At 40.2% G+C, this 72,089-nt stretch overlaps 1 long non-coding RNA gene across 1 annotated transcript; it reads right to left on the bottom strand.

The window, feature by feature from the left end:
- Positions 1–14,221: 14,221 nt before the first annotated feature.
- On the bottom strand, positions 14,222–44,171 carry LOC137483369 (uncharacterized). The gene is made up of 3 exons (XR_011004440.1): positions 44,062–44,171; positions 15,734–15,864; positions 14,222–15,243 (listed from the first exon to the last, which is right to left on the bottom strand). It is a non-coding gene; the product is annotated as an uncharacterized lncRNA (long non-coding RNA).
- Between the last annotated feature and the right edge of the window lie 27,918 nt (positions 44,172–72,089).

The raw sequence follows: 72,089 nt of genomic DNA, 5'->3' as shown, positions 1-72,089 counted from the left end.
GCCTTTCACTTACACAGCACTGGACCCCAGCACTGAACAGGATTAAGTCTGAAATAGGAAGGGATATTACCAAATAATATGTCTTGAAAGTTTCGAATCCCTAATATCTGTCATCTTTCTGACTGCTACAGCTGCACCGTGCTCTTCTTATTTTCTGTCCTTTTTATGATTATACCCTCAAACACCTCCACTCTTTCCCCACTCAGTGCTAGCTAGCTGCAATGTATGTCTGCCACTGCTTTCAAAGAGTTTCAGAAATGGGGGCAATCAGGGGACAAACAAGCATTTAGCTCACTCCTTGCACTGAAGGTGGATAAATATCCTGGATATTGTGGTGGTTTTGCCTTAATTTGATGGTATTTTGAGAGCACCGTCTTCATACAAATTAAATCCCAATGTTAACAGACTTTTGGCCAAGAAAAGATATTGAAGTTAAAAAAAAATTGCAATACCACTGAAGAGATCAAAGGGATGTGAAGGTGAGCAAAATTAGAGGGTAAGAGCTACAGATCACCTGGGAAAGGAGCAGCCCAGGAGTGCATTCCCTGTAGCACCTGGAGAGGTCCCAGAACAGTTAGAATGACACCAAGCTTTCCTACTGGGCTCTCAAGAACTATGATTAGCTTGATAGTCTTTAATTACTTCACAGAAAAGGTTTTAAGCAAAGTTTTTCCCCCTTACCACTTTCAGTCCACAGCTCAGGCCACCTAATCCCAGCGAGGAGTGTCACCAGGTGGAGTCACAGTAGGAGATGCTTCTTTCCCCAACTATTTGTGCTTCTAAAAGGCCTGACCTGCTGAAAACACACAGCATGACCTGTGCATCCAGAGCAGGGTGAGGCACCCAGTTGTCACACTGCTACCCTATATTAACCACCCCAACTCCTACAGAGTGGCAGGGACAAGTTCACCCTTTTAGCTGCAGCACTAAGAAATAAAGCATGTTAATTCTCCTAAATTTTTGTTACCTCACTCTTCACAAACTAATTATTTCATATTGTGTTATCTGTATAAACATATTAAAACTCCAACTTCCATTACAAATCCTATTCTTGCAGGATATTTATAATTTAAATAATATAAATCCCTGAAACCAGGTTCCTTGTAATCCCCCTGACAAGCCTAATTTGGAGCAGGGGAGAGCAGAGTGCTGCAATGGTGATATGAAGGCATTAGGCAGCAGAGGGACCTTTGCAGCACAAGGTAATTGCAGTGTTTAGTGGAGCAGTCCTGCTGCAGGGGTGGATGGCTCAGGGCAGCTGCCAGGAACATGCAATTAAACACACATTGTTAATCTTACTTCTGTGTGCTGGGGACAGAAGGACCCTGGTGTTGCTGACACAAGCACACACACCTCCAGCACAGCTGGACACTGCGCAGAGCTGGAGGTAACAACTGGTGCTGTGTCTGGGGGAGGCTGCTGCATGCTTTTAATTAGAAGCAGATAAAAAGACCCTCTGTAACAGATAGAGTCCACCTCAGTATGTTCAGGACACTGGGCTGGGAGTCACAAAACATGAATTCTAAGTCTGCCTTCACCATACATCTTCTGTCTCCCTGATCTTTAAAGCAGGGATAACTTTGCTCAGGTAGGGATCATGTAGTTCACAGCAGACAGCTTTAGGCATCAGTCCAGTCTCTATACTTCCCAGAGACTCAGAGAAAAGCCAGGCCCTGCAGAGGATAACTCAAAGGAAGAGTCTGAGCTGTAATTGCACCTTCAAGCTCCTCTTCTTGCAGCTGAGAGAACCAGCATCCCAGGGCAGGTTGCACCACCTCTGTCACAGCTGAGGCACTGCAAATATCTGGCAGTTGTAACTTCCTTTCCCACCTGTAGATGACAGATGCTACTTCAAAACAACCAACAAACAGGAACAAACAAACCTGAAAAGTTATTAAGGGCATTTCTGCTCTGCCTGGGGTTACTGATACACTCAAACACCTGCCAAACCTGCCAGCAGCACTGTCTTTTGAGCAGTGAGTTTGGAAAAGCAATGGATCGGTTCAGTACCATGCTGCCAGGTCAGCAATTTGCTACCACGGAAAGGAGCAAGTGCTTTTCCATCCTCAGTGCTGCTGAACCACGAGTTACCTTTGTCAGTCAGGCAAACATGAAGTGACCCCTGAGAGTTCAGCCAATCTGGAACACTCCCTGCCCCTGTTACACTTTGATACCATTTTTTAGTTGCAACTGCCACATGCACACATGGTGCATCTGTTGCAGAAAAGTGTATTTTTGGTCATTCTAACACATTCTTAACCAGGTCTGTGTACAACTATCAGCACACAAGGGATGGAGCAGTTATTCCAAATTCTTTGCTGTTCTCCCAGCCCCTGATCCTCTGTCACACAAAGTGAATGTGACACTTGCATTTCTAAATGCCTACACTTGAACAGTGTCTAGGATGAAAGAGTTTCATATGTTTTTGTCCAAGCTCGTGCAATTGTCCCTAGCCTACGATTGTTGCATCAACATATTGCAAAATACTGGGGTAACACAGGGCAACACATGACTAAAAACACAGAAAAAGCCTTTATGTGTCTGTGCAAATATATTTACCAGAGGAAATCCTATTTCAAACCAGTTAGAATGTGAAGCGAGATTTGCAAATTCACGACAGAATTTTACTTCTAGACGGGGAATAAAAACAAGCATCAAACAGATAAAAAAATTTCCTATCAGTGTGAGATGTTTTGTTGCTGGTGCAGTTTATTCTGGGAAAGAGCTACAAACCTGTTAGACAGCAAAGAACAAAAAGTTCATCAAGGCTGGTCTCTGGAGGACAGGATGCTGTAGGGACAGCCAAGCATACAGCAAGGTTTGGAAAAATGCTGCTATGCAGACACAGTGTTTTGTTCTCAAAGAAAAATGCTAAAGAAAACTAAACTATTAAAAGTGTCCTGATTAAGTGAATAGATGGCCCCAAACAGGTTTGCATTATAAACATTAATTGCACATTAGCTCAACTAATTAAAAAATAAATACTGTACACGGCAGGAAGCTCCTTCTTAAAAGCAACTTCTGCCTTGGGAAATGAGCCAGTTCTTTTTAAAAAAAAAAGAAAACACAAGCCCTGGAGTGTCAGCGAAATGCCTGTTCCAGCCAGGGAGGCTGAGAACACCATGGAGCAGAAATTACTGCTGTGCCAACTGTGCAGAGCCAAAGTGGCAGCAAACACCAGGAAACACTTAATGACAGGATCTCTTCATTGCCTCTCACTGCCCAGCCCAAAGGAAAGCCTCAGATGCCATGAATGAAACAACCCAAACACAAAAACAGTTCACTTTCTGGACTTTGGCAGAGGGTTGGAGCAGAGGCTTTGGGGAGCCAGGGCTGGGGGGAAGGTTGTTCTTTTCTGGGCACTGGAAACTCTGGGGCAAAACCCAGCCTTGTGCAAGTGCCTCAGCTCCTCTTTCCCAAGCAGGATAGTGCCAAAGCTGCCAGGGGCTGCCTCGGGGTCACGCTGAACCCAAACCCTCCCTCAGTTTCCTCCCACATCCTCACTGCTGCCTGCCTCAAGATATGCCCCCAGCAAGACCCTGCACTATCACCACAGCTTTTAGCAGCAAGCTCAGAGCCTGCTTGGGCACACTTCACCAAAGGAGGGTGTTGCCGTGCCCTTCTAGCTCCCTGTTAAGTGGTTTCCAAGGAACCAAGCAAGACAGGAGATATTCAGGCTCTTGCAGCTCAGCTGAGGTCAAGACTGAAGGATTTTGATGACCTAGTTTGACTGTGGGAGATGGTCGTGGTGCTGATAAGCACTGTGAGGCTGAAAGATGCAATGAAAAAGGAAAGAAAATTAAACCAAAAAACACCCAGCAGCACATCCCCAGAGCAAAGCCTAGCTGGCAGGAGCCAGGCTAGCCATGGCTGGCCTGAATTCCAGGCCAGTGCTCAGGACACAGGGTAGTTTTACATCTAACAAGCATTACTAACCAGATTCACACTTGCATTTTCTTAGCAATCATGCAAATGCAAGAATAAGAGATTAAAGATGTTTTCAGACATGAATGTTAGCTTTCTACATCTGTGTACACAAACACAAAACCTTTACTTTTTTAGGCAGAGAAGCACAGACACTTTCACCAGGGTGACACTAAGTAGTTAATGCAATACTAGATAAAAATCAAGATGCCACATCAATTTGTGTGAAAGGAGTGGTGCTGATATATCTGGGTTCACATCCAAGCTCTGCCATAGACTAGCTACATAACCCCAGGCAAGGCAGCTCCTTTCTCTACTCCTTAGATCCAGGAAAAGCCATTTTTCTTCCGTCTTTTATCTGTTCTCCATTTAGCTCTTTGAGGAAGCCACTTGTGCAATCAGCCTTTGTGTAACACTGAACACATAAAAGACCCAGTCTCAATTTAAACACTAGTCTAATGCAGACAATAAACAATCATCATTAAGCCATTAATTCACTTAACAGCTTTTTTCTCTCTTTCTGCCAACACACTTTCTGAGTTGGAAGGGGTTTTTTCAGCAGGGAGGTAAATTTGTAGTGTCTTGCAAAGGGAAAGATTATGTGCCTGCGTATTCACAATATTGAGTCATAATAATAAATGACTATTTGATCAATTTCTTTACAAGCAGCACAGATCTTCCCTTCAAGTCATGCCACATCTTAACAGCCAGTTCTGTTGAGGGGACTCAGAGGAATTACAGAGCTAGCTTGGATGCCATTTAGGTTGCACGGATAATCAAAAACTTGCTATCTAAACACACGAACTGCAGTATCACTTCCATTATCCATTCCATATCAGAAATGCATGAATCTCCTCTCTGGGGGGATTGCTGCTGTGGAAAGGCACCTTGTAGCACTGCATCCACTGGCAGCCAGCAAAGGAATTGTTTCTTGCAATGGAGTCTGACTATTCTGACTGAGAAAGGCTTCCTGAGTTAGGAGTAACTGCTAATATTTTATTTTATTGCAATTTGAGAGGATTAGGGAAATCACATCTCCCAGCACTTTATTTCTGGCAGGTGAGAATGTCATATTTGTGCTAAGCCTGAGGGAGTGTTTAAGCTCACTGGGAGGGAACAAATGCATGCCCAGAAAGCCCAGGGTTGGTTTACACTACGTGAAAAAGCCGCACAAAGCAACTCCACCATGCACAGTCTGGGGAACTGGCAGAGCAATATATCCTAAAAGAAACAGGTCAGTGGGAGACAGAGACAGCCATGCTTAGCCCTGCAGCCTCCACGGATACACAAATCCCCACGTGGCATGCTCCTGAGGTAGCTGAGCATGCACAGGGGCACTGAGGCATGCAGCCAGTGCCAGCCTAACAGCACAGCCCAGGAACACAGAAGTAGAAACTTTTCTCAAACTGTCTCACTAGTTTATACATCACTTATGGACATAAAACCTTCCATTCTACTCTTCCTTCAGCTGGTCTAATTATCACCTCAGTCTCCCTGCTACATCTCCAATACAGCTACAGGTGAGCAGCTCAAACATCATCATGAAGCTCAGCTTCCCTCCCTGTCACAGCAGCTCTTAAACATGCTTAGCGTTGTTTTCCTGGCATAATTTCTCCCTTATTGGTTTGTCTCCATGTTACTGCATTTAAATACCTTTCCATATCTTGCTCTTTCCTTCTTGTTCAAAGCCAAGCTCTAAAAATCCCTGCTGTTCTCCACAGTCACATGGACACAAAAACACAAAAAGCGTGGTTTACATCATATAATGAGAACAGAAAATAGCCACAATCTGCTTGCCCAGCCCAGCTCCCATAAATGTGAAAGTGAGAGGAATTCATTGCTTCCCACTACCTGCCCAAATCCCTGCTGCAGCAGCTGCCCTGGCACAGGGGGGCATGGGCCCCTCAGGCTCCCAGAGCGTGCTCTCAGAGGCATGACACAGAGTTAAAGCTCTGAGGAGAAGCTCTGGATGTTCCACACACAATAGAGAGCTTCCCAGAAAATCTTTCGTGATTAATGGGAACTCTGACACCGTGGGAGTAAAGACCTTCTACTCTCAGCAGACTCTTGAAGCAGTCTTTGTGCAGAGCAGGGAACCAAGCCAGAGCAACGCAGGATTTCCAGCACCCTTTTTGATCTTCCAGAGAGTTCAGTAAAATATCTGGGATCCCAATGACATATTGGCTTTGTGCTAGGCTAGGGAGACATGGCAGAGAGACAAGCAGTCAGACTTTCTTCTCAGCAGAAACCATTCTTTGTTAGTGATTATTTCTTTTATTACAGTTCCAACTTTAAATTCAAAGAAACTTGTACATCAAGTGAATTCCTGTAGTTAGATTCCAACAACTGGCTGGTACTTAAGCTTCATTTACAAGTATTACAAAACACAGAGATAATTATCAGTGTGTTACCATTTTAGGGGGTCCCTTTTAATAAGCTTTGGAGAGAATGAAACCCCAAGAAAGGGTAAGAACAGCAGAAATGGCAACAAAACTCTTGCCTTATCTCACTGCATGCAGGTGCACAGAGGAAGGCAGAAGCCACTGCCATGGTGGCTCCTGCACCTAGAGGTGAGTATCTGGATATGTGGAAGGTTGACATGCTGCAGCCTGAAGGTGCTGTAGCTCATCAGCATAAGGAAAGGACAAGCTAGCTGTGTGTTAGCTGTGGAGAACAGCATGGGAACTGCTCACCAGACCACATCAGCTATTTGCATCCACATCCTGCACCTTCCCCAGGTCCCTCCCAGCCTCCTGCTGCCAGCTCTTCCCTCTGCCAGCAGCAGATTATGTTCCTGAGCCATTGTGGGGTTCAAAGAAATCCCCCCGTATGCACCACAGCCATCCTGCCTTTCTCCAGCTCCCCCCACCTGATTTCTTCACATCCTGAGGAAAGCTGGCAAAGCAAACAACTGTGGGAATAAACCGATTTGTCCCTTGTATATCTGCCTGTGGAATTTGGAGGAGGAAAAAGGCAAGAACTGTTTCTTCATTCCTGCCCATGTTTCCAGACAGCCAACTCACTGTTTGCTCTGCTGCAATCCACCACACACTTTATTTACTCCCCTTGCTCCCAGCAGCTCATTCCCCTCCACATTCACACCCAGTTCTGTTCAGGTCCCACCCAATGCTCTCAGGACATTTCAGATTCCAAGCTCAGACTGTTACAGGTTAAAAACCACTCTTGTGAGACACTGAGGGTTCACCTCTCCTGCTGTTCTGGAGGAAGAAGCAGAACAAGTACCTGCCTGAATCAAAATCAAAGAACAGGGACCTGGACCTCTGTCTCTCTCGCACCCAACTGAGGCAGCCTGTGCTAAGAAACACCCTTCATTCATGTCATTCCCTGCCAAGGGAAAAGAGTTCATGTCAGCTATTTGAAATGTATTACCATCCATAACAGTGCACTTCCCAAAGACAAATAATGCTAACGCTGCTGAAAGAGTATTGATTCCATAAAATGATCAGAAGGGAGTGCTTAATTATTTCCTGAGGAAAGAAAAAAAAAAAAAAAAAACATGCTAATACCACAGATCTCCATTACATAAGACCATTTCTAAGAATAAAAGCCTTCATGTCAATTCTAGGTCTTCCTTCTTTCACAGCCAAATCCATATTCTTTAGACAGTTTGTTACAGCTTCCATAAATCCCTTTAGAAATTTAATGCAAACTACCCTTTTTTTTTAACAAGCATTTTAATTCTGATGTGGGTTCTGTATTCTCCAAGGCAGACATCTGCATGAAGTGCATTGTGTGTCTCCTGGGTGATTGCAATGACTTTAACACACACTAAATGATAACCACAGCAATAATTCTAGTCTAGGATTTGACCCCAAGTTACTCTTTTTAGATGCAAATCTTCATGTTACTGTGTATGTTGACATTAATAACTGCCAAGAAATATGTTTCAAAGAGCAGAGAAAACGAATTATTGAGGGGATGGGGAATGTGTTTGAGAATAAACACAGATTAGTGAGGCATCCTGATCCAGGCAGAAACCCTGAGGATCCAGTCTGCATCTAATCACCAAGGGCTGGCCAGAGGTGCTCACAGGTGTGGCTACAGCTTCTTCCAGGTAGGCAGGAGTACTGCTCCAGCAAGGAAAATACACAGCCTGGGCAGAGTTAGAGTTCTCCATTCTCAGAGCAACTTAATTAAAAATCTCCAAGTATCTGAAGAACAAGAGGCTCATTGTTTCAGGATCAGCACAGGAATTCATCAGGGATGGCCAAATCCCCCCACAAAGGTGGAGAGTTGTTTGCAGGGTGGTTTTATCTGATTTCTGGGAGGTATCAGCAGTCAGAAGGTCAACAATACCTGGTTTGGGGGGTGGTGGAGGGAGGGGGTGTGTTTTGTGAAAGGTCCGAGGACTACAGAAGCCAGGGGTTAGGTTTAGCACAGTCTCATGCAAATATAATAAAGCCTATTTTTTGAATTCAGGGCTAAAAGTAAAAATGGTCTTATTCTAAAAACATGTCAGGTCAACCCCTTTACAAGTAATTACTAAAAAGATGCTCTCCCCAAAAAGGAGAGCAAATCACAGGACAAATCAATATGAGAATATATATAAAGAAAAAAGAAATAAATAAGGCTCCAATTTGTGATTTATGCTGAGAGAACTCATGCTGCCAGAGTTAAATTGCCCTTGCTATTGCTAAAAATCTATGGATGACAAAATCTTAACTCAGAAAAGATGCATCCAACACAGATAATTCTGTATTAGAGCTCATCTGTGTGATAAGGAATAAATTGATCACAAAAAAAGGTATCATCCAAAGAAGTGATCATTACTTGATTTGCATTTTTAAAGTGCAAACAAAAAGACTTTTTACTTTGCCAAGACTACTAATATACAGGCTTGCTGCTTTAAAAGGATCAATTTCATGAAGCTAGGAGAGGAGAAAAGGGAACAAAAGAGACAAACCAGTTGGAGAAAGAATTTTATAAGAAAAATGTTACAATAATTGGGAACAGCTTAAGAACATCTTTCTGGATGTCCAGAAAAAACACAGTCTGAGTCAAAGAAAGCTGTAACTACTGAAAACCAAGCTGGCTTATGGGGAAGCAGAAGCAGGTATAAACCATACATATAACTTATGCATAAAAGGCAAAGTTCTTAGTTTTAGTGCAAGTCAACGTACAGAAAATGCCAAAAAAAATACAGAAAGGCCATAGATTTCTCCTTTTATCTATCTAAGTTAAAAAGAAAAAAAAAAAAAAGACATGGAAGGAAATATTTAGATATAATAGGAATAAAATGTAACTGTAAAGTGATCCTCTTCCTCCAAAACTGAAGTATCAAATGGTCAAAAGTAACACAGAAAAGGAAAATGTTTCCAGTAAACACATTTGCTGTATGTGAAGAAAATCAGCACAACACAGTGATATCAATAAGTGAGTGTTAACAATTACCAGCAACAAAAAACATCCTTAGAGGCTTTGGTAATTGTTGGAAAAAGGTTTCTTTGAATGCCTACATTACACAGGAAAGACTTTCGAGACATTCTTAAAGAAGTGTAAATCAGCATCTCCCTGCTCTTGGCCTTCTGTTGATTCTCCATCAGAGATATGTTATGAAACCAAAAGTGTTTTCACATCATCTAAATAGCGTTTATTTCCTCTCTAACTCAGCAAGTACTTATATATTTCTGGTACACCCAGCTGCCTAATTTGGCAAGGGTTGTCTCTTGCTGCTTTCAAAAATAAACAGACACATGAGGAAGCACCAGACTAGCACAGAAGAGAACATCCTTCTGTTCTCAGTTTCATGGAATACCTGGAACTGCATCCTTCTTCTCTTTCTACTCCTCCCTCTAAAAAAAGTCTTCATGAGCTAGTGCTGTGAGAACTTCAGTAGGAGTGAGTAGTCAATAGCTGGGACCAGGTCAGGAAGTTATTAGCCTTTCTCAGCTTCCTTCTTGAGTTACCAGTGAGATTTTTGGGAATCCTTTCATACTGAAGATGGATAAATGCATGAGAAGAGGATTTGAGCTTTTCCTGTCTGCTCATCAAAGACTAGTTTTTGAAATAAGCACATTTCCTGCTGAAGGGTTCTGGAGAACCTGGTGGTCTGAGCAGCTGCTGCTGTGATGATTATAGAGCAGGAAGCCTACTGAGGATTTGATCAATACCTGGGATTGCATCAGCTCAGAACTTATCCTCTGCAATAAACTCAAGCAGCTACCCAGGTGCAGTTAACTCAGTTTCACAACTAAATCCATATCCAGAAAATCTGATTCTAATGGAATTAATCCATCATTCACTGGAGACCCCCACTTCCCCTCCTCTCAAAGCTACCATTTTTCCATCATTGCTAAATACTACCTGTCAGGAACTGCATTTGATTGAGATGCGGAGGCATCAATAAAATAATTGCTGATGTCAGGTAGCATTCTTTGCTTAGTGTTCATCACCATGTATGACTTAATTAACAATGCCTATATATCAGAATAAATCAGCTCTTTTTTTTTTTATTTATCTGATGTCTTCAGACAATTTCATGACTGTGACATGGAGGGTCCTTTATTATTTCTCCCAGAGCATCAGGTAGGTGCAAGGGTGGACTCAGTTTGAGAGTGAGACCCCCAAGTCCCTGCTGTAAGCAGAGGAATGGAGATGCAGATGATGTTTGAACCAGTCTGAGCTTAGGGAAGCTTTAAAGATATGGCTTATGTAACAAAGGGATTAGAAAGCAACTTATTAGAAGTGCCACAGCACCGAGAAAGAAACTAAAACCTGGTAAATTAGATAATGTAATAACATTGGGGGCATACAAAGAGTCAAGACAATGTATGAACCATCTCCTTGTGACAAACTGTTGCACTTTTTTGAACTGAATGGACAATAAATGTGTTCTTTTAAAATGACACTTAGAAGAACTGGATAAAGCTTCCCTCCAGCAGAACTTGCACTTACAACAACTGAGGATGCCTGAGGTAAAAAGAAACCACATTTCTGTGCTCCTCTCTGTTCCCACCAGAAGGAGAACAGCAGATTTCCCTCTGCAAAGCACTTTAGTCAAACAATGATCTCACCTAAGCCCCTGCAAACTCAAATTACTCATGTGATGTTAATCATTCCAGATTTGTACTCCTGGGTGCAAGGCCCACTCCTGGGCTGTGTTATCTTCCCCCAGCAGAAAGGGCAATACCCCATGGCAGAGCCTTTTCCCTCTCTCCACACAGCGTTGACACCAGCTGGGACAGCCACTGTGAAATTAGCTACTCACATTCTCACTTCAAAATGCAGCTTAACCATTCTAGACAACAGAATAGATAATCAAAAGGCAAGTAATTGCAGAGCATCTCAAGGTCTGGCAGAGCACAATCTGGGTACCAGTAAAACACCCAGCTAGGAGTGTTACAGAAGAATAGCATTATTCCTCAGGCACAATCCAGACAGTATTAACAAGTAGTGACAGTGGGATTTCTTTTTATTCACAAGAAAATGGAAGTGGTTTCATCATTTCTCAATAATAGATAAAGTACACAGAAGCAAAAAGACAAGTTTAAGACTAGATCCAGCATTAAGCAGTGTTAGAACTGCACGGACATTGGCTGAACAGCCCACTGGGAAAAGCTACTGCTGAAAAACAAATACTGCATTTTTGAAGCCCTTGTCTCATCTCATCCATACTTTCATCTCACATTGAAAAGGCTCAAGATTCAAACCAGAGAATGGACAGATGTCTGCTCAATTTCACAGATCTCTGTGAAGCTTCAAAAAGAGACTGCTCAGAACACCTTGCTCCTCCTAAAGAGCTGTTTACTAGATAGTTAAAAAAAATATCACCCATGTTGTGCCATGCCTGTCAATGAGTCAGTGATCTGAACCAACCTTCTCATGACCCATTCATTTCTTCCATTTGCTATAGAAATCTCTCAGAATCAAGAGTAAACCCAGAGGAGGTGAGATTTTTCTCATTCACCAGATTTCTGAACAATGTTACTCTCTAAATAAACTAGAGAAGAGCCTCCCTCTTTGAGGGTCCAGCTCAAATCCAGCCATGAAATCCTGTGGTCCCATAGAAGTTGCTAGGGGGAATTTTTATTTGAAGACATGCTTACATCCCAGCAATCCAGTCCTCCTAAAAATAACCCTTGGGAGTGTTGTTAGTCTAATTTGGGTGTGTGACTAACACACACACCACGTTACAGTCACTTCACAGGCTTCCAAGTCTGCATATCATATAGGGCAACAGTAAAGTTCAAATAACTTTCTACAGGTTCATTTACCTTCTTTAGAAAACCTGGACACCTGGCTGTACCATGCCAGTGTTCATTTTATTTTAAAAAAGTGCTGGGGTTTATTGCTTTTGGTAATGTTTAAAGGCGGCAAAATAAACTTAAATGTTTATAAAAGCTCTATTGTGACAGATACACTGCAAGCCTCCTACTTTTGTCTTGAGGGCGGCATTCCACTCCCATTTGTCAGGAAAATCTCTGATACAATGAATGACACCCTCATCCTTTTATAACAGGTAATTTTGGCCACTGAAGCATTCATGTTGTGAAACTCCTACAGCCTGTTTCTTATTCAACTGCAGCTGAAGGAATTCAGGAGAAACTTCCCAAGCATCCATAAAACCGTATCAATCCAAGAGAAATCAAATCAGAGCTGTGGCCTTCTCAGTTTTTTTTTTTTTTTTGCTCTCCAACAGGCTCACTAAACATCAGTGAGTTTACAGCCTGTTAAAGTCAATGAAAAATGCTTCCATTTTCCAGCAGATTTTTGGTCTCAATTCACTGCTTCTCTGCAGAACAATTCCACTGCTGTGGTCAGAGGATCCATGGCCTTTGACTTGGAAGTCCCATCCTGGTCTGTATGAGTTAACTCACCAAAGGCAATAAGGTTGTGGCACCAGAGTACATTTGAAGCATAAATATTTAAGTGAATTATAGGTCTGTTTCTTGCTACAACCCAAGGTTTTACTTTTGGAAGGAGCATTAATTCAAGCCCCGTATGCTCCCCTCTTTTTCAGTTTTAAAGGAAGCCTGAGGGTAGTGCTTTTACTTATTATGACAGGCAGAGTTCTCAGCATCTGTTTAAACAAAACAGAACAAAGGGATTATATGTTGCCATGCAACCAATAAAAATGATGCATTTTTAATAGCTGAGACCAGAAAAAGCAACCGCCATACGGGTTTAGAAATTTTCAAAGAAAAAAAAAATTAAAAAGAGGGTAAAGCCTTGAGTCGAGTTAAAGCACTTTTCACCAGAGGGGAGGGGCACAAGCCTTTTATTACTATTATGATATAAACTCAGTCTGGCTGGCAAGAGATCTGCTTTCAGCAAGATCTCCCAGGAGGCACAAGAGTTGCTGTTCTTCCACAAATACATAGGATTTTTACTTCGCTGACCTTGCTGAGTTTGTTTGCCCCATTTCTTTATGTATCAAAACACTTGACCTTTCATTCTGTGGGATGGAAGCTAAAGCACATTGGGACAGTACACGCCAGCTCCTGATGCCAACACCTGGGGGTCTCCAGGGAACATCTGGATTTCCACGTGTGCCAGAGCACTCAGGCTGACCTGGGTAATACTGGGAAAATCACAAAAACCTCTGGAGCAGCATCACAGAGTCACTTGTTTCCTTCTCAGTTATCAATCGGATTGTATAGCTTGGGCACAGTGTCCAGAAAACTCCTAAAGGAACAATTTTAAACAAGACACGCCTGGTAAGGATTGTGAAGCTTTCCTGATGCCTGCAGGGCAACGCCCATGCAGAAAACAGGAATTTGGGTTGTTTGCATATAGGCAGCATTATTTAGGACAGTGAATGGCCGAGATTTGCAAGACCACAAGGCACAATTAATGGAAATATTTAAAGCTAACATGTTTTAAGTCTCAGCCACAAGTAACTGTCTTAAGAGTTCTACTGTGATATAAAAAATATATATATTTTTTAAATATTAACCTGTTTGGAAAACCAGAAAAAAACCTTGAAGCAACCCATTTTTACAAGATGAAATTGTTCCCAGGAGAAAAGAAAAGCTGAAGCCCTGCCTGCAAAACTTAGTCTCCAGAGGGTTTCAGCAGAGGTTTGAAGGGTTTGGAAAATTAAGCTCTTTAGAAAGTGCAAGACTCCCTACTAATATTTTGTTACTATATGTTTTTTCTAAGAGTTAAACTGCTGTCCCATCCAAGGCTGTGGCCAGTGACAAGGATCTGATCCCACCCCACACGATGTACTTGTCCCATATATACTTAAGCCTTCTAAGGGCTTTTTCCTGCAAGGGAAAAATATTTCATCACCCTTTTGACTTCTGAAAGCAACTATCTTCAAGAACTTCAGTGTACAGGGTTACAGAATTAACCAGTAAGTGAAGAGTACCTGTATTCTCCTAATCCAATCCAACTTTTGACCAGCAGATCTGGTTTTGCATTCAGAAGAAAATGGAAATGGAGATTCCATAATCTCCTCCTGGGTCTCAGTCAAAGCTGAATGGAGCTAGCAGGAGCTTTGTTTTAAGGTTAGCTTTGTTTGGATCAAATCCACACTGGCTAGGTTTGAACATCCATTGTCCAGATATCCAGCTCAGGAAAAGCCTGGACAAACTGCAAATCCTCCTCCAGGTTTTTTATGACACCAGCAAAGGCTTGTCTCGAGTTGAAGCCAGACAGCTTTAGGGCTAAGTCATCTTGGCATGTTTTTGTCTTCAGTGCCATAAAAGTTTTGTTTAGAAGTGTTAACAACACAACAGAGGCTCAAGTCTCTGCTGTTGTTTTCCTGCTATGCCCCTCAGTGTGAGGGTGATAGATCAAGACAACATGAAATAGACTCTCTCATGTGAAATAAAGACTGACATGGCATGAGACATTTAGATCTCAATGTGCAATGATTCTAATTACAACCAAGCAAATGAGCAAGATCTGTTTCTTCTTTTATCCTTTGTGTCATATTCAATAAGTGATCTGTTCTTACAAAAAGGATTATTTGTTTTTTCAAATTGGCAATCACCACCATCACTTACATTTTGGCACCTATGGAAGTCATGATACAATTACAAAATATTGAGGGAACAAATTATTCCTCATTAATACATAATGATCATCATTAATACAAGTGCAATTTTCAAGTTAATTTAGAAGAATGGCGACATTAAGATAAATATGTTTCTCCAATTAAAGGACACAAAAATTCTCCATTGAACCCACATTGAGTTGTTAAGTTGTGCTCCTTGGTGAAGTTTTTGCAGAGTTCTGATTTAAAATTTTTCTCTCTTCACTCTGCCAATGACTGAATTTTAGTGAAACTACAAAAATGGCAGGGACGAGAGTGAAGCATCCTTGTGTTGATTTGTTCTGTCACATTCATATCTAGAAATGAAGTGAAAGAAAGGAAATGTAGCAATCTGAATATCCTGGAGGTTGTTATAAGCCCAGGAAAAAAAAAAAAGTCTTTGTCAGGAGAGTCATTCTTCCACATAAAATGTGAATCAACAATAATTTTTACTGGTTCCAGTAGTTAGGTTCTTTTTGATGTGACAGGCTTCACTGTCTGCAGGGTAGAAAACAATATTGACCCTCAACAGAGCAGGAAAAATAGAGTACTAGCTGTAGGATCTAGGCAACACTCAGTGTACTAAAAAGAAAAAAACCTGAAAAGTGCTTAAAGCCAATAGACAACAAGATTGCTATAAATGTTAATAAATAATTCACTATGCACAAGGAATATAATAATAGCTTAGATAAAATCCATAAAATCCTGCTACTGGCAAAAAACAGAGACAGAAGACACTACCCATGGCTTTGGCCAAGTGAACAGAGAGGCTGTTTACTATAACAGCCAAATGATAGAACCACTGACCTTAAAAGTCACAATCTAAAGGCCACTGGGCTTAGGGAAATCTTCCTGTTAACTTCTGCATACTTCAGCTCAGGCCTCAAAGTGAGCTTGCATTTACCCTCTCCTGTTCTGCAAAGACAGCTGAAAAGGACCTAAAAATATAATTTCTCTTAATCATAGTGGCTTTGTAGCACTATTCCTTCAAAAACTGTAAAATAAATATGTTTTACACATACATGGTATGTATGTGGCTTGATTTGGTTTTTGTTTGGTTGGGTTGGTTTTTAGGGTTTTTTTTTTGGGTTTTTTTTTTTTTTTGTGTGTGTGTGACTGTTTTGGGTTTGGGTTTTTTTTCATTTTTGCCCCCCTTCTCAAAAAAAGCCTGTTTAATAAATTCAATAGATTGTGCAATTTTACATTTTCATGCAACTTTGTGGAATTAGTTAAATATTCATTAATTCATTTTAAGTGCACTTTTCTAATAAACAGATGTGCAATTTTTGTCTCTTAGAGGGGAAAAAAATATAAAGTCATTGTCTCTATTTGATCTTGGTGTTACTCAGACATGGGGATCACTGCAGTGGAGGACCATTATTGTACTAGCACAGAGCCCAGCCCTGTATTCCTCTGCAGATAAGATTTCAGGGTGAGCAGCCACTCAGGTGCAAACAGTGCAAATGTTTTAGTTTGAACACCTGCCTCTTTGGAGACTTTCCAAAGCCTCCCTTCAATTTATTAGTGGGTAATTCCTGCCAGAGCTAGAAACGCTCCCTCCTGGCAGGCTCTGAGCTTGCTGGCCTGCACGCCACTGAGGTGCAGAGCTGACTGGAGCCCGAGCAAGTTCTGCACTGTGGTTTTAGAGGTTTGTGAATACAAATGAGCAAACCCTGCTCCGGAGCCCGGCGAACGTTTCTGCTCCGCAAGCTCGCGGTTCCAGGGGCGCGGGGAGCCGGCAGGAAATACACCAGAGAATCCGGTGCTAAAATTACTCTGCACTGTACCAGAGCAATGTCGTCTTCTCTTGTGGAAAATTACTGTGCACTTAGCATGCTTAGAGAATGGATTTTCAATCTTTTGAATTATGGACCCTTAAAAACGTTCCAGAGAAGGCATAGGAGATTCACATCCTGTGGAATGTGAAAACTTGCTTTTCCTGAACCCCTTCAAAGCAACAGAGAAACCTCAGAAGGTCCACAGACCACAGATCAAAAATTACATGTATAAAGGAAAACATAAAAATTCTCCTCCCAGATAATCTGCTACATTTTCTCCCTTTTAACACACCCAAGTGTTCACACTCAACCAGAGTTAATGATACAGGAAACAGGACTCCACCAATTACTCAAATTTCAGTTGACATCCAGACCAAAAATTAAAAAATTCTCAGGTTTATATGGCTCAAATAAATTTTCTCACTCAAATGAAAACTTAATGTAAACAAAGGTCTAGCAAAGCATAAGTAGCAGTGCCCTCCCTGTGTTATCCAGTTCTGAGGAGCCAAAACATTAACCCAGAAATGGATATCCATATTTTGCCAAGACCACCTGGACCCTGGCACCAGAGAGGTGAGGATTCATCACAACTGCAGCCCAAATGCCTAATTAGAAATTCACTGTCCTCTGCTTTTTGGCCAGACAATATCCTATTGTTTTATACAGGAGAGAATATTATCACTTGCAAAAAGAACTGTGTCCAAATCCACTCCTTCCCCTCACTTCACCCACTGCTCTATGGGATAGCCAAGGTCTCCAGAAGGAAATTACACAGGTTTGGCCTTCCTTGAGCTGACAAAATGTACTTATCAGACTACTGTGTTTAGTGTCTAAAATGTTTATTGTTTTCCCATTTTTCTCCTCTTAATATTGGCAACTTCAAGTCAAAAAGTCCAATGATGTTGCTCAAACCTTAAGTGTTCAGCTTTATTTCCAGTTCTCTCTCATGCAGCTCTCTCAATGCCATTACCAACTTGTTATTCCCCACTACGTTTGTGTTTTAAGTATCACATTTACCAAAGTGGTCTCAGACTCCTCAGTATATAGTGGTAAATGTATGTAAAACAAGCTCATTTGTTATGTAAAACCATAGTATTTATAAAAATAATTTTAAAGCCTCCTTTTTCATTTCTAGACCACTTGACTTTTGCTTTAACAGATGCTATTCTCCTGCTACAGATTAATCACTACAAAGTGCCAGAAATTTTCTGTGTCAATTACTATAATTTGAGTTTAGCAGGAATTGCTATGACCAACAACCCTGCCTAACCCCTTTTATGACAACTGTTAAAATCCCATGCTGGAATACTGCAGGGACAACCTGTTTGACCTACAAACATAACTCGATTCAGGGAAATAATGCTGATCATGACAGTGCTTTGAAGCCAGAATCAGAAGTAATTAAGGACATACTTAATGCACATGCTTAATTTATTTTTTTTTAACTGGAATGTCCACTGAACAATTTTCAGGGTAAAAAAGCACTGACTAAATCATATTTGTCCTCACTCACCACCCAGCCAAAAAAATATCTGGTCTCTATTTGAAGATTTTTAAGGATTAAGACTCATTCACCATGAGTTTTTGATCTAGTGCTTTGTGCACCCTTTCTGCATCGTCTTCATTATTTGAATGCCTTTAATTTCACTCAGTCTTTATTACTTTGAGGTCCTAGTCCTGCCATGTCCTCCTCATATATTGACCTATTCTTGGCCTTTCTAAATTACTTGCTGTTTCATGTTACTCTCTAATAATAATCATATACATTTCTGAAATACAATATCCTAATGCAGAAATTGATAATTTTTTAGCGACAAGAAGAGGGAGAGTGTGGTCTGCAGCTTTAGTTTATCTGAAGCTCAAGTGACTGACGCCAAGACCTTACAACACCCACAGCCCTGATGAGCAGAAAGACACTGTAGAGACACGCAGAATCCATCAGCCAAACCAGAAATGTTTTAGCCCTTGGTCCCATGAGCTCCCAGACAATGTAATTGTTATAACCATGCAGTTATCTCCATAACAGTAGCTTGAAAACAATTTAGTCCTCAGGTTCCAAAAGTACAATATCACTGTGGCCAACTGCCGCATCGTATGGCCCTGCTCGAGCCAGAGCTGGACCCAATGACCTCCACAGGTCTCTTCCAACCTCCATCATTCTGTAGTTCATTATTTACATGTTCTTAATTAGCAATGGGTACATTGCTAATAATCCTTTGCACTGCAAATGGTCAACTGAACACTTAGACCTGGGAAACTGGATCTGTGAGGCAATAATCCAGTAATATTTCTAAACTTTTTCCACCTGAGTTGATAATGAAAGTAGACATGAATAGTTTGCAGGTGCATATATCCTTGCAGGCTTAAGCATTCTTAAAAGCTCCTTCATGCAACAATATAATTCTTACAAATTTTTATTTTGTTACTGTTTAACATGAAAGAATCTGTTTGAAGCTGGTATTTTAAAAAGCATTGTTTTGGATTTTGTTTTGGTCTGATTGATCAATTTTCTTCTCTCCAAAATTCCTCCTATAAGCAGGCTGTCCTAAATTTACCCTTTAATTTAGCACAAACCAGGTCAGATACGCTGAACTGCAGAATTACAGAGGAAGTACAGAAGGAAAAATTTCTCACAGATTGAAGAGAAGCGTGTGGGAGAAGATGTTGTAAAATTTGGTTTTATTTCCCATTATCTTACTCTGATTTGGTTGGTAATAAATTCAATTAATTTCTCCCAAGCTGAGTCTGTTTTGCCTGTGATGGCAATGGGTGAGTGATCAGTGATCTCTCCCTGTTCTTATCCTGACACACAAGCCTTGAGTTATATTTTCTCTGCCTGTCCAGCTGAGGAGGGAAGCGTGAGAGCAGCTTTAGTGGGCACCTCATGTCCAGCCAGGGTCAACCCATGATACATAGTGACTTAAGCAATAAGCTTGAAGGGTTAATCATCAATCACAAACATTGATCATTGTTGTAGTTGCTGTACACTATAAGTCCATACTTCTACACCGAGCACACTTGCTGAAACACAGTATTGAAACCCAGGAAAAACAAAGAATTTAGGAAGGCAAAAGATCACACTTAATTGTCCATGAAAATTTTAGCCAACTGCAGGTGTACTCAATTAACATCTCATTAAAAAAACCTCTTGAACTTCAAATAAGCCGTCATCCCTGTATAGTGTAAATGAAGGGCATAATTGATAGCCACAGCAGTGCTAGGTTAAGTGCTTTAATAACATTCTGGCTCTCCAGAGAAAGTCAGCACTGTTTCATCAATATAAAGAATCCATGCCAAAGAAGTTTCATAGTTTAAATGAGTTTTCTGTAGCTGCAGCAGAATAAAGGCAATAAAGTCAGAGGAAAACTCAGCATAATACAGCATGAGCTTTTCCTATTTGCTCCTGGAATATTTTCTTCTATTTAGACTGTTTTCAAAGCAAAAATGAAGCACACATCTTATTTACTTTGATAGACTAATGGCTAAATACTATCCATAAAGCATAAAATACCAGTGAATTTCCAAATACATGGCCCCAATTCTGATCTCCTTCATTAATGTGTCTTTGCCAGGGCTGATTTTTGAGGCTGGTTTTGGATACACTTGCCCCACTCACCAGCAACTGGCCAGCACAGGGTGATTATTTCCAGAGCACCTGAGGCAGCAGCAGTCTGGTCCTGCAGGCAGATAAATTCCCTTGACAGAATTGCTTCACAAGTGCCAGAGATCAGTACCTTGTCCTCTCTGCTCCATCCAGCCAACCCTGAACTTTGGGAAGCTTTGCACATAGAGCAAAGTCATAAATCTGCACCCCTGGTACATTGATTGATGAGAGATGGAGGAGAAAAATATAACAAGCTATTTGATCCCTGGCCTTTTGCTCACTGTATTGCTCTGGCCTTTGTACAGCAGAGACTAGCCAGGTGCAGCAGCTGTAAAACAGCATCCATTTTCCAAAGGATCATATTTTCTGTCCTTGAGGGGAAAGGAGGACTTCACAGTTCTGCTGTACTTTGAAGAGTTCAGGTACCTCCAGCTTACACTTCAGTCCACATTATTTTCTCCAGTTCTGATAATTGTGGTTCTGACGTACCACAGAGCTCACAGCAGGACCCAGATTCTGGAGCTGGGGTGCCTGTCAGACTGCAGGTCACTGAGGTCTGCAAATTACTTAAATGCTCCAGAACAGATAATTAACCAAAGCAATTCTCCAGTCAATTTAAATTAGGTCTGCACCATCCCTGGAAATACTGTGAGGTCCAGAAATTGAGAGAACTATTGATTGATACCTGGGGTGAAATCCCAGTACCTGACTCTTTATGAAGATTCTAATACTACCTGGAAAGTTGTGATCATACCCTTGGTTTTCCCTTGCCTTTTCTGGGTGTTTCTTGGCATCTTCAGACTAATTAAGCAATGCTGTGGCCTCTAGCCATCCTTTGTCCTGATACACACAACGACCTCCTGGCCAGAGCTCTCATCTTCACATGCCCTGAATTCTTCAAGTCCCTTTGACCCTCCTGGATGAAGAGCATTTCTTTGACTAAAATATTCATGCTAATTTTCCTCCCCCGACCCGTCTAAATGACTGCTTTTGCAGTTCCCTGACGTACATATCTAATCACAGGCAAAGTTCCCTACTCTCCCCCAAGCAAAGACTTCATATGGTCTTCTCCGTTGTGAACAGAGAATCCCAACACCCAACTCTCAAGATGCATTGCCCTTCACAAGAGGTGGATTCATGCCAGTTCTGTGTTCTCTCAATGCTGGGAATGGCTGTGGAGGTAATCTTGCACTTTCTCTATTATATTTCATGACCACACTGTGCTCTGTAGCTTACAAGCAACTTGTTTCTCATATCTTTATGGTCCAAAATGCAACCATCTTATAATTGAAAATGAAATTAACACCTCTGATAACTATATTGCTTTAAAAAAGTCATGCCAACTTTTAAAATAAAAATTTCATATCACTGAGTTTCTATTATACATTTAAATGGACCCCTCTCAAATAATACTTGAGGAAATAGCAATCCCTACATTACATATGCATAGGATAGTGAATCAAAAACATTTTAACTGCAGGAGAAAGATCTCATCATGAAAAATATAAAAACTCAAAGTTCTTAATGTTTAGCTCCTATGTCATTTTCTAAAATTCAAGGTTGCAAATGATAGTTCTGGTGTGTGAAATTAAAACCATACAATTAGGTAATCAAATGAAAACTCCAAGAATATAGTGGGTTTTCCACACCTGTGAACTATCACTCATTTTGTTGCAGTGGCAGGCAAGAAGCAATGATCTTGAGTTGACAGAAAGCCTCCCAAAATGGGAATAAATTTTGGAACAGTTCCAAAGCCCACTATGAAAGTCAGCACAATAACACAGCAGCTGCAGGAGATGAGACTCTCTCAGGAGGCAAAAAGTCTTTGAGCACTTCAGGCATAGTGTGGAACATCTCCTGCCTTCTCCCTTTTTCATTTCTACTAGCAAAGATCATCACATGGATAAAAGGCAGTAAGATTTACTGCCTTTGACCATGTAACTTTATCATATTTTGATCATCCAGTGGCAGAGGAACTGTACCTCAGAAGTGCCAATCACATCGTGGGAAGGAAACTGTGCTCCTTTTAGCTGTGGCAACTCTATCTCCTGGGAGACAGAACTAATATTTTTGGTAGAATTTTAGCCTCTGTTGTTTTAAAAAAGGAAAACAGAAGGGGTTTTATATTTGACACGTCTGGAACTAACTTATTTACTTATCTTGAGAGTGCTTGCCCTTTTCAACATTCCCTGAATTATACAGACATTTTTCCTCTCATGTAGCACAGCTAAATAATCTGCTTTACAGGAAGAACCAGAGTTAGACAGGAAAGTTTTTCCCAGCACCTCAGCAAAAGCCAAAAGACTGATTCTGAAGCTACACTTGCATGCAACTCACTCAGAAATCTCTAACTCCACTAAAAGGAGAAGTTTTGTAGGAAAACAAACAAACAAGCAAAACAAATCCAAACAAACAAACAAAAAAAAAACCCTGAAAACCAAAAAACAGCAAAGCAGCCTTTTCATCCAAGAGAAAAACTCCATGAGCAGTTCAGGATATGAGGACTGACAAGCAGTAATTGAGGTGCTTCATGTTTGCCAGCCTGCTGGTGCTGCTGCTGCCAGCAGCTGCTTCACATTCCTCCTGCCCAGCACAGATTCTGTCAGAGGTAGGATGCTGGGCTTTAAGATTTAGGCAAAGTTTTTGATAAAAAAGATATAATTAACTTGATACAAAACCCATTAATAATCTCAGTCTCATAAGGAAAAAAATGAAAAAGAAAAAAAGGCATAAATTCAACTGAAATTCTGGACATGCAAATTGCAAAGGAAATCTGGCCTTTAAATTTTTAATATATGAGAATCGTGACTCAATTCTGCTGCTCAGCCAGAAGTTCAAGGAGATTTAGTACCTACAGCTCAGGCATTGAATCAGTCTTGGAAGCCTATCAATTGCATAATTTAAAAGTGGACTGGAGAAAAAGCATTAGGGAAAAACTGCAGGGAACAATTTTCCAATGGTCAAAAATGGAGGAAAAAAAAAGAAAAAGGATTATTATAGAACCTTTAATGTATATAATGTTATCTTCCCAAGAGATATGGAGAAAATATAGTTCAAAACTCTACCTGGTTGGTAAACCCAAGACAGTGGCTCCCAAAATTGTTATTACCCATAATCTTCTGAAAAATATGATTTTCCATTTCTTGTGAGAAGATTGTTGTTTCTACCCTCAATTACTTTGACTAATTGTTGGTTACTGATTCTCTCCAAGACCCTGACACTTTCCAGTTTAAACAAATTGCACTTCTGTACTTAAAATAATCTTTTCTCAGACAGTGAAAATGGTGAGATCCTGGACCTGCAAAGAAACCAACCCAGAATCTTCCATTAAAATTCCTCTCAATGATTTCAGTCTTCAAGTACTCCACATCTCTCCTGTTCCACTTCCAGACACCTGCCATGTCTCATTTACAAATTGGGTGGAATCTTCTTAGCTCAGCCTCCTCTGCTGCATCTAAAGAAACCACATATATATATATACACACATTTTTGTGTATATATATATATATATATATATATATATATATATATATATAAAATAGACACATACATTGGACCACCCATCTCAGCCCTTCAATTATCTTGCCCGTCTGCTTTCCCCACAATACAACTACAGTTCCATCTTTAAAAGGAAGGATGGGAGAGGGGACAAGCCAACTTAGAGAATTAAACATTAGTGGCTTTTGAGCTCCCTAATTAAATGCATAGGGCATCATATCTGCATAGGTGGATTGAAAGACTTTGGGTCATATGCTTTATTAAAGCCTAAATGAGATCAGTGATGAGTGGCATGTTTTTGACAGGCAAGGCTCCTCAGGGTAATCATTAGGTGTGGCCACTGAGAGCACAGCTGAAAGTGTGCCCTTTGCTCCTAGAAAAATACTTGGTGACATTTTCTTCCCTGCTTTTGAATCCCCTTGAAGAAGGATCAGCTGGTTGGCATTAAATGTCACTGCTTGCAATTAAGATCATTTTAACTACAACAGAACTCATTCCTCCATCTGAGGCAGCATCCCAGTCTTGGAGGCCCCTCTTACTTCCCCCAAACTACACCCAGGTGAATTATTACCCTTTTACAGCTCTGTCACACAGTCAGTAGCACCACTTCATTGAACAGTTTACTAATTCTGGTTCTGATGAAGCCAGACATCACTGCTGAGTGTCCCACAGGGCCCCAAAGCCTCCAAGTCCCCTTCAGGAGCCCCCCAGAGCTCACTGTGCCATGTTGTGGCACCAGTTCCTGCACTGGTGCAGCGCATCAGCCACCCTCCAGTGCAGCACCCAGACAAGGCTGGCAGCAGCACACCCTGACTCCTCCCTGCAGCAGCCACTCCACAGGCTACTGATCCAGCTGTTAGCCACAAAACAAGGCTGTTTCTCGGCCCATAGCTACCCTGCAAAAGGATGAAACCGAGCATCACAGCATCTGTTGGAATTCAGTAGAATCGATCATTAAGATGGAACATCACCGGTAAGTCCAATTCAGTCTCTGCAGTGCTCTTCACAGAGAGTTTTGGGAGTCACCACAGACTGAGCCACAGCTCTGATTTCCCCCAGTTCTCACTACAGTAATGGGCAGGAGGAGCAGGGAGAGTTCCTGCAGATGGCAAAGCAAACAGGATGGGCTTGTGGAGCTGCTCTAATTCAGCCTTTACGTGTGACACCTGAAGTTGCAATCAACCTGCGCACTAACAGAGCCAAAACTACCTATTCTCCCAATATGCCACCTGCCAGGGGGCATTCAGGGTGAATTCAGCCTTTTGCATTTAAATCATTTCAAAGTAACCCAAAGAGTTTAAGTAGAAGTGGTGTGCTGAGTCTGAAGGCACAAGATAATATATTAATATATAGGAAAACAACTTGAGCAGGGTGATGGCCACCACATTGCAGTCATTAGGACTTGTCCTGAGAGCAAGAAGCAATCTGGTAGACAGACCTCATTTAAAAAATCCCTCCCACACCCATTAGATGTTTTTGAAGAGCAGTTTGGTGGAACATGTAATATAAAGTTCTATGCAGTTTAAGTAGATAATTCCATGGCCAAAACTTCTCATCATCAAGCCATTGTTGATTGAGGTTAAGCACAGCAGAAAGATTTTTTCATGCAAGCACAAGGGGGAAAGAAAACCCAAACATTAATATCCATCTTCAGTCAATTTTGAAAATTATTAAAAGAATAAGTGTTCTGCCTCTGGCTGTGAAACCTTAATATGATTTTAAAGTTTTCATTTCATAGTCAGGAGATTAAATTCTTTGAACACAACATGGTGTACAAAAGATCATCTAGTCCTGGCAGGACCCAAGCACTCTGAGGCATAAACAATCTTCCAGGAGATTGAGTCAAGGATATTGTGACTCATGAAGAATATTAAAAATTAATGGCAATTTAAGTAATCATTCCCTCTTTTAAACCCCAGCACACATTGGTTATTATTTTTCAGCACAAAATCAGTTTGAACATCTCTTTTAGCCACTTCAACTCAGAATTTAGTACAGGTTCTAAAGAGACCAAAAATGTAAAGTCTTCACCCAAAAGTATGTGCTTCACTTCATCTTGTTTTGACCTGTGGCAAGGATCACTGAGCTTAAGAAGGGATTGGTCCAGAAAGTTTCCTCTGTTCTGGTTAAATTCCTTTGAAGTCAGTGGGAGTCAACACACACGCTTGTGGGTACATTCATAATAATAACAAAAAAGTAGTCAATCCCAGAGACATCAGGAAGCAGAAAAAGAAAACTCTCTGAAAAGTAAATGTGTTCATCCTGTATGCACATTGCAACTAACTAGAAAGGAACTCTTCCACACACTCATATAAATAGATGGGTAATGGAAAAAAAACATTTTGTGGAAAGTTCAAAGGTTCAGCAAACATCTCCTTAAAAAGCTGTTTGCTCACAATACCAAAAGAGTGAGCAGCCAAATTAGGCTGTTTACAGTTTAGCTGTAATCCAGGATCAATGCAGTGGCATTCTGACTCTCAGCTCTGCTGTACATTGATTTTACAGGACTCAGCACTGCACAGAGGTCGTTAAGAAGGTGTTCTGCCTCTTGTGTGTCTCTTATTTACAGGCCTGTAGAAGTATTTCTGTTTGACTGTAATTAGGAAAGCAGGAATATTATACATTAATCTATTCAAGTTCTCTAAGCAAAGCACAGCAATGGAGATTATGTTCCTTTCTCGCACCCTTTAGACCCTAGAATTAGTCAGAAAAAACTCTGGAGTTCCCAGTTCTTGCTCCGCTTCAGAAAATGTTATCATCACTTCCACAAGGATCACCTGGCCTAGCTCTGCCTCGGGAGCACAGGTCATCACAAATTGTACTTCTTTGTTTTAATTATCTTATAAAACAAAAGAAATAAAATTCCAGTCTTGCAAGAGAATATTTGTCTGAAACCAAGTCTTAGCACAGCAAATTAACACACACCAATAGTTGCTTTCCCCATTCAGACTCCACAAAATCCACAAAAGTGCTCAAGGAAGGTTTTGGACTTGTGCTCAGAAGCATCAGAGCAGTTTAAGTGCAGCCAAGGAAATGACAGTTTATCCCAGAGAGATTCTTGGACACTAGGAAGTGTTTATTCACTTGGAAGGGTTGTCAAGCACTAGCCCAGGCTGTCCAGTCACCATCCCTGAAGGTATTTAAAAAATGTGTATGTGGCACTTGGGGACATGGTTTGGTGACTGACTTGGCAGTGCTGAGTTAACAGTTGGACTTGATAACCTTAAAGGACTTTTCAAACCTAAAGGACTCCATGATTCTATTGGTTCGGTCTATCCCCAACCCAGATAATAAAACACCTGTGTTACCAAAATAAGTAAATACAAAGGGAAAAAACATCTCCTTATTTGCACATGTCTCTGCTTGTACAAATTTCAAGCTTCCAAGTAAACAAGGGATAGAAAAGACAAGAGCCTTTGGAATTTTCAGCACCACTTTACTTGTGAGGAATCAGTGGATTCCCTGTGCAGCTTTGACTGCACACATGATGACAGAAAATATATTTCTGTCATGAAATCACATAATCCAACCCACACATTTAAAACATGAAGAGCACAATTAGTGCTTCAGAGATATTCATGTGCCTTCCTTTACACACCCTGCCTTCACCAGAGGAGAAGGCAGATTCCTGTAGCCTGCCTACAGAAATAACAAAATGGTCAGAAAAAGCAGAACGTTAATTGTGAGGTCAGCCTGGACAGCCACTCAGAGTCAATAGGAGAGTTAAAAAATAGTGAAAGTTGGCATCTCTGTCAATACTTCCAATTACTTCTCATTTCCATAAGTCTTTCCCTCAAATCCATTATGTTAGCAGCCACAGAAAGGGAAATGGATTCTTAGAGAAGCCATCAGTGCTTCTATCTGCAGAACTAATGAAATTACTGATCAATAAGTCTGTGCAATGTCTGCCCCCAACTCCTATCCCTTCTCTGTACCCTGGTCCTACTCACCCAGGTGCCGAAGTGACAGAGCTGCAAAATTAATCTGAGAGCACACAACTGTGCAGAGCAGTGCTGCTGACCTTCACCTCTCTCACAGCCAAAACTGTTGACATTACCAGTCTGCTCAACTACTCATTTTAAGAGAAAAATAAAAGGAAAATAAGCTGCCGGCATTCAAGTCAAGAAGTTTTTGTCTATGGTCTCAACAAAACCAAAAAAAAAATCACCTATTTTATTTTAAAAACTAGTATGCTTATTGTGGATCACCTTGCTCTCATGGGGACAGAATGAAAGGGCTTGAAAACATCCTTAGCTAAGGCTCTAGAGTATCCCCAAAGCTCACAAGCTTTCCTGATTCATCAGAACACACATATGAGTGGGCTGTGGAAAACCACCCCAAAAATAGCACCTATTGCTCTGGTGGGCTTTGTCCCCCTTTGCCTACACACCACAATTGCTGTCATTCTTCCCCAAAACACCAATGCCTCCTGTAGAATTTATACACTCCTGTGCAATGCTGTGACAACAATATGTCAGCATTTACTATGGCAGGATGACAATGGTGTTTTACAAAATATTGTAAACAATGCAGAAACAGTTTTTATCTTGCAATGCATTATGTTAGAAAAGTGGCAGAAATCCCATCAACTCAATTCTTTGATGTGCTGTGCACATCCAAACCCCAACATATTGAAAACAAAGAACTGGAATTAGGATATAAAACAGGCATGGCCGTTTCTTTCAAATAAAAAAAAAAGATTAATTTTCTCTTTAATAGTACCATATTGGTTCAAATGTAAAACAACAACAACAAAAAAATCCCAACTCTGCCTGTGTCTAACGTTGTATGATAGTTCCTGGTTCCAGTAGGCAATTCTTTATAATGTAGTAGAGAAGTGCCTGTCCACAGTGTGAACACATTCACAAGAAGTCAAAGATTCCCTGGCAAGTGCAGAAGAATGGAAATTAAGTGCTTCGTGCTACTTCTGTACTTTAAGATCCCCACACTGATACCACATGCAGCACACAATTCACTGTCAGCATTATCAAACCTCTAATCACACTTTCAGTGTTATTTGAGCTCCTTTACTTACAATTCCCAGCTGAGGGCATTACATACCACTGCTCACATTCCATTAGTCAGTTCTGACCCAGGAGTCACATCTTCAGAAATGGCCAGGGTGCTCGAAGATACTCATGGTAACTAGTCAAAAGAAACTGCTGGAATAACAGCAGCATTCAGTGTAGCAGATGTCACTATTTAAAGAGGGTAAATACATATTCCTAAACTTTCCAACAGGTTTTTTACCATGAAAGCCCAAGGCATATTACAGTAACCACATCATAGCACCTGCAGAGATGAGGTCATAGGACATCCATCACACAGAGCACAGAGGATACTGGGAAGCAGATATCCCTCATTACATCTCTTTCCAAACCCCCGGGGAAAGGAGAGGCAAGCACCAGGCACATCTCTCCTGCTGTGGTTCTGGGTCAGTTCCTTGGCACAGCCTCTGGGCATCCCCAGGATGCCCTTCCCCGCTGCTGGGGTGGGGTCACGGTGGTGTTTGCCTGGTATGAAACACACACCACGCCAGAGGACAGGAGCAGCCCCCTGACACAGAGCACTTGGTGCCTCACAAAAGCTTTGGTCTCAAACCTGTCATGGTGAGGAACATGGGCCTGGCCACAGTGGTGTGGGTGAGCTCACAGTGCTGGCAGTGACAGCTTTGGAGCACAGGCTGGAGAGGGAGACAGTGCTGGCCTTGCCACACAGAATGGAAATAGCAACAGGACATGACTCCAACATGACCTAGCAGCGGACGTGCAGGTGCAGTCCTGCTGCCTGACTCAGCTGTGGCAGGTTGCAGGGCAGGAGCTGGGACTCCACCAAGCTCCAGAGGAACCCAGGCCTTAGCCCAGGCGTTGGTCCAGCCTCTATACTGTGAGCTCTTCATTTGCATCAGAAGTGAAGACATTCATTTGCAGCACCCTCACTGTATTTTAAAAGCACTTTCCAGCATAAATTTCACTTCAAAGTTCAGTGCAAATCAAAGCTTCTTGATGTGATTGAGTTCTGTCCTTTTCTCTCACACCCTTCACAGCAAAATGCCTACATCAAGACACTTCAAATTATAACACATTAGATGCCATTGCTCACCTCATGAGATCACCCGCATCCTTTACTAAATGCTTGTTTTATATTTACTTCCTGCATGTTGATACTTCATCATGATTTCAGGTAGCAGTGCATTTAAAAGACAACGTTCTACATCAGACTTTTATCAAGCATGGCCAATTATGCAAATTCCTCCAAAAATTATTTTCAAAGAAAAGAAGAATTGATTGCAGAGATCTACCATTTATACAGACAGTGATTTAGAAGGGTATTTTAATTGCTAATATGCCTAACAAAGATGTGGGATTTGTTTGTAAACTTCAGGCCTAAAAAATTGAATGTCAACACCAGACAATTATCATGTCCTATCCAAAATGCTAAACTTAATCGAAAAACTCTTTGTGGTAAATCAACAGTCAGCATTACTCTTAATGAAAGTTGATTATGATGCTGCCTGTATGTAAAAAGTAAGTACCAGCCACACAAGTACCACGTACCTCAAGCAAAAACAATGCATAATTTCTCATCACTGCCTGGCACAAGAAGTGTGACAATGGCATTGCATTGAACAGCTCCACAGATGTTGGTGCTTAGGGCACAGGTACCAAACTCATTTGGATGAGGGCCAGATTCCATATTTAATTATGGCCTCTGTGCTCAAGCATTAACTCAGGACACCTTGCACTCTTCAGCTTCCATTCTTCTCAGAAAGACACTTCACAATAAATTAACTATTTTTTCAGTAACACCTTATGATGTTCACCTAGAAAGTTTTTAATACCACTACTATTCTATTAATACTACTATTTCTATTTCACCTTATCCTTCTTTTTTTCCCCATTCATCTGTCCTTTGGCTTTCCTCTCTCTTTTCCTGCTCTAATCTTTTGACAACAGTTCAGACATTTGAAATCAGTGTGTGAGGTTGACACTTGCAATTTCATTAAGGGTACTCTGTGCTGCTGTAAGCTGATTTCTCACTCCTGAGACCATCCTAACTTGGAAATATAACAAATCTGCACAGAGACTTGTGCTGTGCTTTGCACAGAGATTTCCTGTTTAATTTGCTAATCTCTCTCTGGTGTTAAGATCACAAAGAACAATTTAAAGTGCCATAACACAGGAGCAAACATATATCCTGTTTCCATTATTTCTACAGCAGTCAAATCTTATTTGAATACAAATACACCCTTCCTGGAAAATATCTTCTGAAAATTTTGACTTTCATACCAGGAAAGAATTCTCTTTAAATTGTGAGTCACAAATATTTCAGCCAAAATCCAAGATGGTTTGCTTCTCAAATGCTTTTATATGACTGACAGGAACTCCTCTTTCACTGCTATTCATTGTCCTTCTCTTACAACATGGGTCGTGGGAGATACCTCCTGTGCTGGCCTGTGAAAAACATCCAAATCACCCAAGAAAATTTTATGTTGTGCAAGCCTTGATGTGCAGTTTGCAACACCCAACAGTCTTCAGGTTTATCCTGCGCTCATGTCAGACCACAGGAACTAAATCAATCCTAACCTACATAGCTCTTGCTTGCCCAAAGTGGATGGGAAGATGCCTTTTGCACAGTAACCAGTTTACAGATTAAGAGATATTGTTGTGAAACTACTTCCTAAGCCTCCCAAATATTTTGTCATTCCATGGCTGGAATACCAGGATTCTAATTTACCAGAGCAAAAAAGGCAAGGCAAGCTCTGGTGATTCTTGCACAGCTCTACCATCCACCAGAAAGCAAAGTAAAAAACTCTAGTAATTACTAATAACTTCCAAATTACCTCAGGAATAGATATTGCTGTGTTAGAAAAATGTAGGGGGGATCATAAGAATCTTTATGGCTTCCTCTAGGAAGCCTCAACATACTGCAATAACAGTTAGATGCAGTTTCTTAAATAATTAGATCATAACACATAAACAAGCAGCAGCATTTTAAGGCATGATATTTGCAGTTGTTCTGCAATAATAAATACATTTCCCTTATTCTATTTTAAACCTTATCCTTCATAATATAGAGAAACTAAGTTTGAAAATCAACAAGACAAAAATTGCATGACTTTTGGGAGCAGAAGGGACCCATATTTCCGTGCTGCCTCCATGGATAAAAAAATCCATCTCACCTGGTGAGTCCTCCATGAGGCTTCAGTACTGGGCCATGCAAACAAGTTTGGGTTGCAATTGCTGTTTTCAAAGTTTCTTGCTCTCCTCTGTGCTTGTGTCTCCCTTCCCATTGTGCTGTGCCAACCTTTGATCCTTCCACCACTCCATGCCATGTCCTACAAGCTCCCTGTGTATTTCATGTCTGTGGGATACAGGCTGCTGCTCCTGCTGCGTGCCATAAACAAAGAATCTGCTCTTACTCAAAATAGTTTATTCTCCCAGTAGGAACAAGACATAACAGAAAGACAATATTAAAATAGACAGTGTTAACATATGTCTCTTACTTGGAGATTGTTGTCTCCTGAGGATAGCCAAGGCAGCCTTAATTTTCCAAACAACCCAAAGAAGTGTGTGCACATCTAGGACATCTCCCTCCAGGACTCCCTTGTGTTGGGCAAGAAAATCCTCTTAATTATCTCCCACAGGAGAGGGATTCATTGCTTTCACATCTGTGACTGCTCAGGGTTTCCTCCTCCTTAACCAAACAAGTGGGATAAATTCAAGGAGAGGCCAGTCTGGAAACCTGAGGCCTCTCTTTGTTCTCCAACAAGCACTTGCCATCTCAACTATTGCTCTTCTTTCCCCATCCTGTCTGTCAAGAAACCCCCTTAAGTAAACTCACGTGTTCCTACAGTAAAGGAGCATTACCTTGGCCAACAAAGTATTCCCTAGTTGTGCTCATTATCAGCACAGCTGTCCCAGAACCACTCCTGTTCCTCATGCCTACACTAAAAAGTGCCAACCCCAAAACTTTCTTCTTCTGACAATGAGAACACAAAACAGAAAAGCATGATGGCTCTATATTACAGATGATGCTTTTTAAATATGGACATCAAGCACCAGAAAACCAAGAAAATGTCATTTTTAAAAGGATGAAACTGGTGGTTTTGTCAAAACAAAGTTACAAAACAAATAGATGGTGATGCAATATTCTGGGTGCTTTGCACCTATACCAGAGCACTGCGGTTTGATAGCAGCATCATCTCCCCTCACTTCTTTTCCCTTAAGGATTTTAGTATCCTGTGATACCTGACTTCTCCCTTTCACTCTATATATCACTCTCCTGAATTATTTGTGCATATTCCTGCATATAAGGGGGGAAAATTGCCTTCTGTTTGCCCTTAAGCTATTTACTGGCCAATTTTAATGATGGACATGAGAACTAAGAGTTTGCCTGAGGGTTTGAGTTCCTAGCTCTGTCTGACTTCCAGGCAGTCCCCAACCCCTCTGAAATTCACAGCAGAGTTACCATTTCAAACAGCATTTCTAACATCCTTTAAACAAAAGAAATCATACAGCAATCCTCAAAACTAAACCAAGCCTGTGTCAAACAATTTATGCAATTCTCAAGAAATGAAAACTGAGTGAAAATACGACTAATTGAATAGGACTCTGTTTCCTAAAGTCTCATGAAATATTTCCTTTGTCTGAAACTCCCTGGGGCCTGTGCTACTGAAAACACTGTCAGTTAAAGCTCTTCCATTTCCAGGAGCTGCCTCAGGAGTGAGAGTGTATTTATGCTGCTGTCACACACCCTACTCTGGAAGTGCCAGCTGCTGGGAACTCATCTCCTGGGTGCCACTTTGGGACACCTAAAGGACCATGAGGTCACCCCTCACAACAGCAGCACTAAAACGGGGGGAAATCACAACTCCTCTCCAGTAAGGATTTTCTCGTGAGAAGCAGTGTGAGAAGGCACCAGCAGCACTAAAAGGAGGGGAAATCACAACTCCTCTCCAGTAAGGATTTTCTCGTGAGAAGCAGTGTGAGAAGGCACCAGCAGCACTAAAAGGAGGGGAAATCACAACTCCTCTCCAGTAAGGATTTCCTCGTGTGAAGCAGTGTGAGAAGGCACCAGCAGCACTAAAAGGAGGGGAAATCACAACTCCTCTCCAGTAAGGATTTCCTCGTGTGAAGCAGTGTGAGAAGGCACCAGCAGCACTAAAAGGAGGGGAAATCACAACTCCTCTCCAGTAAGGATTTCCTCGTGTGAAGCAGTGTGAGAAGGCACCAGCAGCTGCACTGGAGCTCAGGCAGTTGTGGTTTTATTCTGGGCTTTAGCACCCAAGCTCCAGTGCACACAGGAGCACCGCACCGCAGCACCAGCACTTCAAAATCCAGATTCAACCCTTCTGTGGAAATAAGCCACAAAAATATGAATTATACCTTGGGATGCCTGTGGTAGGGTGCTGCAGCTCACATCTGCCCTCTCACCACTGTCACACAGCCACACAACAGCTGCAGCAGAGTTAAGATAATGTTTATGCTGAATAAATCTTCGGTAGGAAATTGTGCTGAAGGTAGAAATAGGTGTATAAATTCAGCTATCCCCAACCAGCCATACCCTCCTGCTGAGACACACAGGGAAATTCACGCAAACACCTCATAAGATCCCAATTGCATCTAAAAGTAACCAACCCCTTAGGCCACCATGACCAAGGCTGCTTGGTAGGTGCCATTGCCACTGATTTCATCAAGGGGGAAAAAATAATCTAAAAACTGTGAGAAAAATATTGACTGTCAGACAAAGAAGGCACTCCTTTTTTTTTTTTCTTCTTCTTTTTTCTTTTTTTTTTTTTTTTATTGTTGATATAGACAGCCCTTTTCTCTTTACCACTCAGTTTTCTTTCCTTACTTAAAAGGGAAAGATTTTCCCCATGTGACTTCTGAACCTCAGTAGTTATTACACTCAGGATGATCCAGAAGTGCTATAGAAGCACAAGTCAGGTACTGGCTGTTCCCTTTTATGATAGTGAAGACCTGGTCTCAAGGTTTTACATTTGTCACTAAAATAAAAAGTGAAATATTACTAAGAAATTTCTGCTGTAATCCCATTTCAAAGGTGATGTTTCTTGTAGAAATTAATTCTTATTTTAATTTGGGGTCTAAACCATTTCTTCCTATGTCAGTATTGTTTTCTAAAGGTGTGAATTTTAAAAGAAAAATAATTTCAGGGGAGGCTTTTGTTTTATGCTGTCTCATCTCTTTTGGCAACAGTTACAGTAACTAGAGCATTGGGTTTTTTTCTTTGCTTGATTTTGTTTGTTCCAAAAGAGAAACTGTTACCAATATGTCACTGAGAATTCATTTAACAGAGTCCTCAATGAGTATATTTAAAGGGGAGAGGAAAAGATTGTAAGAATGAAGAATGTGAAAGAATTGTTATTATGTTGGTGTAAGCAGCTATATATCATTATTTAGCTTAACAACTGAACTATAAAAAAAGATATAGCAACATCTTTATAGCAATAAACATATTTTGTGAGACATAATTCTGTGTACCTGAGACACGGCCCTCTTGGGTAGAGCATGAATTTAGATTTACTTACTTACTCCTGAACACTTCCTAAATGTCTCCAGGAAAGCAAAACATACATCTCTCCAGCAATATTGACAGAGTTATTATTAAATATTATATGGAAGTAGCTGTAAACAACCTAGTATGACAGAGTGTGCTCTACATAAAAGATTGTGCACACATTACTAGAGGGGGGAAAAAAACTAAAACCAAGGCAATTGAAGGAGTGTTCTGACATAATCTGATCTTTTTTTTTTTTTTTTTTTTCCCTTAATGAAAAAGTTGGTCTTATTGATCTTTCAAAGTATTTAAGGCCGCATGCCAGTGCACAGATAACACACTGCCGGGACTCAGTGGCTGCCAGGCACAGTGATGGAGCAGGGTGCTGTCGCACCTGAGCAGGTCAGAAAAGGCACTTTGCTATCTTTCCCCCTTGCACTGACTGGCACAAGGAGCAGCAAGGCTCCCAGGAAGATGTGCCAGATTATGGTTTTATTTTGCAGGGTGTAAATTAAGCAAAAAACCAGGAGCATCAGGAAATGCTTATTTAAAAAAAAAAAAAAAAGTCTAAGTGTTGCCAGTGGTTTTGTCTACAGGCCTCCATTCTGTGTGAGGCAGCACTTTCCAGGTCCCACTGCCTTCAGAATGGGGTAGGAGAGAGGTATTGAGCCAAGCCCAGCTCTGGGAGCCACTTTGCTATTCAGAGTGGGAGGAAAAACCTGCACATTTCTGACCCCCTCTACGATTTACACCATGAGAACCTGATACCTGTGCACTGGGAGCAGCATCTGCACATTGGTGTGGTTTGCAAGGCATTGAGACCCTGCAATTAGACAAATTTATGGGGCACTACCTTTTCCATGGCCCTCTCCCCATCTCTCCTGCTCTGAGGATAGGGTCCTTGGTGTTCCCCCACCCCAGCAGCAGGACAGGCAGGGAGCCCCAGCCCTGGTGCCTCTCACCTGCTTCCACCTCAAGAGAAAGCTGTAAAGACTGGAAATAAAAACATTCCCTCTTCTGCACATCAAGTTTAATTACTTTTGCTCTGCTGATCCCCACCTGGCCCCCAGATAAAAGCATCATCTCTGTGCAGTAAGTTGGGGAAATACCACAGGGAATGAGCCAGGGTTTGAATGGAGAGCTCCACACCAAGAATTTCATGTCTCTCATCGGGGAGCAGGACCTGCATCGACTCAGGTAAGCCAATCAACATTGCTCAAAATTATACAAAATTCATCCAACTTAGCAGTGAGCCCCTGATGAAGAATTAGTCAAATAAGTTATAAAAAGAAATTCAAATGCATCGGACTATTGCCACCTGCTTTCAAGAAATTTATGAACAAAAATGAAGTTTCATGAATAAATTATTCACAAGTTATCTCCCCATTGCTTTTCATTAACTTTGATAAAACGCACTTTCATCTCTTTCCCTTGTAAATCATTTGGACAGATCAACCTTTTCACTCACCATATTTTAACTAAACAGTAATAAATCCTGAGCAACCAAGCAGTCTTTATGCTAAGGAATCAGTGCCTATCGTAGCCTGTATATAACAATCTAGGTTTCATTTCTTTGCTGAGCAAAACCAATTCCATTTCCAGAATGCCATCACTGGTAACAGACATTTAATAGGCTAGCTTTCTCCAATAAGCTGTATCTTTGAAATAAATCTTGCTGACTCTAATGCTTATAGAAACACTATCTGGGTGTGCTGTGAGACACTTCTAATATCTACATCCCAAAACACCCTTTCCAATTTTGTGGCAAAGAAGCCTTCATGAACAATATCGAGTTCAGTCAATCAGATTATTGCATTAAGAAGTCTGTGTCTGGCTACTGGAAGGCAGGCTGAGTTTCCTCTGACTCTAAAAGAGCAGAATTAGCCACAGATTCCATCTCTGTTACCTGTAGTCATAACACCTGCCTGTGTCAAACCATAAGACATTTCAGTATTGTTGTTAAAAGGAAATATATGGAAGCTTAATCTAGCCTTAAACCAATATGCAATTATCTGTGGACACAGGCGTGTGACAGCTGAGGTCCAAACAAAGGCACTGGACTTCACTAATTAAGCCTTTTCTCACTGTAGCAAAGAATTAAAGATGCAGCTCTGCCTTGCCCTAAAGTGCATCTCAGGCCTGGCTGCAGAGGCAACAACTGCAAGTGAACAGAAATATTCACTCAGTGTGACAGAGCCCAAAGCTCAAAGCCCAACAAGGTCAGGGGCCAGGGAAGAGGGAGCAACAGCTGCCTCTACATCATGATGCTGCTGCCACCAAAAATCTCTGAAAATTATGCATCATCCTGCAAGGTACTTGGCCTTATTACAAAACCAATTCATGCAAAACCTAAGTTTTACAAACACTTCAAACACACAAACCTTTTATTCTTTACACACAAGCCAAGAGAGACTGTGTACCCATGCACTATATTCGCCTTAAGCAACTCATTACAAATGAATAGTCATTCATAAACACCAAAATGCATATGCTTAGGCTGTAATAAGCAACTGGCTTTCTCCAGCTGCAATGCACATTACACAAAATTGTTCAATTTAGATCAATTATTCTGAACAATAGAAACAAAGTCATTACAGAGAGCACTATCCAAGTAACATTCTGCTCCATTGTTTAGATGACATTCACCAGGATGGCAATCCAACACTCCCCTCATTATTGTTCTAACCATTACACCATCACCCACAACAAACCCCTTCAAACAGTATCACCATCCACAGAAATACCTTGGGTAAATCTGGTTTGCAATGCCATTGCTATATTTAGTGTAGAGAATTTAAGATGAGTGCAATAAATTAGTTCTCTCTCCTCACGGACAGTAAATATTAGGAGTGAGGAACCTTTGGTATAACTCATGCATCTGCTCTATTTCACAGTGTTTATCAGCATTTCATCTGCTCACCCATATGGGCTGCCTCATTTTTATAAGGAATTACTCAATATTAGAGATTCATATGCTGGAACATTCCATACACTCTTGATATGATGATTATAATTAGATGTGTGAACCAAATTGATGCTTGTGAAACCCTGAACAAATAACCTGCATAGCCATATAAGAGCTTCAAATTTTAATATACCCTAATTTATGTTTGGAGTGCTAAAACACTAATAATACCAAGGAGTAATTGGCTGGCATTTAAAAACCCTATTAAACTAAAATATGTTAACATAAACCTGTTGTTAGCAGGGAATAACCAGTTGTCACCTAGAACACTGTTCCTGTTCCACTTCCCTCTGCTTTTTACTCTGCTCTGAAAATTCAGGCTCCAAATAGAGTCACTGTTTGGGAAAATTTTGGGAAAATCCTGTCATAGTGCTGGCACCTCTAGAAGTGATTTTTTTCTTTCTTTTCCAACACAACCAGTTCCATCCATTCAATACCCAGACATACTTTCAGTGGCACAGTCTGACCTTCATCACCCAAGTGATTGCTTGGAAAAAATCTTTGCCTGAAAATATCCACATACTCATGCTGTGAGTGACAAGGTGGCCCTGGGACACGGCTGCTACGTCCCAGTCTCATTCTGACCCTTGGTATCTCTCCTCCTTGCTCAGTGTGAACAGAAAAACATGTCAAACAACAGCTCGAGCCAAGCTACACAGAAACTCTGAGAGTGGTCACAGCAATCACACAACACTGAAATTCACACAGCACTGAAAATATTTTTCCATGAAACTTTATCTGTGTGGCCGAAAATGTAAGAGGCTGAAGAGCTTTCCTGTCACACCCTGCTTTCAGACCCTACCCAGGCCATAAAGTGCTGCCAGCTCCAATCTTATTATTTAACTCTTACCTACATCACTCACCATGCCCACTAGAGTATTTTTTGTGATAGTTTCTAGAGACATTTTCGTTCTTCTGCTTTATTAAAAAAGATATAAACAGGAAAAAAAATCTTATCACTTTGTCTTTCATAGTTTAGAGAAAACTTTTTTACTCCTTTAAAGCTATTTCAACTCTCAGGATGAGCATTGTGCTTAGATAAATCAAGGGCAGCAATGACTGCGCTCATAATTGCCTTTTTATGGGAACCACAGTTATGATAATGGGTTATATTCATGGGATTCATGTTTTCAGGTATAAAATAAAGGCCTACAGCATCAGGAGCTTACCTATGTATCAAAGCAAAAGCATATTCAACTACAAAATGAGCAACTACAGTGTCTTAACATGTAATGCTGATTTTTTAAAAAAGATTAGCAGACCATTTGAGAGGAAATGCAACTAGTTTAATAAACTTCTTTTTAAGGACATCAATTAAAGGCCAGAGATGCCTTCTCTAAGTGAAATTTAAAATATAAAACAAAAGACAGGCCTAAGAGATTAATCTCCAAAGATCCATCCAAAATGTCTATTACTGATTTTCATAAGCAGCTTTCAAACTGGCAAGGATTTTTTACCACATATACTTTCTATTCTTACAGCAGGATCATGACACATACACAAATAAATATTTTTTGGCCAGGACAAAGCACCACACACTCACACCCAACTCAGCAGTCCCAATGCCACCCCCTCAGCATTAGCCTGGTGCTCTGATCAGGTGACAACTGACAGGCAGCAGAGGAGCCCCACATGGTTAAAAATCAGAGACGACTCCTGGCTGGGTGAAATGGGCTCTTGCTTTCAGTTGCAGTGACACTAAGAACAGGTGAGCAGTGAGAAAAAGTGTCCTGTCTGAGGCATAGCAGACAGCTAATTATTAGGTGGGAGACTGATAGAACCTGTTAAACACACAGAGAAACTTTTTAATTAAAGCTATTAGAAAAATAAGCCCCTTCTTTGAATTCTAAGGGAAAAAGGCTTGTCTGGGTTCTGGGTTGTTTGTTGTTGGTTTTTGTTTGGATGGTGTTGGGTTTTTTGCATTTTGGGTGTTTTTTTCAGGGGGAGGGTGGCAGTGGGTTGAAATATTATATAGCCAGAAATCCACCCCCTTCTTTATTAGCTCCTGGTTTAGGTAATGAACGTACTAATGAGCATTCTTGGCTTGGCAGTGAGTGATTGTTTTTTAAAGTTGTAAGAGAGGCAGCTGGTAGCTGCTCTGCAGAGGGGAATTCATCTGTGCCTTACCCAGAGCACCACATCCCTCTAGTGAGCACCAGCTCCAAACAAACGCTACATCAAAGACTCAAGATAATTTGTGCTGCTTCAAATCCTTAGTCTAAGTTTCCAGCAATTATTTTTGTAGAAAAGAATAGAAGTTTCATAGTAATTAGGCAGCCAGGTTTAGGAATTTGAGTATTAAAAAGAAAAAAAAATATGGCAATGAACTCCCTATCATGATTATTCTGTTACCTGTGTATACATTTATATTTATATTTCTTCACAGGAGAATTCAGGCATTCCTTTGGAATACACATATTTATGTGAGTACATGTGTGATAATATATATATTTTCACATGACTCTGAGTGTGCAGTATCTTGACAAACCTTTTAAATTTTAATGCTTAATTTCATACTGACATTTTAGTTTCCTGTGAGAGGTCCTGAACGTGACAGGAATTTCAGCAGTGTAAAACTGCCAAAAGGCTTTTACCTGCTTGAAAAAGAACTAAAAGAGCTATTATTGTTTAATAAACAATATACCTGTACCTCAGATCCTCTGAATGAATTGAATGCCCCAGAGGAATCAGATTCAGCATCATTTTTAGATGAGATTTGCAATTCTTCTCATGAATGAATGTTTTTTCTTTTTGAGCAAGAGATATTTAATTGAATGTAATTAAATCACTCTACAATCAACATAGATTTTAATAGTGAAGGGCTCCTTGGTGAGTTTCATAAAGTAGTGTTGGTGAAAAGCACACGAGAAAAGCAATGGCCCAGCTCTTAGGTACACATGGCAATTTCCTCGTCAGCAGGAATTTGGATAATATTCACGAACAACATTTTGATAGATTTGGGTTTTGTCAGGATTTATTTTGTCTGTCTAGGTCAAATGAGACTGATATATTTAAAAATTCTTCTGATTAACATTACTGCACGTATTTATGAACAGCACCCTTGCAACCTCTTTTATTCTGACTTCAGCTACAGAAAAGCCTTTCTGACTTGTACTTTGATACTCAGTAATAGTCACCAAAAGACTCATGTAATTTTCATTACACTAACTTGATAGAAATCATTTAACAGGCACAAATCTGTCCCTAGTTTTTAAAGGAGACATGCAAAACCTTAATGCTGCTATGGATTCATATATGTTAGCACATCTCCACTTAGTGCCTGATTGGATGTTGTTTGAGGTCAGGATCTATATTTGATGGAATCAGTGACGTTCAACAGAAAAATCTCAGCATTTGCACAAAAATAAAGTAGACTCCAATTGCAACAATCTAAACTTAAACCTGATTTGCAGAGCAACACAGCATCTATGTTGTTTAATATCACTGCTCTTTGAAAGATGACAATGGCTTTTTATCTGCTTTGCATATATCTATCCTGCTAGCTGCACATTTGGAATTTATGGACTTATTCCTTTCCAGACACCCAGGACAGGTTGTAAAGCCTGTATAACTAAGTGTTCCTACTGAATTCTTATCTGTATGGATAGAGTCCATCAATAGTCACAGGAACAAGGCTACCAGACCACATAATAATATAAGCTGGTCACCTTTGAAATACTTTGAGGTCAGCTCAAGAAATAACCAAAATCAGGGTTAACAGTCCCCAGCTTGGTAAATCACCTTGAGATTTCAGAAGCCTTCCTACGTATCAATTTCTTGTAGCCAAATCTCTCTGCAAGTTTTAATTCATTTTAGCAAAAGCAGCTCTCTGGTCTTGCTTTACCTTATTTTCCATGTAGTGAATATTCACCAGAAGAAACCCCATAGGCATGAGAACAAATCATGCAAGCTTGGAGAACACTGCCTGGTAAGAGGACAGTTACTGCCAGGAAATACCAGTTTAGTGAGCTTTGAACTGAGAACTATATGCAATACCCAGAAAGTTTGGCTTTATGTGGCAAATTGCAACACAGCAGCATATTCTGAACTAAATCACACCATGGTCCTTCACACTATATCAACAAAACTCGAGAGAAGGATAACATTTGGGATTCTGTTCAGAACTCCCATCCTGGCTCTGTTTAGAGGTACTGTATAACAACTTTGAAACTACTCATCCATTCTCACCTTAAGGCAGTTTTCCTACAATGCTGTTTTTATGGTGGCACTAAAGTCTCCATGTACCAGCAGCTTCCACTAGTGTGAGAGTTTTATTATCAAGTGAAAAAAGTGCTGATACACAAAATTACTGTTGGCTTAGCACCTGCTAAATTGGCACTGCTGTATCTGAAGCTGATCTGAGTCTATAGACTGGAGAAATTGAGAGTAGTAATATGACAGGTTTGATTGATTTAAGCACTAGGCTGATTTCAGCAGTGATAAACTGATCATAGTTTCCCTCTTCCCTGCCCAAGAATAGTTTTGTTTTCTAAAATGACTTTCAGACTTTAACTTGTCTGCAAATGTGAGAACTCCAGAGCAATTTTACTGTTTCTTTTCAAAAGTCAAGCATCATTTCTTATGGGACCTTTCCTAAACCTAACATCAGGTCATTCATGCAAGTATTTAATTTTGTTTACATGGCTTTTTTCCCTTTCAGTAAATTTATTAATTGTTTTGACAATTTCATAAGTCATTTCAAAAAGTATTCTTATTAATATGCCCTGAAAAAGGGCATTTACATGACATTTACAAAGACAAGAGAAAAAGTTACACTTTCATTAATTTAATAATTATTGCTGCCACCAGATTCTTACAGAACCATTTTTATCATATGGATAAAATAAAAGATATTTCAACAAACTGCATATAACCAGCTACTTTTAGAGTTTGTGATTGCATACAAAAACTCCAACTACAGTTACAGCTACAGGTGGGAAACAGAATAAGTTTTCAAAAATTTCCTTATAGACCAGGAATTCAAAATATTTGTTATTTCTAAACTTGAAAAAAATCCAAGAGCTTTACTTCATGAAAATCAGATCAACACTTCAGTTAGAATAAATTCCAAGAAAATAAAAAAAAGTCCTGAATAATGATATGATTTCAAAATGGACCCACATTGAACTGATTAAAGCAGCATAATAAAGCATTGAAATATCCTTTTTAAAAGCTGAATTTCCCTTAAATGAGGTTAACAGCACCATAAACAAAGATCCAGGAATTATCCCTAGAAAAAGAGCCCTAAGAAGGTGAAAAAATGCTTTCAGACCTGGCATACAGCTACTTTAGCAGGAACGAGTTCAAAGTCTACCCAGCAGGGTTATCACCATGGGGCTGCCCATAAATCCCCTTTGTGTGCAGGAGCAGCAGAGCCTCCCCGGATGGGGCAGGTGCTCTGCAACTCCTGGCAGCACGGCTGCAGCAGCAGAAATCTGCTTCAGCTGGGTGTCACACTGCCTCCCCACTCCCAGATCATTCCTTACTCGGTTATTGAGCTTTGGAGCAGCCTCAGGACAGGGCTTAAGAGCCTGAGAAAGTAGAGCCCTTGCTTTTTTAATAATAAACTTTCAACTCCTTGAGACCATTTTACTACTTTATGCTAAAACCCTTGGGAGAAGATGCTCAAGTAGTTCATTTACAGAATCAACCAGAATTAAAATAAATAAAATAAAATAAAATAAAATAAAATAAAATAAAATAAAATAAAATAAAATAAAATAAAATAAAATACCTCAAATATCCAGAGTGCAGAAAAGATCTCACAAACATTTCTCACAAATAATGCCTGCTCCACCTGTGTTTGACAGAGGGTCCTGGAAGTCTTTGAGTCTGCCTGGAGCTGCAAGTGTAAAGAGGTAGCTGTTATCAAGAGCTTTTACAGCAGAACCCTCTGCAGGATGCCAGTGCAGACCCAGAGAGAGCAGAACAGCTTTAGAGCAGCTGGGACACCTTGCCCATGGGCACAGGTACTCGTCTCCCTAAAAACCACAGCACTTCCCTGCGGAAATAAAATTATTGTCACTACTTTAACGATCACAAATAAAAGCAACACCATGTGGAAAGCTGACTGAAGGCAAAAGCCCAGAGCTGCACGTTTGTGCCAGGCAAAAGGCAGCACCATAATCAGAGAATCATCTTCCTTTACCCTGCAGCCTCAGCCCCACGGTGCTGGAGCTGTTCCTGTAACTGCACCAGGATTTACACAGACACACCCAGCGTGGTTCTCCTGCCATAACAAAGGCACTAAAACTTCTCCTGCTCTCCACTGACTCGGGCATTTATCCCAGACAAAGAGACATAGATCAAAATCCTGTAAAACCCATAAGATTACGGATAGCAGGCACCATACCCATATAATTCTTCATAAGTGGCAGAGCTGCCAAATCCTACCTAGCACAGTTCCAGCACTGCTCTGAGATTAGCATGAGGCTGAGTGAGATGCATCTGCATCTTTTTAATTCCTGTTTTTTAAAACCAAACCATACAGAAATCTTTTTCTAGCTTTATTAAATCAAATGTGCATGCAGGGAAAATAAAAGTACAGATGCATCATTTGAATACACAAATACAGTTTCCACAGAGAACTGTGAATCAGGTTTCTTCTGCTGTTATAATTTACAATTACTTATCACGTTAGCTCTTAATTGTCTTTTCAGAGTGCACTCAATTACAAAATTAGAATCCTTATCTTCCTGTAACAGCCACCTTCTAGACAGATCCACATAAAATGTGCAAATTGACTAGAAGAATATTTTTCCTTATACTGTTCCTGTTCACCAAAAGGTTGTCCTTAATCCAAGCTTAAGTAGGCTTTTGTTTTTCTGCTAAAGAAAGCAAACTGACTGCTTTCTGGAAGTGGCTTATTAGCCATTTGCTTATACAGAGACCAGGTAGTGTCATGGATTCATTCTTTTACACAAAATCCTAATTTTGCCTTATTTTTTTAAGACCAGCTTTTGGCAGTAAGGCATTCTCTATATCCCCTTGTTGTAGTGACAGCAACCATTCATTCCAAGAAGAATGAAGAAACAAACAAAGAATGAAGAAGGAAGAAACAAACACTTCCTACTTCATCCTTTCCCCATGTCTTTTTAAAAGCCAGGATAATTTCTCAATGTTTTGTTCAACCCCCTTGTTTTATGGATGTGGTGTCCACTTCAAAAGGGCTGAAACAATTAGCAAAAATCACTTTCTGCTTTGACTGAAGTATTAACAGATACTCCTCACATACCATTGACTCATGCTGAGCACGAGGGTAAAACAAAATAACAGCAAAATTCCACCCCCCCACCCCCCCATCTTTTATAGGAGGCTGTTTTCCCCAGCTAATCAAAGAGGAAGAAATGCAGAGCCAAGGCTGCCAAGGCCCAGGGCTGGATGCTTTGCAGTTTTAAACATATCTCAAATACACTGGATGTATTGTGATCGAGAAAATAAAATCTGAGCACCTTTCAAAGTCTGCCAGGAGCAAATCTATGTTTCATCCAAAGCAGAAAACTTTGACATCCTACAAATTCAAGCGGTAATAGCCTGTGAAAAAGGACAGTTAAATATTAATGCCTGTACAAATAACAGGCCTCACTCATTTGGAGTGCCATTTATTTCCTCTTCCATGCTCTCCTGAATGTATTTGCATTTTCTTCTTAGAGGAGACCTAAGTGAAGCTTTCCACCCCAACTCATAAAGTAGTTCACTACAGCCCAGTTTGTCACATCTCTCCATTGACACACACGTGAACCCTCGGGCACAAGGGGCTGAGTGCCAGCGCTGCGTCAGAGCCATGCAAAAGGAGTCTGCACACACCTGCAGATTTGCACATCAGTGTTACTTTCCCTGATGTGGGGAATACAAGGGAAACTAAACTAACACAAGTGTTATTTTCCCTGTGGGAGCACCTGATCTTTGCTCAGGCTCGGTCTGGACACAGCTCCCGAAGGAGAGATCCTCGCTGCCCACCAAGATGGGCTCAAGGCTGAACACGTCCTTGCACCAGCTGGATAAAAAGTGTTTAGCTGTGGAACTGAGGCTCCACCACCTCTGCTTGAAGAATTTTGTAGCTTCATCCCAGTCCACAGGAGAAAAGTCTATTTCTATCCATGCCTGAAAGGAGCCTACACAGAGTTCCAAAGCACAGAGAGTATTGTGTCCACATTTAAGGCTCAAACTCCAAGGAGCACAAATTTCTCAACATCTATTTCTGTTTGCTTATCTCAAAAGCTTCCTGCGGACAAACTGTTTTGGGAAAGATTAGAATGAAGAAAGATGGGTTGTTTATGCACCAGTTCAAAGTCACTGGGAGTCTCTTACCGGACTTCATGATTTAAACAGCAAAGAAATGTTGGAAAGGGATTTTTAGGATGGTACACATGGATAAATAGCATAATTCTGTCAGTCTGGCACTGTGTGTTGCGAGAAAGGCGTGAGAAAGATGAGTGGAGCAGACAGCAGAACTGCAACTCTAAATGATAAAAAACACATTGGAAAGAAGGAAAAATTGCACAGTTTCAAGTGAGTTTAATTTTATTAGCTTTCAGATATGAACAGAACTCCCTAGGAGAGCCCAGAGTTGTGTTTGGGTAACCCTTCATTAAGACACATTTTATCCACTTTCCAGCCTTTACTTTCCATGACATTTTTGCCATTTTATAATTAAAAGGTAGCTGCATAATTTTGCATACATTTAAGGTAGGTGTTTAAACATTATTAATTCCAGTGGTATTCTCAGTACTAACAGTAGCCATTATTAACTGATTTGACAATATTTCAGATTCCTTTAGCATTAATGTGATTGTAATATGTAAATCCATAGGAATTCAATTGTAAATTACCATTATTCAATGTACTTAGCTTCAATGCATAATTCTGCAATTTGTGCAGAAGGAATTACATGTTGTCTCATAAGACATAACTTTTCAGGGCTTCATAAAACCAAATGTGAACAATTTGTACCTATAATTATATTAAAATGTAAGTGAAATATATAATGCAGCTACATTAAGGGAAATATACTGCTTATATCCTTAGCCATGTTGCTTAGAGGAAAATGCTTCATATTATACTAGCTCTTTGTATCAGCTGCTCACTAACACAGATTTACTTAACAGCCAGCAATGTGCCAACAGGAGTAAAGGCCTTAATCTAAAGAATATTAAAGAGGAAGTTTTGACAATTTGAGTTTTAAACATATTACTTTTCAATCTAACATAGAAACCTTCAAGGGTCTGTTCTAAAGTCAGTCCCTGGCTTCAGGGTGCACTGGATAACATCCTGGCAAAATCCTTCCCTTGTGGGGAGGTCCCACAAGGAGCAGCTGAGGACACTTGGTGTGTCCAGCCTGGAGCAGACTGAGGTCAGGCCTCTCCTGGGGCTGCAGCTCCAATCTCTGCTGCCCGTGACAGGACCCCAGGGAATGGCTGGAGCTGGGCCAGGGAAGGTCAGGATGGAGATCAGGAAGAAGTTCTTCCCCCAGAGGGTGTTTGGCACTGGAACAGGCTCCCAGGGCAATGGTCACAACACCAGGCTGACAGAGCTCAAGGAGCATTTGGACAAAGCTCTGAGGGACAGGGTGGGATTGTTTGGGTGCCTGTGCAGGGCCAGGTGTTGGACTCTGTGATCCTCATGGCTCCCCTTCCAGCCCAGGATGTTCCATGATTTACACAGACAATTCCTTCCTAAAGCCCAAGGGACTTGACAGCACTCAGTCCAGGATATCAAAGGGGAACAGTTTGAACCCACTTTCACCCTGAAGTGGAGAGAGAACTTGCTCCACTCACTTAAGAGCTGATCCCATTACTTCTATGGGCTTTTTATGAAGCTACTGAAGGAAGTCAGACAATACATGGCATCAAAATGTCAATCATGTTCAACCAAGATTCCATTCTCTGCTCTCAGGAGTGTCATTGAGTTCAAACAGAGCTCTGTGAAATGATCAGAATTTTATCTACACACTTTAAAAGGAGTGATCTTTTCAAGTTATTCACTTGAGTAATTTCATTGATATTTAAATTTAATGGAATTGCTCACATATACATTAGAGGTTTGCAAGTTAGTAGTCAGTAAAAAAATCCAAACTTTTATCAATGAAGTTCAGATAAGAACTTTAGAAAAGAAAAATTTTTGCTCTAGGCTGTGCAGTAACATAAAACTGGGCTGAAAATTTCATGAGAAGAGGCTTTTATGTTCTGCTCACTTTAGCCAGAAATATTGCAAGAACAATTTCTGATGAGGAAGACTAGAACTGTGAACTCAATATTTTGCTCTTTTGGGCACAAGATTCATTTGAAATTCTAGAAATAGAGGGAATTAAAAGGAAGATATTTTTGGATTTATCACCTCAGGATTTTTTAGGGCCAACTCATGAACCCATTCCAGATGGAAGTTAAATTTGCATCTGTCAATAATCAAGTTTCAGAACATGGAATTAGTTCTCAGTTAAATAATCTTTGAGCCAAGGAGGACTGAAGTCTGATCAGGCTCTTAACAGAAAAACACCATATTTCCTAGCTCGTTAGCAATTTCTTCCTCTTCCTAGAATTCATTCCATTCCCCCTGGTGTTTTTTCAAGCTCTCAGCTGTAGTTTTACTCAGTAAAATGGAGTACACAAACAAGTGATGCATCTCTCCCAACACATGTAACACACCCTTGCCATCAAGGCTGAGGTCCATAGGAGCTGGGACAGTGATATTGTAAGATTCCATCCCCCAGCAAAGGCTGGGGAGGAGAGCACAGCCCAAAATCACTGTGCGCACCCTGAGCCAGCCCTGCAGGGCTGGAATAACGTCACAGCTCTGGCTCCTTCCATCCTCCTGCTGGCACGGTGTGCACATGGATCAATACCTGCGTCCTACAGGTGACACAAGTCCATGTTCCACCTTCCTGTCTCTGCATCCAGCCCAGTGATTAAAGGAGAGCAGGGAGCAGGTGATCTCACTACACAAAGAGGATATAGCTGGGCTCAGTACATTCCTAAATTAATCTGGCATTTCAGGGTAGCATTCTTTGTGCTGCAGCAGATATTCAGCACCTTCACATCTATCACTACAGTTGTAGCAAATGCCACAGTGTACTTTGCCTTTTCTGCAGCAATATTCTGCTTTACTTTTCTCTGTCCTTTTAATGACTGCAGGGACATCAGGTGTTCTTCAACCTTTATAGCCAACAAAGCACCAAGTCCACAATTGGCTCAAAACCTTTCTGTTGTGCCTACAGCTACAGCTGTCCAAGGGAGATTTTTGTCATTTTGGACTCGAGTTCTTTGAATTATTGATGGCAAAGACAGTCATACAATATTTAGTAGATTTAGCTACCTCCAGACTCTCTAAAGTTTTAATCCTTCCTCCTCCATTTATAGAACACAGACAAGAAAAACCAAGCAGCTTAACATTTCTGTAGCTGCAAACTGTGTCTATTAGTTGGCATTCCTGCAGCCTAAAAGAGTGAGCACACAGCTGTGCAACAGAGCATCCTTAGGAAAAGGATGTGCTGAAGTTTGCCACCTACAGAACAGCACATTTGACATGTCTAAGAAACAGAAGGGTAAGAAATTCCCCAGAGAGGGAGGGACAGATGATGCACTGGCTTCTGTGTTTCTGCTGATCACCTTTTGATACCACATTGGTTTAGCTGTAGGACTGAGAGCAGCATCCCTCAGAATGAAGTGGAAAAGGGAAAGTGTTAAAGCTCAGCAAGTTCTCTGCAAGTATGGCAGAAAACTGGAAGCAGAATAAGGCTGGATTGTAGATTATTCAACACACACATTTTGCCACAGGGAATAATCTTCCCATAGAACTAGCAGCTCTTTTGGTTTTCACTTCAATAGCCCCATTGGGAGGCTTTTAACATTGACTTCTTCCCCCCTCCAAGAAGCAGAGCAAAGCTGGAGCAGTGATGGCTGTTTGAGCCTGTTCCCACTGACGTTAATGGTAAGCCCCACATTGCTTGCTCATGTCAATAGGTTTAAAATAAGGATCAGCCAGTGTTAAATACTGATCACTGTGTAAACCTGAGAAAAATGTTAACATTCATAGGAAGCCGAGAGTAATGTTTGTTTTTTCTACCCTATTAGGTTGCCCTTTCAACTTTCAGAGTTTGTATTCACTGTTTATCTTTCTGGCTCAGCCAAAGCCTTCCTTTCCAGTTGCCTGGGAGAAATACATGTCACAAATAATCCTTACCTTCTTTTCCCCCCCATCTTTACCCATTCCTATTGTAAGTATTATTGAAAAGAAAAATGGAAAAAAAAACAAACAAAGCCAGAACTCTGGGGTTGATAGATTTTTCAGAATGATCTGGCTGGGCTTGGCAGCTCAGACTGCAGCTATCAAGCCCACTAATTATTCAATTCAGATGAGGAGCACTACACCCAAATCTCCCCCCAATGTTAGGCCCATTTGGTTTTAGAAGGGCCAGATTTGATCATCTGAGATGCACCAGCAAGCTATAGTCAGAGACAAGGATTCTTCCCTCCCACTGCAAATCCATAAACTCCCTTCCTACAGCAGCAATGGTGGTCAAAGCCCATTTCCTCCCAAACATCTTCTGAAGGAAACCCTACCAGAAGGGCCTTTGAGGCTGAAAAGACAAAGAAATAATCAAATGAAAAAACATCAAGGGCCTGATCTAGAAGACAGGAGCTGCTTTTGAACAAGAGGGAGACAGAAAAAATCATTTGCACCAGATTCATACCAAAGGATGTTCAGGTGTGACTTACCTCTGGTAAAGCCTAAGTAAAGAAAATAAGCTGAATATGAGAACCCAAAAACAAAGTGTGGAAGAAGTTAGAGTAGAAATCAAATTAATTTGGTTTACAGCTCTGCCAGGCTGGATTCAGTCATAACTGTATACTTTTACAAATAAAAGACAATGTAAAGGACAAGGAAGAGGGCTAAAATGATTCATCCATGCATATGAATTAAATTGCTTCAGTGGTTCTTCGCTTCATTGAAACCAGTTGGACGCACGTCCTTGCTCAAGCAAGCAGAGTCCAGCTCACTCCCACTGCTCTCCCTATGGTTCAAACATGCATAATACATGTGCCTCTGACAGCTTCTCCCAGTCACAGAACTGTGTGGCCTCATTTATTAGGACACAGAGGTTTGAGCTGGGACTGGGAGTCAAAAGCCACAGGGTCCATGGCTAATTACCCTGTTAAAACAGACCCAAGAGTCCAAAGGAAGATTAACTTCTCTGCTTGAAACGAAGATCTGCTTGTAATTATCTTCAGTGTTGTTTCCTACTTCATTTGTTCATCTCCCAGTATATTTTCAATTACGTCCAAGAACTATAATAAAACAGCATTTTATTGCTAAGCCAAGCACTCCAACGTTAAGACTTGCCAGAATTAGAACTGCCCATGCAACTTCAATTTGGTCCCACTGTATATATGAATGGTTCTAATTACATGATCACACAATATTTTATCCACAGGACCCTCGATTAATTTGCATTCTGAACACACTGCTGGAGACTTTGGAACTATTAAAAAAAAAAAAAAAAAAAAAGCAGTTTTTATATACCAGCTCATACACGGTTCTGAAAATCAGAGAAAACTATTTCAAGACAGTATTTAACCTCATGTTTCTACATATTTGGGGAAAGAAGTGTAACAGTTGTGACTGCCACAAGATAGTCACCTACTGACATGAAGGAGGGTTAGAGCAGATAATTGATACTGTTCTGGCACACACCTACAGACTGTACAGCACCTCTTGAGGAAGAACCATCTTGTGACAAGCTAGGAATTGAACCCTCCTCTTCATCTTCCAGCACAGGAGAGGGTTCCCCTGGAGCCATCCACAACCAAGTCAAAGGGAACAATTTCCTAATGCTGTCACTAAAATTGATTCAGCTCAGTGGTTATGCCCAGCAGCCTCATACACAGTGCCCCACCCGACAGCTCAGCAGAAAACCTGCAAGTTCCTCAAAGCCAGCTGCTCAGAAACAGAACCTGCAGTGGTTTTCCAGACTCTCTCAAAGACTCATGGAAGTGGGCCAGTCTATGATACTTATGCCCAAAAGCCCTTTAACTGACTGGAGTAATAATTCTGGTGGGCACACACTGCCCTGTGGTTTCTAACAACTCACCCATGTCATCTCCTGCCGCCTCGAGGGAGTTCCCTCTGTGTGCCCAGCTGTGCCCCAAGCTGGACTCAACTGCACATCTTCCCCTTTTGGGGGATTACCCTACACACAGACTGTAAAACCCTCTATCACCTTGTGCTATACTGATAAAGCCTGATAAAATTGGTTACTGATAAAAATAGGTTATAGTAAGTAATATTTTTAAGCCTTAACCATTTGATGTTTTTTTCCTCATTTTAAGCCAGCACGTGCATTCATTGTAGCAGCAAAAACACCAGAACTAAATTGCATATATATCATCTTTTGTTTTCCATGGGGATGTGGTATAAACACTTGGACAGCTTGTGTAATGACAATAAAAACCTTGAATGCAAGTTTCTCATCTAGAGCTAATCCAAATGCCAGCTGGATCAATTACCACTGGCCACAAGAATTTTCTTGCTTAACTGCAAAGGAGTTCACACTGTTCCTTCTTCTGAATAAGTCTTAAGCAGATATTTATAACCTGTGGCACACTGTCTACGTGCCTGGGAGCTTCTCAGTTTGTTTTACTGGCATTGTTAAATACAGTTTTCTCTGTCCATAAAACAACTGAAATAGATTCTCAGAAATATAAGTAAAGAGGGTAAAACTTTGTCATCTCTCCAGCCCACAAGGCACTCATTTGCCCTTTATGTGGAGGAACACAAAAGTTTACAGTGAAAACAAACAATGAAATTATACAGAAATTGCAACAAGGAATGTCAGGAGCAGCTAGTGCTAAAGAGATAGGAATAGAAAGTTTTCCTAAGGTAACATCTAAACTATTCTTATAAAATAGATAAACCACTGTAAAACTGTATTCTTTAAGTATGTATTTTTTTAAAAGTATTTAAAGAGTTAAAAAACACATTGAAAAGGTTGCAATGATGCAGATACTAAAGCCACAAAAGTTCCATACTCACTCTACACTCAGATGACTTTGGATTCTTTGTTCTACTTTAGATATATTATAAAATCAATTTCATTCCATAATGCTCAAATAAGAGCTCCAAAATTCAGGAGAAAGTACAAGAGAGGCCAAAACAGATTTCCATTTGGATTCAATTCCAACTATATTCTTCTGGGCAGTTTCCTCCCTATTATTTTTAATTAGCTCCTCTGACACTGTAAATCATACACAATAGTAAGGGTGGTTTGGGCTTTTTGGTTTTTTTCTCTAAAAAGTCCCCATTAAAAAAGCCACCATGATGAATACACTCTACTGACAACAGCTAAATATTCCCAGGGCTATGAACATGCTTTGGTTTTAGGAGAACACAGGCAGACCAAGGAGGACTGAAAAGGAAAAAAATTTTTAAAAAAAATCACAACTGACAGAAGCAAGGGGACAGATTTCCAGGAACGTGTAGCTGCTCACCTGTAGCACAGCACGGACCATATCCCAGCCTTGCAAACCAGGGACTCCAGTGGAACCCCTTTAATGCCAGGCTCTGAAGGGAAGCTGCTCTGCTCCACACGCTAAAGCAGGCAGTGAAGCTCCTGGCATTAGAAACACAGGTGTGAAGGAGCAGCACAGTAAAGGCAGGTGCTGGGGAGTTACTGCTGCCAGCCCACTCTTCCCATTCAGATCAGGGAGCATTTTACCCTCTAGCATTGCTCTAGTTACTGTTCTGTTGCTGGGGTTCAGAGAAATTACTTCAATGCTTTTTGTTGCATAACAGGTTTTCCTTTCTTTGGTTGTTTAGTAAAGTATGACCCAAAACATAGCAACACAAGAAAGAATAGTTTTCAGGCTGGTCAAGCAAGCACTCATGGGTAATTAAAAGTACAGCTGCATTTGAAACAGCAGGTGACTGAGGAGGGAAGCAAGAAGTTTGCATTTAATGACTTCTAAGCTTGAAAGGTAGAGGCAAGATGAAAGAAAAATCTGATGTACTGTAATTACAAAAATATAACCCATGAATGGGTATCTTCACTATACTACTGTTAACTAAAACATTGCCTAATTAATTACACTGCTACCAGATGAATAATGTTCAACTGCACTCCCTTCACACCTAGAGCACATGGCAGCTTGGGAATCATGTGAGGCTCTGATTGAATCAAACAAAGGTTAATGCCATCCTGAGGGAGTTTTGAGCACATTGTCCATTGGATAAATGATCCTGAACTGGCACATGACTCTAACACCTTATCTTACTGGCTGTCTTAGAGTAGATGACTAAAATAAATAGTTGTAAGAAGGAACTCTTCAGGTGAGACTATGCAGCATTCTATTTCCAACCAGCCAGCGGCTGCTCTGACAAGAGCTATTTTTCTCCTCCTTTCCCCACCAGTGAAGCCACAGCGTTGCCCTTTGTTCTGAGTCAAGCCACTTACTCTCTGTGGCTTCCAGCAGAAAAGATTTTGGACACTAAAACAGTAGAAAGATTCATATTTTTTGTATTTTGAAAGTTAAGGACTGCTAAGCAAAAATTTAAAAAGAAAGTCTACAACACTGGTGTAAAACGTCCCTGGAGGGAAGAATTAAGAGGAGAATATGCTCTGATTCTCAAGACAGCAAGATTCTTAACCAATAGTCCAATTTCTTTGTTAATTTGTGATTAAGACAGGATTGATATTACAGCCAGCACTGGATACAGAGTTTTGAGCTTCTAGTCATGAGCTACACTTAATTTGTTTCCCCTGTTTCAGTTACTGGAATCCTCTGTATTTCAGACACTTATTATTTCATGAACTGAGACATTGGCAAGGCTGGCAGACCAACTCCCTGGCTGCTTTGTACCTAGAATTAAGTCATTGAATTTACATCACAAAGAATAAATGTGTTTTAAACAGTTTAATTCCTTCCCTCACTCTCTTAAGCAGCAGACACCATGAGAAGCACCCACTGCAGCTCCTTCAATTGTTTGTGAAGACTGGAAAGGGAAAAAACATAAATCCACTAATTAACAGAGAAACAGCAATACGTGGAATCTGGCCTCCACTGCAGCCAATGGGATTTCTGCCAGCCCAGTGCACCCACTGAGTCCAACAATACTTGTGGAAAAAATGTTAATGGCTCCATTAGGAGTTTGGAGTGAGAAAACAAAGTCACTTGGCAGTTGGTTATAATGGAACAGGATGATACATCAGTGAAACAGTGAACATTCACCTGGCATAGGTTTTTCTGGAAAAATAACTCTGCCATCAGTGTGAAGGTACAGTAAAGGTTAGTTTGCCTTCACAGTCTTACTGTTTCAGAAAACATTTGGCAGGAAAAATCCGAGTTTAACCGTGGAGTAAAGCATAGGTTAAACTGGAAAAATAACTGGCATAGGTTTTTCTGGAAAAATAACTCTGCCATCAGTGTGAAGGTACAGTAAAGGTTAGTTTGCCTTCACAGTCTTACTGTTTCAGAAAACATATGGCAGGAAAAATCCGAGTTTAACCGTGGAGTAAAGCCTTTAGATAAGCATTTCTTCTCTGTGTTTTTAGCTTTATACAAAGGCCAGAAGGCAAAAAAACAACTCCAGATAAAGTCAGGGATCATCCTCAAGGGAAGCACTGTTCCACAAGCACATACCAAGCTGTGAGCAAACCTCCCTTTCTCCAATGTTCAGCCTCAGTCCCCAAAAAACGCCAAACTACCAGTCCTCATCCCTTTTCTCTTTGCAAGATTTCCCTACTCAGAAAGGCTTTTTTAGTTGTACCAAGTGTTATGGCAGTTCAATATCTCTTGCCAAATCCACAGATCCACCTACAACAGCAAAAACACCCTCCTGGTAACTTGGGTGCCTTCTCAGAGCTTTGTACACGTGCCTGCAAAAGTCTGGTTGGCTCCTCCTAGTTCTCAGTCCCTCCCTGCACAACATTAATTTACAACCTTCACCTTAGTTTGGTCCCAAGATGTTTTCCTGAAGAAAATAATCAGCCCAACCACACCACAGGATATAAACAGGAAGACCAAGTGGTTGGATAAGACAATATTTCACATCCACAGATTTTGTCAGACACAAAATCTTCATATGGCAATTCAATAGTAATGAAAAGAACCATGATTAATAATTGATTTTTAAATGTTTACTGTTAGACATTTTATTTGTGTTTCTGCAAAAGCACCTGTTTTCTTTTAATATTTTGCCTCTGACAACCTCCTTCATAAATATTTCTACTTGTAGCATAAAATATTTAAGCTCTTAATTAAACTGTCATCGAAGCTTTATGGCAATAAATGCACTGAAATAAATGACAGCATTTAACAAAATGTGCACATTTTTGTAGAGATGATCACTGCCAATGTTCACAGCGTAATGTGAAGGATGGTAGTGTCTTCATGCTGCTCACAAGAAAGACTTTTTAATCACTGAGCTCTGAAGATTATTAGTTAAAAGCTGCTGATGGAAAAAGAGAAAGAGGGGAGAGTGGAGGGGGGAAAGGGATTGACTGACATTCTGCACTGTGAATGCTCAAACGGTTGTGAGCAGCAAAATGCTGCCTTGTATTACTCAGAAGACCATTCCCCTCTGACCTTGGGTTTTTTCAAAATCAGAGCCCTGGTTCTTTGCATAGTTATGTCTAATTTATTTTAGAATTTGGAATTATATTTTTATGATCTACAAGGACTCTGGAGAAGTTAAATATGATGGGGAATATTATCCCACTACTGAAGTTCTTATCTATACATACAGGAATTTCATCACATAAATAAAAGACCCAGATTTTTTTTTTAATTCTTTTTTTCAAAAAAATATATTTTTAAAAAAAGGTCTTTTAAAAAGACAATATTCTCATAGTGTATCATTTATTTACTGAAATTGCTGAGCTGGAAAGTTTCTTTGAGGAGGACCAGCTGTCAGATAGAGGCACACATTAGAAGGAACAAGGTAACCTTCTCACAGCAATTCAGACAACTCTTAGGAGCAGAAGCACTAACCTTTGTATAAATTAAAAATGAGACTTCACTTTCATTTAAAGATGTTCTATTTTTGAAACATACATAAGAACTCTATAGAGTGAAATTGGTTGTGAATAGCTAAACTTCATGGATGGATAAAGAAAAAAAGCAGCTGCCATCTATATTTGTCAGGAAAACATCCAGAGGGTCAATACATGGTCCTGCCTCCCTAGGAATTCTTATTTCTGCTCTTCCAACAGCAAGAGACTGCTGCAATATGGTGCAAACATCAGGAAGAGGGACTGGAGCTGCACTGCAGATGGGGAGGTGCTGGAAGTTTGCTCTCTGAAAATTTTAAAGCCATATTATAACTAAAAAGAGAAAGAACTGCTTCCCACCCCTCAGCACTACTGGGATCATCCATCATAAAGCAGATTAGAAACCTTTAACCTTATGTTCCAGCCAATCTAAATATTTCCTAAGGCCATTTTTTGTTGCTCTGTTTTATTCAATGGCAAGGTAATTAACAGCAAGGACAGGTGCACACATGATCCTTTTTTTAATTCACACACTGCCCTGGAGACTGATGCCATAAACACCTCCTGTAAAGAATTAAGTGCCTTTGACTCCTCTGGTGCAATGGAGTGTTCAGGCTCTGGGAGTGATGGCAGGCACTCCCCAGCCCCTGTGTCCCAAGGGCAGGGGTGTGATGGGAGAGCTGCTGAAGCTGTTCCTGATCTCCATTGTACACCTGGTAACTCGCAGTTATTTTATTATATGTACACCTGGTAACTCCCCCAAACAAAGGCAGTTATAACTCACCTTTGTTTGGGGGAGAGGAAAGACAGTGCTTTGAATCCAAAAGTACAGACATGAAAGCAAATCAAGTCTCTCTTACAGTTACATCAAGCCTGAGCCTTTCAGAATAGCACAGATTGAGGGTAGAGACCTCATGAAGCGGAGCTGCCAGAGGCACTTTGTGCTCACTTGCGATAAATCTCACTGAAATATCCTGAAACATTACAATTGGCCAGTGCTGCACAGTCCACTCCAGGACTGTTCTTCCAGCTGTGTGAGGGCAGAGTGTGTTCTTGAAGGTGTAGCTGCTCTGTGTGACAGCACAGCCCAGACTGAAGGAAAATATGGGGAAATTAGTATTGAATTTAAATCTAATAAATATGGTCATAAATCAACCTTTTTTTTTTTTTTTTCCAAAAATATTGAGGTTAAAGAATAAACCTCCAACTGCTTAAGCTTAGCCTGCTCTCTTCCCGCAATGGCAGCGGAAAGCACTCACTCTCTTCTGGAATGTGGCCTTTTACATCTTCTCTCTCCCATACAGCAACTTCCATGCTTTAAATGCAGTGCCAGAAAATATGTGCAAGCCAGTGCCACAAGGTTATACAATCTCATCCTCAGCAGCCCTAAAGTCAGGTTGTATTGTCAGGACACTCTTGAAGGAACAAGGTTGTCTTAGGAGACCAGAATTGAACATGTTCCAGCAGCAGGACTAATTAAGGCTGACACTGATCTAGACAGAATCCCCACAGATGCTAAAGGTTTATTTACTCTTAATTTCTTAAAAGTTTCCCTGAAAATCAAGATCCAAATAATTGTTTGGGAGTCCGTGAAGTCACAATGACATAGGGTAAGAATTCAGCCCACACTGAATTAGGAGTTAGCATGTCTGATTAACATTCAAGGAATAATCCTCCTCATCTGACCTTCACTCACTCCCACTGGCTTGTTCCAACATACACAGTTCCACTTTTCTTTGTTAGGAAAAAGAAACAAACAAACAAAAAAGAAAGTTGAAAAGGCAACCCTCTCCAGTTCTGCTTTTATGTGATAATCTCTGTGACCAGCCAGTTCCCTCTTGCTGCTTTGGATGGTTCCAGCATGGTACACCAAGGTCCATCTGGGAGCCAGGAGATATTTAGATCCCTTTAGGATTTAAGGGGAGCTCAGCTGGGGCAGGCTAAAGGTTGAAGTAATCTTCCAAAGCCCTTTTTAAAGATTAGATACTCGTCCTCCATTCCTGTTCTGCAGATAACCACAGCACAGTGACAGAAAAACCAGCACATGCTTGGCTGAACTTCTCATTAATAAGGACAGTGCTGTCTTGAGGGTCTTGCTCCCTTTCTCTCTCATGCTGAGAGGGAAGGACACCACAACCGACATAAAGAGATAAAATACTCCAACACTTCATGAAGCATAACAGCCTTTTTTTTAATCAGTGACTGTCACTGGGCTGTAAATCTGTATGGTTTGCACACAGGCCTGGCAGAGCTTTTCTGTTTAAACACAGGCTCAAGACTGCAGACAGAGGCATTTCCCAGCCCCACCACAGACTGCCCATGTGAGGGGTGAAACATTTAACAAGCATCTTTCAGCTCCCCGAGGTTCAAACAAAGCTTCTCATCCCTTTAATACAGAAGAGATTTCAAATTCCAGGACAGGGAGATCATTCCTTGGGTTTGTAGAGTAACAACCATGATGGGCTTCTGATCATGGCCTGAGTGCTGCCTTCATAGACACAGTGACACTGCTACAGCTAGGACAGAGAGACTGCCAGGGTTTGGCAACCCAATATTTAATGTCCATTGCAGGACTAGATGTTTAGAGATCTAAGTCAACAACCAGATTTTTTAAAGTGAAAAACAGCAAACAACTTCTCTGGCTTTTAATATTCAATGGGGTACATCACATCCAAAGACAACCAGCAGAAGGACTGAAATTGCAGCCTGGGCCAGCAACACCTGGGGATTATTTACTTCTAGTCCTGCATGACAGCAACTGACTCACTCCGTTGAAAACATTTAACTCCCACAGATTTTATTAATTTAACATTCTCACATATATTACGTTTTTTTCTCTGCCTCAGATATCTGTGAAAATTACCAACACAAAAAGTGGATTCAGGTGTTGTAAGAACAAGGATCAATCAGCTGCCCATTCAAAAAAAAAAAAAAAAAAAAGGAAAAAAAAAAGAAGAGGTTGGCAGCCATTAAAATTGGCATCAAAATGCATTGTCTAAGAGGAAAAAACAATGTAAAATGAAAGGTTGTCCTCCACTAGTTTTTATGAGACAGAATGAACAGACCATGCTGTCTTAGCTGAGGCATTATCTTGCACTGCTTCACATGGGTTATGATTGTGATTTTGAAATAATATATTAGGTACTGCAAATTCTTAATAATTCCAGTGGGTAGGAAATATTTTTCCTGTTTCCTGTGATTTTACTTAGTGCGTCCCCCTGCTAGGCAGCAGAGTATGTGTAGGAGTTAAAGGTTCCCAAAAATAAATATTTGCTTTTAATTAAATCCTTCCTCTGCACTTTGTTCAGGAGCAGGCAGGATTAGGCCCTCAAAAATGTCTGTGCAGGCAATGCAGTGAGGAAGGAGAATTTATACCACACAGCAGAGGGGATAAATCAAGTTCATGAAACATGTTATTTCCCACTGTGATGTTACACATACTGCTTTTGAGAAGCAGCAGGAGCTTTCCTTTCCCCATACAGCTGCTTTCAATATGCAAGAAAATGGTTTAAAAGCCTGAGAAGGCACTTAAAATCTGATACTGTAAAAGTTTTTTAAGAGGAAACTGGAAGAGGATTATCTGACAATAAAAATATCTCTTTGTTAGGTATGAGAACCTCAGCTGCCAAAATTGTCCTTTGCTAGTCTTGCCACAAAGAAATACTCTTCCCAGTGTAACTTGTGGTACTCCAAAGTAGATATATCTCGTTTAGCTACAGATTTTCCTTCTAGAGAATCTGTTTCCTGAAATAAAAATGTCAGCTGAGTGACAGTGGTTGCTACTCACAGTGAGCATGTTGACAGACCAATGCCACCCCAGCCATGTTCCCCTCCCAGCAGAGGGGCAGACCCTCCTGTTCACCTCCAGAGGAGATCACCTGGCTGGTTTTGCAGAGGAAGCAAATATTTCTGTTTATTTCGTTTTCACTAGCTGAGCTTGCTGAGAAAAACATCTTGTTCTGAAGATGCTGGGTGCTGTGAAGTTTCTAGAAAACAGCTGAATCTTCTCAGCTGTGATTTCCCTGTTGCACTTGTAGCACCCTTTGTGCAGAGTTTTCCTGACAAACAGGACACAGGACACAGCCTGGACAGCTGACAGCACTTTGCTGGTGGCTGTATTCTGCTGCTTTCCTCACATTTTCCAGCCCTTCCACAGCAGGAGGCTCAGAACACCAGACCCAGACAGGCAAGGCACAGGGATCTTCCTGCACGCCGTGCTAGACCAGGAGGGCTGACATGAAAGATCTCTGAGCCACAAGTCCAGGTGGGAGATTCCCTTAAAATGACAAGACCTCTCAGGGGCATGATGAGCTTCTCAATCAGATTTGTTATAGCTTTGCAATCATCTGCTCTTTTCATCTCAATATGATTTGTTTAAATAAACAACCAGCATGGCTTCAAGTGTCATTTCACCCAATACATGTGCCTCTAGACAGATGAAGAGGCAGGAAGGAGAATAATAGAAAACTGATGAGGAGAGAAGAAAATAATAAATAAGACCAGAAGAAAGAATGAGCACCCTTAGGGTTCAAGTCAGCATCCAGCTGAGAGTTCTGTGGGTACAGAAAAGATTATTTACATTGAACTATGAATTTTGAAAGTAATATTATATAAGCCTTCCAGCTTTAACAATTAAAGAGAAAAGTAATTATAAGAATTATCCAAATGTTAAATGGTTCGACAATGACTGAAATATTTCTGTCTCCCTGGTGAGATGTTGTGCTAGACCAAAACAAGTTTCTGAAAGATGGGGGTGGGGGGAAAAGTGGGGGGTTATGATTCATTTTAAAATGCAAATATTTTAATAAGTTTCTTTTAATATATATGTTAATGAGCTGCTAGATGAGACACAAACCACAGGCCAAGTAAGCAGATGCCTTGTCAACAAGGTCTAGAATTTAGAATCATTAGGGCTCTTTTAAGAAACATACTTACTCCGACATAAAACTGAGGCATATTTCAAATTCACACTGCTCCGTGTGACATTTTTTCCTCATTAAAATGAAGAATGACACAGCCAGAGAGAGGCCCATCTTCCCTGCTTTGTATTTGTAGTTCAAACGATGTCTCTTGCAAATTGTCCCAGAGAGACAAAATATTAAGCACCTTGAGTGCTGTTCTGCATGCAATTAATTTCATAGCCTTCGGAAGTTTTTAATGTGTTGTGGTGACCAGTGAAATAATAATTAGTTGCTGCTCATTGTTCCCATCCTGTTCACTCTCTCTTTTCTGCAACCTGTCAAATCCTGTTTAACTCTGCTTGTTTTTCTAGGTGTCAGTTCTTTTACATTGTGCAGCTTTCATGATGAAATTCCTGATCTTCTTGTTTGCCCTTCAACTTTGAGAAGCAGAGAACCAGATAGACCTGAGAAAAGGAAACTCAGCGAAGGGTAACGAGCATAGTGTCTCTGAATCCACAGCAAGTAAACTACAAATATCATCATTTAGTAAATACCATAAAACTTGGGTCTGGTTCCTGAGTTAATTACCTGTTGGACTGAGTCAATTTACTGAAAACAATAGAAATTTTCTTACTGCCCTGGGAGAATTTCTATCAAACCTAAATTAGTCCTCTTTTAAACCCAATTCCTTTGGAGCACAGACACACATGCATCCAAAGGCTCCATTCTTGGACTCTTATAAGGTAGTGAAATTTATACCAAAAAAACATCACTCATACAGAATATGTTTCTTGTGACATTTGTCCTAAAATCTCCATCATTAAGAAGGAAGAATGTCAAAAACACCCCCACTGGTGCAAGCAGAGGAATCTGAAACATGAAATAGACCTTCAACACAGAGAATTTGACCAACAAAGTACTGTGAAGATATCCTGCATATTAACTAGTTGCAGAAAAGTGCAGAAAAAACCCTAAAACTGCAATGGAATTCTTACATTTTAAAGGGAAAATAAAGGGGGAAAGCACAGCACATACTGTTTTCAATACTTTTTTTTTTTTTTAATTTAGCATCTAGAAACACTGAAAATTTTCCCTGCATTCCTCAGAAATCAATCTTCATTTTCCTGTAGTATTGAATGACCTCTCAACAGTAATAGAGCAATAGCAATGAGGTAGACATATCACAGCTCTTATTAAGATCAAAGCGGTGCTCCCACGACACCTTAAGAACATTGCATCCCTTTCCCACCATCCATTTTCTACCTTGATATGGAAAAAAATCACCCCTTTTTTGTCAATTTGAAACACAAAAGCCCTTACTTATCTGTGGTTGGGTTTAGCTGCTCTGTGGAACCATTTCACTGCTACAGAGCCCGGAAAGTTGAGATTCTATGTGGAGCAAAAGGATACCTGGTCTGAGAAACAGCCCATACTGCTCTGCCTTCCTATAGCACAGGTTTTGTTATATGGCTGTACACTAAAATATTTTATGATAAACCTTCAGGAAAATATATACAAGTGATATTAAATATCAAATGGAATACAAATGCAATGAATCTCTAACCTAAAATCCTGCACAGAAGACTTACACCTCATAAATCCTCATTAATGAATGACTATCATTTTTCACTCATTCTGATGAAGTTCATATTAAAATCACAAGACTTAGCAGCTTTAACATGGTTAAAGGTTGCACATCTGCCAGAGGTCCATAAAGGGACAAGACTGAGCTAAAACTCGAAGACTCGTAGACTCGAAGGAGCTTGGACCTGTTATCAAAGAAATGGAAATGAAGGAGCCAGGGCGACATTAGAAACTAAAGTTTCTTAGAATCTTTTCCTAAACAATTTTCTCAGTTGCAGTGAAGCCCTTGATCTGATCCCACTGTTCCATTTTGGTGTTCATCACAAATTACAATGATGACCATGGCTGGTATTTTCAAAGGAATATGACCTTACCGTGAACACTGATATCCATGGCAACTGAAGTCTTCTTGTCTCGTGCCAGATGTTAAGATCTTTGTCTCTTTTTGACAGACAGGACTGGATTGCTGCTGTACAGGGTCACAGCGTCTCCTGTGCTTGGGAGCACATGAGACAAGGCAGAGGTGGGTCGTTGTTTGAAGGGAAATGCAATTTCTTGACCAAGTTCACACAAGCCAAGGTATTTACAAAGAGCTTTCTATTCCAGACTCTTGAATCCCAATCAATTTTGTTGGTTCTAACTGAAATAATAACTCATTGTTGGGTGGAGGGAGGGAAATTATGAGAACAAACCATTGCAATATTTAGGCTGAAAATAAGAGGAGTATCTAGAAGGAAGATTCAGAATAACCAATATCAGCAATTGAAGGAAACTAATTTGACTTCAGAACTGTGTGTAAAAATTAGACCTTTGTTTCAACAAATACTGAAACTTTTAGCCGTGTTTCAATAAAAAGTTCACAGCTTCACAAAACTGAAGTGTTGCTTTTAATGAAAAGCCTTAAAGCTTAAAAAAAAAAATTCCCCATGCAACTCAGCCAAAACCATTTTGAAATATTTTTTTCCCTGAAGCTGCTTTTTTTCATGAATAAATGATAAAATATGACTGAAAGGACAGACATATCCATAAACCAGGCATGTTGGTTTCAATACAATTGAAAGGTCTTTGTATTCTCAGAAAACCTATTACTGACAATAGCCTGTCTGGACTTCAAGTGCAATACAGAGAGATAAAAATTAAAATGAAGGGGGTCAGAAGAGAGGAAAAAAAAAAACAAAAAAAAAAAACAACCCTGTCTGTTTGCAAGCTTACATCACAGAAAAATTTTATAAGCACTTAATAGCATCCTGAATTCCAGTTGAAAATACACATTTTATCAGATTTCTGAAATATTGTCTTTTCAAATTTTTCTTTTCTGTGTACGAGTTCCCTCCTTCGTGAATGAAAATTGTTTCCTGCTGGTGAACACCCTTACATTTCAAGGTGAAAGGGACTGATTTCAGAACTATTAATCTTATTTTTCAACACAGTACTGAGGTTCAGTGGACGAAAAGGCCTGCTATAAACTTTCCATAATAAAATTAACTTTCCAAAGTCCAAGTTCTATGTACGATGACTTAATTTTACATCCATTAAACTTTCAGGGAATTAAATGCTTTTCATGTATTAGTGTTAATATTGGCTTTATTTATTTAAACCTACAAATGCTTACACTCCTGGGAAAGCAAATTATTCTTTCACAGGGCCAGAATACAGAGTAATGCACCCAAGAAAACAAGGCTGATACAGCTGAGCTCGGTTTTGTTCTTGTGGGTTTTTTCAGTTGTGATTCAGTGAATAAAATATTCTGGGCTCCACTGATTCATGCACAAGCAATATGTTAATGACCTCTCCAATAATGAACAATCCACCCCCAGCCTTAGCCATGACCTCCATAATGCATCATCTTAGCTCAAGGAGAGCCAGGAGCCCACAGCCAGAACCAAAGTTGCAGCAGTCCAGCAGCAGACAATATGGGATGGGATTCTCTTGGGCCATATAAGATGAGCCCACATTATTTAACTTATATTCATGGCCAACTACACTCTCTACATGAGCCTCACCGAACAATTTTGTCTCTGGAATGCTTTAATTACTTTTGAAGAAACATGGCTTTGCTTTAAGGTTTATGCCCTGCATATGGAACCTGGAGAACACATAAATGTTGGACAGGCTGTGCCAGGTGGATGGACAAGAGGCTGCTGAACTGGGAACATGTGTGTACCTCAGAGCATTGGGCATAAGGACACAACCAACAGTTCCAAGGGGCTTTATATCAGCAGCCTGTCTGATAGCAAAAAATATGTAAGGTATTCATACTTAAAAAATGACCTCTGTCATTTTTAAAAGTAGAGGTATTTGGATCAGCCCTTGATTTAGGTTGATCTCTTGAGGGAAAGCTAAAGAAGAGCAGGAAAGACAAATTATTTCTCCAATTCCTTCCCCTATGTAAAACAAAACAAAACACAAAGAAAAACAAGCCCGCTGTGTGAATCTGGGCTATTTACAAGAAGATAAGGATATACACACTGAAGATACACAAGCGTTTCCTGGGTAGCACTGCAATTACACGAGATAGACCTGGCTTTCAGAGGTGTTTGATGCAGTTGTTTTGTATTCCAGCTGCAACAACTGAGTGCCATCCAAAACACAACTAAGCTGAAAGGGGTAGAAAAACAAAAGCATCTCGTTTGTCCCAAATGAATTCAACTTTGTTAGTTTTGGCAGCTTTTCAAAGATCAAAAAAAAAAAATGTTTGTTTGATCTTTCCTTTCTTTCCACTTAAGGTCAATGATTGAAACAGGATCAGCTCAGTGTGTACACCTCCAGTTCACAGTCTGTTGAATAAACATACTAAGTACCATTTTGACAGCTGTGGAACAAAAATAAAAAACACCATCATTTTTTTATAACAGCTTTACAGAATGAGGAAGATTGCTGCTTTCTGAGGTAGTTAAAAGCCTGGGCCATGAGGCAGAACAATTCTGTTCTAATCTTCTCCCTGCAACAGACCTACTTGTTGTCAGCCAGCAAGTCATTCCTACTAAAAATTTCAGAGAAATATGTCACAATCTTGACACACAAACCAAGTTCAGCTCTCAGAAAGTCAGACCATCTGCACAATACCTTAGGATCCGTAGCTTTCCCTGGTGGCAGAAATGAACGGAAACAATAAAATTAGGTTTTTAATGAAATAAACAGCCAGTCTTGTCTCAAAAGTTGCATCTGATATGCCTTGTCCTGCCATTAAAGGTGTAATTTTCAGAGGGTCTGGGTAGATACATCAGTCCTTGAGGTGCATCAGGTTTTGAATTCCTATCTGCATCACTGCTGCTAAAAAAACCCAAAATCCTAAAAAATATATATGTTTAAATAATGTTTATATTGATAAGAAAATCCACCTGTTTCAAACCCTATTTGAGTAATTCTCTAGAAATGCTTAAGCAAACAGCACTTTGGATTGGGAAAAACATCCTATTATCAACTTGAAAGATTTAAGGGGTAGACTGAATACTCTAGGAGTCTTTAAAAACAAAAACAACTTTTCCTCTGCTGTTTTAATTGACTAATTCCATTTAGAAAATCTTTTGCTCCAAAGATAATTTTTTTTTTTACAGAAAAAAAAATCAAAACAAAGTAGTGAGAATATTGCAGGGGGAAAAACTGCTGTGCCAAATGCCATGTTTTCATTTTAAAATTAGTTCAGTTTTGATCTCAGGATTTGGAGTAAAAACCTGGCTCTCCAAGTAGTTTTATCTTTAACAATAGTTTTGGTTCATCCTCACATATTATTTGCACGTGATTTACTTGAGGACAGCATATATAATAACTTCCAAGGAATTTGAGAATTTCAAGTAGGCATACTAGAAGCAGACCACACACAGAACCTCCTATATCTAGTTATTACAGAGTCACTGGAACTTCTGAGAAAATCTTCCCCAGAGGGATAAAATCAGATAGAAGTTCTTTTGATTCCAATAGACATTTTAGTAAATAAAGAAAAATGAGACAAATTATTTTAAAAAAATCCCCAAATGTTAGAGACACTGAAAAAAAATGAGTAGGCTTTTCAGAACCCTAATAATCCTGAAACTCCTGGAGATCTAATAATCAAAAGAAAGTCTGTTATAGCAGAAAGTGTTATAGTATCAATAACAGTTAATGAGCAACTTCAGCAGCTACCTGCAGCAAAAAATAAATCATCTGTCCCTTCTAGAGAGCTGTGGTTCAAGGCTATCTGAGAAGCAGCATAAGATTGTAGGAAAGCCAGCTAAATTGATAACAAAAGCTTGCCCATCAGCTCAGCAATGGAACATTTGAGATAATCAGGGTGTGCATTAGGCACAGGAGGTCCCTGCTCACCCTGGGCTTTGCAGCTGCTGACAAACACCATGGGTACCATCTAACCCTGTCACCAAACCAACAGGAACAGCAACTCCAAAATCAATATATAAAATATACATGGGACTTGGCCTCAGGAGATGAACCAGATCTGGCCTAATTAAGCTTATGTAGGATTATTTTAGGTTTAACTTGGTCAAAAATAGAGGCAGCTCATTTACTTCCAGCTGAAATTTACTTTCAGGGTTTGGTTTTTTTTTTTTTTTTTTGCTTTAATTCACTTATAGAAGCTCAAGTGGGGAAATATTTCTACAGGGACAGTGTTTCCTTACTCTTGTACAGACATAGGACTGGAAGCCACTCCTTGCATCACAAGACAAATTTTCAATAATGGTGACACCTAGGCCTTTGGAAAAAAAAATGCCAGCATTCTAGAGTGAATTCCTTAACACAGCTCAAGTCTGGAATGTGTCCATAGACAACAATGGTTATGGAGTTTTGCTTCTACTAAGAGACCAAGATGATGCTGAAGGAGGCTGTGAAAGCATTCGACTGAATCAAACTCTTTTTTTGTTGTTGCAGTTTTTTTCTTTTTATCTGTTTATTTGTTACACCAGCAGGTTTCAGCAACATTCCAGAATGACTAATCCAGCAAATCTGATGTTGAAGAGCTCCTGCAGGTAGAAAATGAAGAGTTTGTCCCTGCAAGTCATTGTGGTTTTGCTCTTCAAGAATTTTGACCAAAGAAAAGCATATTGTCAGTCACTGAAAACATCCGAGGACATGATAGCTTTCATTTTGTTTAGGTTCTGTTTGCTTTCAGAGAATTCTCTGTTCAAACATTCAGCTCATATTAATTTAAATTATCTGAAGCACTGACTGTAGATTTGAGAAAACAATGCCACAGCTTCAACAGAGCTGCATTATGTTTGAAACATAGCAAAACAGAATCCTTTATACAGTTCTGCAAAAGTGAGAGTTAGAATGCAGGAAGCATCAGTTCCATTTTCAAATTAGTGCCTCTAGCATGTTGCAAAGGTAGCTGAAACCTTTGGGGATACCTGGCAGTGCTTCCAGAAATTGTTCCTGCTCTTTCTAAACCATGGTATAGCCATTTTCTCCTGTATTAAGTGCACTGTAGGATTTATTTCAATTACTGATTCATTGTAAAAGAGTACTGTGCTAATTATTACTACATTATGAATGAACTTTTTATGCATTGCAACCAGTATCCCTTTCTTCAATCCCAAAGTTGTCTCCTTCCTGAGCACAGCAAAGTCCAACCCTATCTACAAGGAGCTCCATGGCTTCCATTTAATTTCAAAACAGAGGGAAATGGAATTTTCGGTGGATTAATTAAGAGCCAGAGGGTTGTCTCAGGTCAGTTTAAAACAATGAAGTTGTGCATTCTTGTTGTGCTTTCACACCTAACAGTGATGCCCAACAAAACCAGAGAGGATGTGGAAGTCACAGTGGAATATCTGAGATTTTCGTTTTTTATGAAGGACTAATTTGAACTCACAGAGGTTTGTCCTATTATTTTAAAAAGTTGAGAGAAATAAACAGCAAGCAAAAACACTCACCAAAAATGAATCTGTTTTCTGAACTTTGCTCTGTTCAGAAGAGAAAATGAAAAAAATCAGCCTAGAGAGTGTTTAATTATTTTTGCCTGCTCTTAGGAAAATAGATGCTAACACAGTAACCAAGAAAAACACAAATTCCTAAGTAGTTCTACTTTCAAAGAGAAAACACAAACATTTATAAAACAGCAGCCTCAGTGGAAACCTTTAAATTATTTGGAGGATCTTAAAAGACTGCATTCTGCAGCATAATAAAGGCAAATTAGTCAAAATATATGCAAATAATATTAATGTCCCCTTAAGATGTTTTAAATTTTGTCACTGATTACTTTACATTTGTATATCTTTATGACTTCTCATATACAATGCAATTTCACTGAGATGAAACTAGTTTTCTATCCAATTGATTTTTTAATCATGGGGAATTATTAGTATTTGTAATTTTTAATCTTTATCACTCACAGTCTTTAAATGATCATTTAAAAGTTGCTGATTAGATGAAGACTACAGAACCCATTATGATGTGTCAAGACTAATTGTTAAAAGATAGATAAAATAATTACTCTTATTCTTTGTGACTAAATATCACATTTAGAGTATGAAAAGAATCTTTGCTCTTCAGTTTAATAGCTTTTGGGGCACAGGCTGGGAGATGAACCACACGTGAATTATATCCTTGGCAAGGCTGCTGTCACCTTACTGGACTTGCCCAAGATCACCTGGATCAAAACCTCCAAGACTGGCCACAGGCTCTGGAATGGAGCTGATTGCCAAAGCAAGGAAGCAATTGCCATTATCAGTGCCCCAACCTTGTATTAGGTAAATTATCAGCACCACATGGATCAGCAAGGTTCCCAGCAACCAAAGTGAGACCAACCACAGAGCTACACTGAGATTTCAACTGCTGTCTCTCTATCACTGGAGAGGAACAAATACAGATCCCTGGGGAAGCTTATTTTAACCTGCAGCCCCAGATTTTGGCTCCCTGAACAAAGCACCTGGCCATACTGGAATAAAGGATGGCACAGTTAAGGACAGACTCCAGTTTCATGTCCCTTTTACGTCCTTGGCTTGTTGCACAATGGATTGGAGATTGGAAGGAGCTTTTATTTGGCTGGATAAATTGAAACTATTAACAAGGTCCTTGTAGTGGAACATTTAGGAAACATCATGGGCTCTTCATTAGACTAAATGCCAATATATAGCACAGCCACTAATGTGAAAGAGCCAAAAACTTTTAGTAAGAAGGATGGAGGGAAAGAAGAGAATCAATTTTTTTTCTGCTTCATTTAATTTAAACATCTTACATCTCTCATTTGTGAGGTGAATACTAACTGAAAATACCTCAGTGTTAATCTGTACACATAGATCAGTCAAGCAAACTGCATGCTCATTTACACTTTGCTTATAAGTTCTTCCCTGAAGTCACAACTATATGGATGTCTCTGAAAAAGCCATTTGGGATAAGTCCACATTCAGTGTTCCCTATCTGTGAATCACACACAGCTTTTCCTTTCACCCACAGGAATGTAAATACAGAGCAACACCAGCAAGGTCAACATGAAAAGACAATTTTAGTCATAGTCTGCATATTTGGGTTCAGTTTTCTCATAGCTGGCACAACTGCAGGGTGCAGCAGAAAATACTTAAGAGCTAAGCAGGACTTCTTAACATTGATCAAATTCCCTTTTGTGTTGCCTCAATGAATATTATGGATGGCAGAGAGCTTTCTGTCTCTTCTAAAGGTACCATTGCAGTGCCAAGACCTTTGAGGGCAAAGCTGCCTGGAGAACACAGCTCCTGCACTGGGATTCAGCATCCTCCCAAGTGCCAAATAATCAAGGGTCCTACAGATCATGTTGGCCCACTTGTGAGCAACACAGATACTCTTAATAAATACATGCTGCCTACCCCACTGAACTTTGATTGCCCTGTTATTTATCCATCTTCTCTTGGACAAGATTGTTTCCCAAATATTTAACCTTGTGTGTTTCTTTGGGTCAAATTGTACTCAGATCAGTGACTTTCTCATCTTCTATAATCGAATTCTCCTAGTTGCAGACAGCTGGCAAAAGTTTACACTAATAAAAGGTAGCTGAGCAGTGCAGAATAACTTTGTAAGGCCCCATACAACAAAGAATGTGGCTCTCCACAGTAAATAATTGATTTCTCATGGCCAAGAGAACACCTTGAGTGTAGTGAAGTAAAATATTTTTCTTAAGGAGTTGTCCTTTTTTCTTTATGCTGTATTTTAAATTGGGAGGGAGTGGTATTTTTATTTATCCAGGCATTCTGTAGAAAATATGAAAATAAATATATAAATGAAGTACTTTTCCCTAAGAAAAACAATACACATGTAAAACTTTCCTTATGTTCCCTTTCACTTTTGTTCTCGTGCAGAGGTTCAACAAGTTTACTCCATGGTATGAGTAAAGAACTAATGCCAAAATATTTATATGGCACATAAATCACA

The sequence above is a fragment of the Anomalospiza imberbis genome, chromosome 16 (assembly GCF_031753505.1).
Source record: "Anomalospiza imberbis isolate Cuckoo-Finch-1a 21T00152 chromosome 16, ASM3175350v1, whole genome shotgun sequence".
Lineage (NCBI taxonomy): Eukaryota > Metazoa > Chordata > Aves > Passeriformes > Viduidae > Anomalospiza > Anomalospiza imberbis.
Note: the sequence above shows the minus strand (reverse complement) of the source record. Positions and strands in the feature narration are given on the sequence as shown.